A 72089-nucleotide genomic window follows, 5' to 3' on the forward strand; every position below is an offset into this window, starting at 1 on the left:
GTCTCATGGTAAAGGGGGATGCGGTTCTCATTGTGAAGCAAATCTTAGGAATTTGGGCATGCAAGAATAAAATCATAAGGACAAAGTTTCATGTCATCTGTAGGTTGTTTAATCAATTTGAAGAATTGCAATTGTATCATATTACTAGGAAACAAAATGAATATGCTGATTTACTTACACAACAAGAATTTACATGTGCTGAGAAAGAAGTGCAGATCATCATGGTGGCAGCAGCTGTCAAGCAACCAAGATACCAGGGGTTGGAGTCATTGGCTCCCATTACTGGCTACATTTTTGAGGGCGAGTTTCCACATGACTTCACAAAATCTTAGAAGAGGAGACTCATAAAGAGGGCAAGTTTCTATGTCTTCCTAGAAGGCTCCCTCTATCAAAGAGGGAAGGATCAAGTGTGCAGAAGAGTACCAACTATTGAGGAAATTCCAGCCATTCTAAAATGTTTGCATCAGAGGCAACACCATGGGAGAATGCTGTTGTTACCGCACATCATTACCGCATAAGAGGAGAGAGAGAGCTTTAAGAAAGAGAAAGATTGTATGCTCCAGCCCCGCCGGCACATTTTCCAAATTTTTTGCGAGCATTACCGCAATTATTACCGCATATATAGCCACCCATATTACCGCAATAGAAAAAGAATCCACGTGGCCCATTCCTCTCCCACTTTTCCCTTTCTATAAATCCTATTCTATTTTGTTACTTTTCAGAAATTGGTACCCCCTTTTTGCATGGAGTGTAAGAAATCCCATTCTCATTGGGATTTTTAGTACCTCTCTTCTCTTTGCTTGCCTCATCTATTGGTATGATTCTCCTACTCTACTCATTTGTACTCCATGAGATTCTATATCAGATTCCACCTCAAAATCTTATGTCAACTATGCATTCATATGGAAATGGCAAGCGAACGATGATTAAAATTGTATTGTCACCCCCTTTTTGCATGGAGTGTAAGAAATCCCATTCTCATTGGGATTTTAAGTACCTCTCTTCTCTTTGCTTGCCTCATCTATTGGTATGATTCTTCTACTCTACTCATTTGTACTCCATGAGATTCTATAAACAAAAATATTTTGTTTCCACCTCAAAATCTTATGTCAACTATGCATTCATATGGAAATGGCAAGCGAACGAGGATCAAAATTGTATTGTCTTGCGTTCATAAACAAATAGCCCTTTTGTACAGCATAAGTAGAGAACGAAGACAAAATCCAAAAGATATTTATTAATTTTCATCCTCCAAGAGATCTCTACAAGTGCTTACATCCATGTCCAACCCCATGGTAGCTAAATCAACAAATAAATCTATTGATTCATCCTCTATAGCCTCTCCTATTGAATCATCATCATCCTCTCCATCCTCGTCCTCCTCCTCACTATGGTTGGTTATTGGGAATGGTTGGTTCTCCTCGACCTCAACTGCATCATCGTCATTGGCGTCTTCTTGAGATGGTATGGTGGGATCTGCCAAAGTCTCTATGTTCGTATCTGCAAAGATAGATCTGCTCCGTGGTGTGACTGGAATAACATACCAAAGTCGTCTTCGATACATACAAGGCACATAAAACACTTGTAGGTCATAGAGCAAACAACAACATGAATGTAGTTTTATATGTATCATATAATGTTTTAGTGAGTTGCACATGGACTTTACTTGCTCACAACTACTAGGTTGCACCAAGTTGTCGGTCTTCCCGCAATGAAATTGCCCGTAGTCTACCATATAGAGCCCATTCTCATGTCTCTTAACCTCACCCGCAAACCATCGGCAGTCAAAGAGATATTTGTGAAATGTTCTGAAATCCACTTTGATTATCCTCTCTATTGTTCCACATTCCCTCACCTCTTGTGTTTTCATGTCAAAGTTGCCTATAACTCCACTATCGTGAGTGGTTCGACGCTCATCTATCTTGCGGCGGGTTCGAAAATGACGTCCTTCGGACCACATAGAGTTGAATGTGAAGGCCTGCAAAAACCAATCAAGATAGATGAGAGAGAGAGAGAGAGAGAGAGAGAGAGAGAGAGAGAGAGAGAGAGAGAGAGAGATGACACACATACACACACACACACTCGCACACACGCACACACACACACACACACACACTAAACACATTGAGTATATTATCCTTGGTAGACATCCTCGCACGTACTCCCATTATTTAGGGCTTATTTGTTCTCCTTGTGCCTTGGCCTTGGTCATGGCATTGTGTACCCACCCAACTGGAATTAGATCAGGGTATTTGGCAAGCTCTTTAGGAAAGGGAGGTGCTCGCCTACCGCCATGTGACCTCTTCCATGCTTCCCTCTCCCTTTCTCTCATTGTACGCACCTCCACATACATATCCACCGATTTGCCCATGATGGGAGCATTGAGTAGACAATGGTTGTTGACTATGGCTTGAAATTCCCTATCCAAAATCAAGAGAGAACCTTTCCCACTTGGAATGTTTGCGTGTTTTTTTGGATCCTCTTCCTCCGTCTTTAAACGAGGCAATGATGGGTCTATTGTGAAAAGATATTGAGCGACATACACAAAAGCCTCTTGTACAATCCAACCCTCTGCCATGCTTGCCTGAACACATGAAACCATTAGTGATTAAAGTAACCAATAAAAAGCATTGTGAATACAATCCAATCCTAATAAGGTTCAAGGCTTAAGATTGATGAATACCTCTGGTTGTGATCATAGCCTTACAAAGTCTTTCAAGGTCTTTAGGAACCTCTCAAGAAAGAACATCCACCTGGAGTGAACCACACCACAAATGGCTATCTCCTCAACAAGATGGAGCAATAGGTGAACTTGGCTATCAAGGATAGAACGTGGGAATGCATCCTCAACAGCACAAGTTGCTTCAATTGCTAGAAGTCGAGCTATTGGAATGGCTGAAACTTCGATTTCTTTGGAACTCACAAACCTGTAACCAAAAAACCCTTCATAATCTTCATAGTAAAGTTAGTCTTCAAGGTAAAGTTTAGGAGGGAGGATTAAATGTGCTATACCTGACAACTTCTCCCACCTTGAATATTGCAGTCTTTACCTTTGTGTCCGCGAATCCACTAATGCTAATTGGAAGCACAAACTGTTGCACAAACAAAAAGACTTATTAGTATCCAGAACCCTAAACCACATACACACACACTCACATATACACACATACACACACACACACACATTACCTGAAGAATCTTGTGTCAATCATGGGATTTGAGCCCATACAGTTGTGTGGATCCTCCTTTCTTATTTTTAGTGAAGGCACCCTTGAGCGAACGCATATAACCTGTTGGAGTACTGATGGATGCAATGACTTGTTTCATCCGCTCTTGATCCACCCTTGATAGAATCCAAGGTGCCTTTGGAAGAACCATCTTCCCCCGAGGCCCCATGCGAGGTGTGACCGAAGGAGGGAGTCTCCTTATGGCCCTAATGTCCTCTCTAGCCCCCAATGAATCTTTCTTGCATACTATGTGATCCCATATAGCTTGCCCAACATTTTTTAACACATGCATTGGATCCAATAGGTGTTGGATTTTCAATGAAGCCCAATAGGGTAGTGATAAGAAAATAGAGTACCTAGACATACCCCGAGGTGGATCATTGGGAGGAGGCAATGTGTTGTGATGCTCGTTCCAATGTCTTGCCCAATCGGCCATGGTCCAATGGAGTGGCCCCATCCCATTGCACGGTGGAGCATAAGATTGATGTGTGGGCGGCAAGAAGCGATGGTTATTGGGGTAGATCACCTTAGCAAGTAGAGCGGGTCTCTCTGTCACGAGTGAGGGTCCACAAGTTGGGCATGCCCTATGTCCAGATGTCGATAGTCCTACAAAAAAAAAAGACATAACCGCATATAAGTGACCAATGCAAAGACATTAAAGAGCGTCACAAAGTATAAGCTTACCAGAAATCTCTCCAAGCCCGGGGTAATCATGCATGGTCCACATGAGAATGCACTTGATCATTGTGCGCCGATCACGAAGTGGTCTTGATACATCAAAAACATCTATGCCGTTCCATAGCTCTTGAAGCTCTTCAATCAAAGGTGCTAAATATACATCCATGTTCTTCACCTTGTGTTTTCCTGGGACTAGAAGAAAGAGAAAAATGTTCCCCTTCTTGGTTGACTCCCATGGTGGAATGTTGTAGTTCACAACAACCACTGGCCAAGTACTCCATGAGGTAGACTGATGCCCAAATGGGTTTACCCCATCACTAGCCAGACCAAGCCTCAAATGATGAGGCTCTTCTCTAAACTCCGGCCATGTCTGCTCAATGTGTTGCCATGCCGGCGAGTCAGCCGGCACTCTCATAACCCCATTGGTGGAGCGATTTGTCATATGCCATGTAAGAAGCTCGCTTGTTCCTTTGGTGCTGAACATGTGCTTGATGCGGGGAATGAGGGGAAAATGACAAAGAACCTTGTGAGGTATTGTGGTTCCTTGCATTCCCTCTTTGTAACTTTATTCTCCACACTCGGGGCAAGCATCAAGCCCTGCATGTTCATTGCGGAATAGTACGCAATCATTGACACATACATGTATGAGATCATAGTCCATCCCAAGCCCTGTCCTCACCACCTGTCGTGCCTTCCTTCGATTTTTGGAAGATGATTGCCTTTAGGCATCATCTTGCCTAATAGCCTATGACATAATTAAAGAGCACTCGTTATTGCATATAACCACGAAAAAAACTCACAACTAACACTTATTACACTTAAACATACCTCAATAGTGCATCGACCCCTGCATTGCTCCATCCAAACATTGCTTGAATATTCAAGATCTCAAGAGACGCTCGTAATATGGAGTAGGAGCATCCCTCGTAAAGAGCGGTGTGTGCTGCCTCTAGCAATGAATCTTTGGTTTTTTGGGCGGCTTCTTCACATGCACACTCAGGCTCACACTCATTCGCCGCCTCACGTGCAAGAAGATCCTCAACCATATTGTGCAAATGATCTTCCTCCACCTCCATGTGGTGCGGGGTGGTGGGGAGATCCCCATATGTGGTGGATGTAGGATGTGCATGCGCTCGTGTGGACCCACCCACATCGGACGGCGGGTGTGACCCCCCTCCCATGACTACTTCTTGGCGCAATCTCTCTTCCATCCTCCGCCCCCGATCACACTCCAATGGGGAGTGACATCAATGGATGCCAAAACCCTCGGATCGCTAGTTTTCATTTGAGCGCGTTTTCTTGGATCGTCCTATAGTCCATAATCATCCACGTGAGCCATGCATATACGCGGAAGCCGTGCAATCGCACGCTTACATCAGTACATGGACATGGTAGTCACTCGCTCAACCATCGAGTTCGTTCCGCGCCAACCGGCGGACCCACGTCATCCCAATCGACCTGCACACATGACCACACACTAAATAAGAAAAAATTAAATAAGAAAAAGAAGAATCAAGAATGTTGGTACTGACATGACTGACACTCATTAAAGATAGAGGGGAGGTGGGTACAAGAGGTCATGCAGTCGGCGTAACCTTAATGTCTCATCAAAGATTTTCACGATAATATACACGGTAATATAGGCGCGAAAAGGCGCGGTAATGTGCGTGGTAACATTCCAAGCAAACTTTTATATAAAGGGGGCACCTGCGTGCCCCCCGAAATTGAATGCCAAAAATTCAAAAACGAGCTCCTCTTCTGCGCGGGCCTGTTTCCCTCTCCATCTCCAAGCTCTCTCTCCTTCTCCCTCTCCATCTCCAACCTCTATTACTCTCTTCATCTCCATCCCCACCATATCCAAGCGATCGAGGTCACGACTATAAGTGCTCGAACTCTCTCTCTCTCTTTCTTCTCGTTCTTCTACACACACACAAACACATACACACACACACACACATGCACACACGCACAATGCATACACATTGCACACACACACACACACACACACACACACACACACACATTGCACACAGACACACACACAATGCATACACACACATGCACACACACATTGTACACACATGCACACACACACACACACACTATTTTGTGCACAATCACACACTAATGCTTGCATTAGGGTGTGCTTGTGCATGAATTAGTGTGTAAACACACTAATGCATGCACAAGCATATCCTAATGCAAGCATTAGTGTGTGCAAGCATTATACACACACACTAATGCTTGCATTAGTGTGTGATTGTGCACAAATTAATGTGTTTTCACACACTATTTTGTGCACAATCACACACTAATGTAAGCATTAGTGTGTGCATGCATTATACACACACTAACGCTTGCATCAGTGTGTGATTGTGCACAAAATAGTGTGTTTTCACACACTTTTTTGTGCACAATCACACACTAATGCCCGCATTAGTGTGTGCATGCGTTACAAGCACACCACTAATGCTTGCATTAGTGTGTTAACACACTAATGCAAGCATTAGTGTGTGCATGCATTATACACACACACTAATGCAAGCATTAGTTAGTTTTTACACACTAATTTGTGCCCAAGAACACACTTATGCTTGCATTAGTTTGTGCAGTTTTTACACACTAGTTTGTGCCCAAGCACACACTTATGCTTACATTAGTGTTTGCATGAATTATACACACACTAATGCTTGCATTAGTGTGTGCATGCATTATACACACACGCATTAGTTAGTTTCTACACACTAGTTTGTGTCCAAGCACACACTAATGCAAGCGTTAGTGTGTGCATACCTCTCTAGCACACACTAATGCTTGCATTAGTGTGTGATTGTGCAAAAATTAGTGTGTTTTCAAACACTATTTTGTGCACAATCACACACTAATGCAAGCATTAGTGTGTGCATGCATTAGTGTGTTTCCACGCACTAATGCAAGCGTTAGTGTGTGCATACCTCTCTAGCACACACTAATGCTTGCATTAGTGTGTGCTTGTGCACTAATTAGTGTCTACACACTAATTTGTGCACAAGCACACACTATTGTGAGCATTGGTGTGTGAAAAAATTGCACACACTAATGCTTGCATTAGTGTGTGCTTGTGCACCAATTAGTGTGTGAAAACACACCAATGCATGCACACACACACTCGCATTAGTGTGTGTGTGCATGCATTGGTGTGTTTTCACACACTAATTTATGCACAAGCACACACTTATGCAAGCATTAGTGTGTGCATGCGTTAGAAGCACACACTAACGATAGCATTAGTGTGTGCTTGGGCATGAATTAGTATACCAAAACATACCTCCATGTGGGTGTGCGATGAAGTTGATTGAGACCCCAATGGTCACCGAGAAGCCCAACGGTAGATTAAGGTCCAACACACACACTAGATTAATTTCTTTGCCACATAATAACGCACACACACAATAGATTAATTAGAAGCACACACACACACACACACACACACTCTAAATGGATGCAAAAAAACTAAGCACACAAACCATTTCTTAAATAGGAGATAAAAGGAATCCTATGCAGGGAGGAATCCTATGCAATAAAGAATTTCATTTTGACTAGAATCCAATGTTAATTAGGGTCCATCTTTTTTGTGAAATTGTAGGATATTGCATCCTCTTCCACGCCCGGCTATCAATCCATAGAGGACTTTCTCACCGAGGTCCTCTCTTACGAGGACGCTTGTGATGCTTACTACTCGCAGTCTTCCTCCCACCAGTCATAATCCACCTTCAGCTTTTGATGGTTCCGAGATGCAGTACACAACCCCAACCTCGAGAGGGCATACCGTGCCCAGGCAGAATGGCTATCCTCGCAGCAGAGTCTTTGTGGGCGGTACACACCAGCACAATTGGCTGCCTATGGGCTCTCACCGCTTGCGCCACAAGGCGTCGGCACTCCGATCGTGCAGAGTGTGCCTCCCAGTGGGCCTCCCTCCACCTTACCCTCGACTTTCCCGTCACCCGCAACTCCCTCCACCTTGCATTTGTAGCGATCCACGCCCGTATCGTCGAGTTATCTGTCGCCTACACCACCCAGCGGTTCGGGCTTGGGCCAGCACTCTTCAGGTGGCCAGCGCTCTTCCTGTAGTGGTGACTCACGCTCTCGTCGAGGTACTGGCTCGTGCTGCTTTGGTGGTGCAGGGGAAAGTGCTACAGATTCACCTCCTCCTACACCCCGACCTCCTCGCTCACCCCTTGGAGCTCCACATGAGGATGAGGACCGCGATGCGCCCGCTCCGGACGCTTGTGGCTACTACTATTATATACATCGAGGGGGGGAGGTGGATCTAGGTTCCTCTTTGGGGAGGACATTTTGAGGGCACCTTCACCAGCTGATCCACTCGACATACCAAGATTGCTTTAAATCTTTCAAAGATCAGGACCCAGCTGACTTGACGTATATTCACACGACATTGCTCATGCGTGTTCCCTAATCCGAAAGTGGAAGAGTTCTCCAGGAAGTGGCTCAAGGAGTACGTCAAGAATTTCTTGAAAAATAAGAAGTCCAGTGTGCGGAGGGCGGCAAAGCGAACATTTGAATCTGAGGGTCACAACTATCGCCCTAGAAATGTTCATGACGAGGAGTGGGAGAAAGCCCAGGGAAAGCTGGAGGACGAGAGAGCGGCAGGTGCTAGGACGCACACTCGACAAGTGGAGGCGAGGGCACAACAAATGCCCACGCATTACAGCTTGGGCGGAAAAGTAGCGTGAAAAGATAAATTTGTGAGTGCGCGCATTTTCATTTGAATTGATTTAATTTGTGGTAATAAGGTTAGGTTTGTGATATTTTTTTAATTGATATATAGCAAAATAGTACTATGACCCGCCCAAGCCGAGAGATCCAGAGATACAGAGAGAGCCACTCCGAATATCAGACATGGTGCTGGCTGTATGAAAACAACAAAATCAATCGCGAAGAATTTGAAAATGCATGTCGTACACTACAGCCTGTAAGTGTGAACTTTTTTTTTTTTAATGAGTGCATGCAAAATTATGTACCATTTGTATTAATTAAAGGTTTTGTTGTTTTTTTCTTTTCCAAAGTCAAGGAGTCCCTCGAGAGGTCCCAGGATCCGAGTATTCAATCCTCCAAGTGTTTTTGGGCCCGTCGTCTTTTGGCCACAGTTGTATAGCCCCCATGTATCGCCTATTTGGGCAATTTTGTAATATCCAATATAATTAAACACTTGATTTTCGCCCAAAGTCTTCTTTTGGCCACAGTTGTATAGCCGCCATGCATCGCCTATTTGGGCAATTTTGTAATGAACAGTTTCTCCAATATAATTAAACATTTGATTTTGGTCCAAAGTTTTTGTGCAATAAAATTGTTGTTTTTTTATTTATTAAATGTATAGGGAAAAAAAGGCAAATGACCATTTGGATGGGTCCTACCAAGGACCATACAAATGGTCATCTGCTTTTCTTAAAAAATACTCGCGTGCGCGGTAACGGTTGCGGTAATTCTCACGGTAAATACCGAGGAAATAAGCGCGGAAATATATCCGGGCCTATTACCGCGTGCATTGCTGAAGGACCATTACCACAAGCATTGACTCGAGCATTACCGCTTCCGAGATTGTTTGGCTTGAACTTTTCCTTTGTTTTTGTGCGTCTATCTGAGCGGTAATGTGCTCCAAATGTCATAGTGCAAGTGGTGGTCATTTTTCCCAAGAGTTAACCATGAAGAAGATTTTTCTTGCGGGGTATGTTTGGCCAAGCCTGCATGTGGATGTCCAACATTGGTGTAAATGTTGTCACAACTCTAGTGCATGGCCCGAGGCAAATAGTGCTTGCAAATGGACCCTTTGAAAAGTGGAGCATTGATGCTATGGGTCCTGTGCCTAGAACCAAAAATGGTAAACTCTACATTATAGTGGTTGTAGATTACATGACTAGGTGGGTAGAGGCTCAAAGTGTGGCAAGGGCCCTAAATGGGAAAACAATGAGCATGTTTGTCTACACTAATATTTGTTGTAGATTTGGCACACCTTTGGAGATTTTTTTGATAATGGTCCTGGGTTTAGTAAGGGTTCACTCACGGAAGTTTGTGAAGAGTTTCACATTCTTCATCGCCATAGAACACACTACTACCCATAGTCAAATGGTTTGGTAGAGAAGGCTAATGGTGTCATTGCAAGCATCATTAAAAAGATGGTGCAAAATAAGACAAAGTTGTCGGATGACTTCTTGGATGGTGCCTTATGGGCATATTGAACCACATATAGAGAGGCCACATAGTTCACGCCATTTCAATTGGTCTATGGTCAAGAGGCCTTGCAAGCTATCGAGATCAATATTCCAACAATGTGGTTTCATGGAAAAGGGGCACAAAATGATCAAGAAACGTGGACAAATCGACTTCTTACCTTAGTCAAACTTGAGTGGAAGAGAGAAGCGGCTTATGAGTGCCTAAGTGGAAAGCTATACAAGAAAAATAAAAGCTCAACAAGAAACTGAAGAACAAAGGCATCAAGGAGGAGATCTTGTGCTAAGGTATGACAATCGACTTGATAATCATTTTGATGCCAAGTTGAAGACTAGATGACAGGGACCATACATTGTTAAAAAGGCTTTCAATTCAAGTTATTACCACCTGGTGGACTTGAATGGTAAAGAGCACTCCAAAACGGTAAATGGGTATCACTTGAAGCCCTATTTGAGTCGCCTTCTACCAAAGGATCTACCAAAGAACTGCTAAGAAGCAACTATCTCATGTAAGTTCTGTTGCATAATGCATGTGTGTAACTCAATCCAAAGTGACAAGGAGCTACATAATGAAAATCTTTTCAAGATATCAAGAATCATAGAGGACTCATAACCACTCTCTTTGGAAAAGATGTGTCATGATGTTACATGAATGTACCATCATCCTGAGGGAGGGATAATGATAGCTATTTTTTGGCTCTCCATGATTTCCATAGTGAGCTACATCACCCTATCAAAATAACTCAAACAATGTGGTTATCCTCACCCTTTCACTGTACGTAGGCGTGTGCAAGTAGGTGACTTTTTCCATATCTCCTTAAAACCCTCATCCAGCTAGTAGTTGGGCTAGTTAAACCAAAAAATAAATAGAAATAAAAATTAAAAATATATTATGGTCCATTTGTGTGTAAGTATTTCATTGTATGTAGGGCCTAAATATACGGAATTTTTATTATAATTATTATGATACTTATTTGAATATTTTTGTATAGGTGTGTGTTATATACCTAAGTATGGTATGTAAATTTATTCACCATTACCATGATATTTCTTACATTGTATTCTATAAAATCCCATTTTATGCAAGCTTCTCTTTTTTTTTTTGTGAGTCCACTCCAAGGAAAAACTTCAAAAAAATACCTTTCACCCTATCAGTCATTGCCTTTCACTAAATTCTTATTTTCTACATGTATTTTTTGTTATCCCTTGTAAATAAATATACATCAATAAAAACAAATGAGGACCCTCCTCATTTTATTCCCTATATTTTCATATATTTATTTATTTTATATACAACTAATACTATTCTAGATTCCATGAATTATTATATACTAATCTATTTTTTTCCATCATATCCATATATGTGTTTGTGAATAACGTTCTCAAACCTCTAGAAATCTATTAGGTCATTCTCTCATGCGAGGAGGGGCTCACCTTTGGGGCCTTATGCAAATTCAACAAAAGGGGGAACCACTAAAGACTTTTTTGTGAAGAAAAATAGGCATTTTGGTGGGATTTTTTAATCTATCTCCACTCCAAATTTGAAGGGGTGACTAAAAAACAAAATGTAGACCAAGAGCTGAATAATCACCTGAAACATTTTGATAATTTTTGGAGCTACCACCGGTGAGATATGATTTTTTTGTGGACCCTAGTATGCCCACTTTCTCACAAAGTAACCCAATCTTCTCTCACCTCCTTTCCTACTTCCACACACACACACACACACATTTATCTCTATTCCTCACTTAAATCTGCAACTGTCATGGTTTTCTCTCACCCTCTTCACATAGCCTCCCTTCTCACACCTGTAGCTCTCTTTTGAAGCTCTACCTACATCCACCATCTCCATATCTCTGTCTATTACTCCCATGTTACAATTTTTTATATCCTTTCAAGAATGCATAAAAATCTAGAAGCCTAACCATACTTAATCTCTGCAAAATGGGGGGTTTTTATCAACAAAACCCTCATTCTCTTTGTGTTGACTCCACTATAGCGGCGGCGTGAAAAGACGAAGAAGGAGAAAGGTGATCATTTTCGACAATCTACGCAAGGGTGAGTCCAAGATTCCTCAAGGATTCACCATCTCAAGGGTACACCCATCTCATTCACGCCTCTTTTCTCATCCTTCAATTCATTCTACCCATTTAACTATATTACTAACTTTTTTCTAGTGATTATTGACATTAACTGCTGACCCTTTCCTGTAAATCGCACCCACTCTACTCTACGTTGGAGTAGGCAACCTCACACAAAAATAACTCATGCCTCTAGAATCTTCTCTATTTCACCTCAATAATTCTCTCCTCTTGAGCCGACATCCATGTGACTCAAGAGACAAGAGAGTCCCACTCTCATAAGAACATATAAAATTTTTCATAAACATGGTTTTCTATGTAAATTTTGATGAGGAGATAATCCTAATAAGGACTCTCCTCACCTATAAATAGAGCCCTTTCTCCTTTGTAAATGGCATGATCTCTACACGGTTGCTCACTACTTTGAGCATACCATTCTCCATCTTAGCTGCAGGGAGAGAGAGTGAGCTCTCTATAAACCATTAATTGTGGTGTAAAGGGAAGCTTCTTTGAGTTAGTTGTAGCATTGCAAGGGAGTAAGTGATTCATAACTTCCAATCAAAGTTATACCTACTCTTGCACATCAATTGAATCAATAAGTTGGGTGTAACGGCGGTTCAAAACTCTCTCGAGCCTCTCCAATTCAGGCTTGGAAACCTCATCTCATTTGGTTTAAGGTGACGCATTTTCATTTTGAGATTCTTGTGTAGTATTTTCTTGTATGTGACTCAAGAGCTGTTGTGTTTGTTTGGTTGCTTGGGAAACATTATAAGAGGGTTGTATGGTGAGAGGGCTCCCATAACCCTAAGATAATGTGTACATAGTAACATCATCAAACTTAATTGTGTCTGTCGACTCTCCTCCAAGCTGTTTGTACACCCGCATCAATCATTTAAAGGAAATCTTAATTCTTGCATAAATCTCTCTCTCTCTCTCTCTCTCTCTCTCTCTCTCTCTCTCTCTCTCTCTCTCTAAGTGTTTGGTGTGTGTATTTGTAGCATTGGTATTAGTGTTAGTGTACCCTTCTTTCTCACTTGTATCGCTCAAAGATTCTCCTCTTTGACACCCTAGTTTACTCTCTAACTAGGTGGTACCCCTTCACTTGTTTTTGGCTATGGGTTTGTTGTGGTTTCTATTGTTTGTGGTTGCCGCAGCCCCAATTGAGCAGCACGAGAGCTTTGAGGGGTATTTAGATGTTTCCTCTTCTGTTGCCCACCTCAGAACACCTCAATTTATTAACATGATTACCCCTCAAGGTGAGTATCCTTGTTCTCCACGTCTTTGACAAAATGCTCTGAAATAGGGAGCTCCATCCCACCCCCCCTCCCCCCTCGCCCACTACCAAAACAAGCGAAGCCACACGATCCCATGTCGCTTCGTCTTTCTTGGCGCTCGCTGCCCTGAGATGAGCATTGACGCGCACCACTAGAAGAAGTGGGTCGATCGGGCTCGAGTGAAGCAGGAGAGGAATGGAGTGGCGTGGGACCCTGCATGCCATGGGAGTGGGACCCTACGATGGAAGGGGAGTAGGGTGGTGAGAAGGGGACATAGGCTACCGCACTCTTGAGCTCGGGTTTCTATTTTTCCAGCATCTCTTGAGTAATTCTTACCAAATTTTGATAAGCTTCAAACTTAGTTGCTTCCATATCAGGAGAAGGCTAGTTTTTCCACTTGTTTGCCATGTTTTGGCTTGCTTAAAGTCACGCTTGGTAAGCTTCTAAAGATGCATTAATTGGCTCAAAAATTTTGTCAACCAAAATTGATCCTCCCGATTTCAAGGTGGTTTCCTTGATTCCAGTTCCAGTTTCTTTCACCTTTTCCTGGAATATTTTCTTTGCTTTCTCCTCGATTTCAGCCCTTTGTTTTTGTTTTCTCATCTCATACCTTTTTCTTATGCTTCTTTTGGTCTTTTGAGAGGAAATTTTAGTATTCTCCGAATCATCAGAGGAGTTATGTTTATTTTTCTTAGCCTGGGATCTCTAGTAATTATCTTGATTGGAACAATCGGTTCACTCTCAGATGAGCTACTAGGTATCACTTGGACTACGTTCACTACTATTTTACCCTTGTTTAAAGGATTTTTTGGACAATCTTCCGGGAAGTGTCTTCCCTTTTTGCAACATTGTATGCAATAAGCTTCAACTGGCTTAAAATTTTTGTCAGGCTCTGGGCATTTGTTCTTCCAATGATCATCTGCACCACAATTATGACAGTTTCCAGTTCTTGGCTTAATCATGGGTCTTATCATAGGAGGTCTAAGACCTTGATTAGCTACATAGCACATTGGTGCAAGCTCTAGTGTAGTATAAGTCACAGGTTCTTCCATTGGTGGTGGATGTGAATTGTACTAGTCTCCTTCTACCATTACAGTAGATAGACTAGGCTCAGCATAGAGTGTAACAAGCACTAGTGCTTGTTCATGTATGACTCCCTCTGAATGCATGTACTTTTTAGGCATTATGTCCAAGATATGGAGGTTGTTGACCCAGCACGGGTTGAGGTCTTTCCATACCCACTGGTGGTATTTGAGTTGGGGCCATATTAGGTTGATATATGTACATGGATTGTCCTTGTGGCCTCATAGGTATGTTTTGAACATTCCCATCATACTCTGGTCGGTAAAAGCATTCATTGGTGTCATGGTTGGTACATTTACCCTCGATTGTACACCATTTTTGTGGCCTAATTGGTTGTACTTGTTGAGGAATACCTTGCCCTGGTCCCCTCATAGGTTCTTTTTGCATGTTATTCATCATCTCATTCATCCTTTTGACCATGTCTTCTATGGCTAGAAGCGGTGCTACAACAATCGCTCCCACTTGTGCTGGTTTGGTGGATGTTGTTTTCTTGATTTGGTTATCCTTAGGGACATCTTCTTTGTTGAAAATATCACAATTGTCCCCTAAGTCAATAGCGTCTGACACACACTCTTCTAGGGTCATATGCTTCTTGCTACATAATATAGCATGAAGTTCTTTGTTCAGCAGTCCCTCTAGAAACAATGATACTAGTCTTTCTTCTGCAGGTATCTCTAGCTCTGGGCATCTTGCAATGTATTGTTTCATTCTAGTTGCACAATCCCTAACAGACTCACCTTGTTTTTGTTTGAAGCTATAGATTTGAGCTATCGTATTGTGCTTGATCCCCGTTTTGGAACAAGCAGCTACAAACCCTTGAGCTAATGTATTCAAGTCCATGATTGACCTTGGTGGAATGTTTTGGAACCATGGTAGTGATTTTCCTTCTAATGTCATTCCAAATTTCTCAAATTGAGTATGGAACTCAAATATGAGTTCTGCTCTTAGCACTTGCTTAAAGCTTGCTAAGTGGTCATAAGGTGGTTTGATATGTCTATTTGGTTCAACTCTCAGTCTCCTAGTAGTTGGTCATGTTCCGAGTCCTTCAAACCAGTCTTTTGGAAATAGTGACTCGTGTAGGCCCCGACTGGATTTAGTGTCACCCGGTTTTCTTCAAGATGAGGTGGTTTTTGGTTTCTTAACATTACTCTCAAAAGATCTCTCGTGGAGTTCATCTCTTGGAATAGTTTTTGGCCCTTGACCCAATATCCTTTATGGAGTACTCTTGGTATTAGGTTTGTTCCACCTCCTGAGGAGTCATCATAACAAAGTTATTGCTATAACAATCCCTAAATAGATAGGTTGATGGATCTGCTAAACCCTTATCTTTGCTTTTGAAGATATAAATGATCTTCATGGGTGTTAGTTGTCTTGATTTGGCATGCGAAGTCCATAGAAAATCTTTGATGTTTCTATCCTCCCAACAATAGACTCCAATCCTAGGATTATCCGTACTAAGCCATTTCAAAGGCTTCAAATCAACTTGATTGTATCCCTCAAATTTTAAAGTCGATGGTCCTTCTTTTTTTGTCTCTGGAATTATGTTATCTACCTCTAACCCCCATTTGTCTATCACATCAGGATTTTCAACTTGTAAATACTGAGTCCCGTTTCTATCCATGTACATTTTTCCTAGTTTGTTTGCCGTGATTTTCTCTTCAAACTATATGCCATGATCATCAATGCAAATAGCATACACTTCATTAGGATCCAAGTAAACCTGAGCTCCATGGAGATTAGTATTATAAGAAGAGAGTATATGCTTATAGCGCACTGTCGTTCCGGTTTTTGAATGAGTCGAATAGGAAGACATTTTCGATGTTGATTCTGAAAAAGTGTCTGAGACTTCTTCAAAGATAGTGTCCAAGTGTTCTCCTTGATTAACACTCTCTTTGGTGGATACTCTACTAGCGGTCTCTCCAAATATGCCTTGATTTCTTAGTATACGACCATATATAAGGTTCATACACTACAAGAGTTTGTGTGCACTTGTGACGGTTTTTATACTCCCCGGCGTCGCTAAGACCGTCGCTAATAGCGTCGATAGGGGAACGTCGCTATGGGCGTCTATATAACAGTCGGATTGACTTGTTGTCAACTTCTTCCACTTGACTTGATTTCACTTCTATTAAGATTTCAATTCCTTGTCTGCAACCTGATTCATGTATCATTTTTGATAAAGTTAGCTATTCTTTCACAAAGACTGTATAATTATAGCTAACTATTGTGACCAGTTTATGTGTATCACTTCAAATCGAGTTAACTGAGTCGGCAGTTAAGACTTTTAGATTCCACTTTTGCAAAAAGCCAAAGGAGTAATATGGAACCTGGAAACTGAGTGAACATGTACTAATTTGGATCCGATTGAACCCAATTTTTCCCGATGGCCTTGTAGTACGTTGGTCTAACACTGTACAAGTTCAAAAGTCAAAAATGGTGTCTATGTGTAGCAGTAATAAATAATCATGATTATTTATTTTTCTCAAATTTTTACACTTTTTGGCTTGATTTTCCCAGTATATAACTTGTTAAGGTCTTTGGACAAGTTTCACTAAGTTTGAACAAAATTTGTTCAAGTTATCAACCTTTTCGTGTCCGTTGACTCGGTTTTCAAGAATCTGGTTTAATTCCCACTTTTGTGATCCAATTTTCACCAAAATTGATTTGTATGGTCTACTTGATAGGTCTTCTCTCTCTCTCTCTCTCTCTCTCTCTCTCTCTCTCTCTCTTTCCCCCTCTCTATTTCTCTCTATCTCTCTCTCCCTCTTTCCCTCTCTCTCTCTCTCTCTCTCTCCCTCTTTCTTTTCCCCTTCCCCTTTCTCTCTCTCCCTCTCTCTTGCTCTCTATCTCCCTCCCCCCTCTTTCTCTATTTCTCTTTCTCCCTCTTTCTCTCTCTCTCTCTCTCTCTCTCTCTCTCTATATATATATATATATCTTTTCCTCTCTTTCTTTCCCTCCCTCTTTCCCTCTCTCTCCCCCTTTCTCTTTCCCTCTATTTCCTCTCTCTCTCTCTCTCTCTCTCTCATTCTCATAATCCATTTCTCTCTATCTATCTATCTTTTTCTATATTTCTCTCATAATCCATTCCCTAACAAATCTACCACGCACATTCATTTGCAAACAAAGGTTACATACTACAACAATGTGCAAGAAGATTGTATCTATGTCACTAATATTTAGAATTGGATGATGCTTTTTGTAAGGGTCTTTTGGAAGATGGTTCATAAAAATTTTGCATACTTTATATTATGAATTTTTTTGGTCATGTAATCCATTCATCTCTCTCTCCCACCTCTTCCTCTCTCTAATTTTGTGAACATGCTCAATTATGTTAATCAAGTGATAGTGATTTGTTTAGCTTTAACGAAGTGTGATCCTAGATAGCTAACTATTGTTTCATGTTTTCATATATTTTTTAAAACAATTAAAAATTCCATATAATATTCTTTAATTTTATTGAGAGGAGGGAAACATCAAAATTTGAAGGGGGGGGGGGGGGGGGGGGGGGGGGGGGGGATGTTTAAGCCATAATTTGAAAGTTTAGGTGCTAAAACTTTCCACGGGTGTAAACGCGGTAATAGTAGCGGCAATAACTGAGGTAAATACCGTGGTGATAAACGCAAAAATATTCGTGGTAATATTTTAAATACAAACCCTCCCCCCGGTCCCCCACCCTTCTCTCCAGCTTATTTTGGACCTTCTCTCTACAAAATGCGGTAAAAGACCGATAAACAATTAGAGGTTTTCATATTGCGAGTTTATGCTTGTAGATAGCAAATTGTAGAGTTGTTTTATGCATATGTGAGCATTTGTTTTGATGCGATTAGTCATGGTTTTCATGATTGCATAGTGGTCAAGTGATCTCCCACTTTGTTCCCGTTTTGGCGTTCACTTATGGCAGCAGACATGTGTGACGTTGAGAGACATCGGTCTTGTACTTGCCGATAGTTGCATTTCTGTCATTGTGGTCACACATGACACATTAGACCCCATTGTCTCAGGCCTATAATATAGAAGCGGAGATCTATGCATGGTACGCAAGAGGTTTTGACACATGCTAAAGCAGTGGCTTCATATGCCAGTGATGGCAATGTCACATTTGCCTTTAGCGTTCCTCCTGATTACATGTCTTTGAGCAGTGACACTTCTCCACATTGGTTGCTAGATGAGGATGCAGTTTTCCATGTCACATTGCATCGTGACTAGTTTAGAACCTTCTCTAGTGGGCGTTTTGGTTGCCTATACTTGGTTGATGCTTCGGCATTTGACATAGAGGATGCACGAGATGTTTGTTTGTCATTGCCCAATGGTGCATCATACCACTATGGCATACGCGCTACATTCCTCAATTGAGACAGAGCTTGATCGTAATGAGACAGTTAGCAAACAATGGTTGTCAGATACTTCTTAGAGAGTAGTCTTTCCACATGCATTGTGGTTCATTAGTGATTGCCAAAGGAACCCGCAATTGCCTGGTATATCCTATGCATGTGTCTGAGGTTTGACACGGCGTAGTCTCAATTTTGTTGCGGACATGCTTTGGCCGAGAGATGAGACATGTCTCCTTTGTTGGTGACCTCCACCATGCTCATGAGACAGAGCATTTAGCTATGGAGGACATGCCAGTAGACTCTATAGAGATAGAGATAGAGTGACAATGCTCTAGTGAGACACAACACGTGTTGTCAGATTTTTTGTTGGTAGAGGTAGAGTAGGTCTGCTCCTTAGAGTCACAGACGAAGATGAGATACATGGAGTTCTTTGATATTCTCATGCTAGAGGCTGATGATTTGGTGCCAGGATGCATAGTTTTGCCTATGGGTGACAGTGACATTGATTTCCCAGTGTCGATGTTGACACATTCACACGCGATGGGTAATCTCGATGATGTAGTGTTTGCAGATAGCACAGGGGAGGCGAGTAGAGTGAGGTTTTTGTAAATTTTACCAGCGTTCGGGTGTCTCATGTTCAACTTGTTAGTGTCGAGGTGGCCCGATCTAGCAGCTACAATGGGAGCATTTGCAACACTGGTTGTTAGTCGTGCGATGGCTAACACTAGCATGATGCATAGTGGGGTGGCTTTTGTAGACCATACTGAGTAGGCTGCATGATTTACATACACGCTCTAGCGTGGGTATGTACACTCACCTACCATTAAAGCCAATACGATTGCGTGTTGGTCGATAGAGCGAGCCAGTGGGCATAGGTTGAGAGAGTCTCTCTCACCTAGTTTCTTGTACATACTAGTAGTTTAGCTAGTAGGTCTCACTTATTGGTGCATTGCCTTTAAGTGGAGAGTTTGTTGGGGTAAAGGGTTTGTGCCTTTGCCTGAGGCCAGAGGTCCGGTGTCGGACCGCCCGTCCATGTGCATACACTTCCTCATTGTTTGTATGCATAAGAATAAGGAGCACCTCACTCATAGTTCCAGAGGTTTCTCCACCCACACGGTCTCATGCTTATCCCCTTACGTGCACACACTGCACCACACCACGCACATGCACACTCACACTTAGTTGAGTCAAAATATTTTGCAATTGATGCAAAAAACAAAATCACAATTGATCCAATTGAACTACAAGACAATTGACTAAAGATATACAGATTCAAATATACGTCAAATGACTCAATGAGGTGAACAACCGAGAACCAAAAAGAAACATTCAATGCAAATAAAATACCCAGACAATAAGACAAAGTATGAAGTACAAAATGTAGAGGCCGGGTAAAAAGATACGCACGTTCAACAAGCGGTTGCTCGACAGGATTAGGGTCTGTCTTTAGATGCTCTCAGAAAAAGATCAAACATTTGATGTGTTTCTTCTAGCTTCCCACTCTGTCTTTAGATGCTCTCAGAAAAAGATCAAAACACTTGATGTGTTTCTTCTAGCTTCCCGCTCTGTTAACTTCATCCAACAATCCACTTTATCTGAATACCCCTCATGGCATCTTGATTGGGGTGGTAAAATACTTTTTCTTGGAGATAGACTTTCCTAGCTACACTCCAAAAGTCTATCAACTTGTCAAATAGAAAACCTAATGCATAAATGTTGCTTGCTATTGTGTATACATTTGTGCACCGTGGATATTTTTGGAGCAATCCATGGCCACTTTTCAATCTCTCCTTCCCCTTTCTCCTTTGCCTCCAAAATTGTAGAGTTTGATTGAGCGCTCGGATGCAGAAAATTATTTGATATGCGCTTGATGGCGTTTAACAAGGGATCTAGATTTCTCACCAAGCAAAGAGAAAATCAAAGACAAGTGGAAGTCTACAGGTTTCTTAGGGAAGAGTGTTAACAAATAATTAATAATTTACCAGATAGCATGGTCAAACCACATAATGCTGGAATCATGAGTTGTCTTTGGGTCAAGGAATTTTCTAGCACATTTTAAGTAGGGTTGATAGAAATTCCTGTTGATTCAGTGTAGAGCTGGGATTGCTCTTGGAAAACTCCATATTCCCTTTTGTGCAGATATAGAGGCCAACATTAGAGGCACATTGAGCTTGATCAACAAAATTGAGTTTGAAAGAAGCTTTTATAAGCTCCCCTTTGTCCAAAAGTTGGACAACCTTTAAGAATCTTGAGACGACACTCTTCAATAGTAGATGTTGACAGGTTACCTAGGTATTGTTGAGTATGGGTGCCTTTTTCTTGACCAATTTAGAAACAAGTAATGAACTTCCTAGACCTCATTCTCTCAACACCCTTCCCCCGCACATTCTAAGTGTTGGGAGGTAGGTTTTCTTTTTCTTTTTCATGACTCTATAGAGTCTACATTGCATCTTCCCTAGAGAGATTCATCTCTCTCTCTCTCTCTCTCTCTCTCTCTCTCTCTCTCTCTCTGTGTGTGTGTGTGTGTGTGTGTGTGTGTGTGTCTCTCTCTCTCTCTCACACACACACACACACGCATGCGCACATGAAAATGCAAACGTGCACACATGCACACGCACACGCAAATGCACATGCACACACACACACACACACAAACCCCTTTCGTCCATCTTGAAAAATATGGCAAGAAGAGTGCCTTAGGTAGATTGAGGGCAACAACGACACCCTAGGGGTTAGGTGGTAAATTATGATGGACAGTAACCATGGCCCTAGCAATGCAAAAATGAGAACTAAAAAAGAGAAGAGGAATCATGTCAAAGATAGTGTGGATGGTGTAGCTACTATAGCAAATGTTAAGCATGGGCCATGGGAGAACACAATTGTGGAATAGACTTGGGTTGCCATCAAGGAGTAGAACGTTGGGTAGGTCCTGGGAGGTGTGGTGCATTATCCATTCATGTTACTTGCATGCTTACAATAGTTAAGGTTCGCCACATGCCACAATGTAGATGGTGAAGTCCTAACCAAGGCTTGCGGACATCCACATTGTAGGTTAGGTTAACCATGTCAACCCAAACATTGACACAACTAAATTGGGGCTTTGTTGAATTGGTAAATGTAACCTCACCATCCTATCTTATTGCATTATTAGCGAGAACAATGATTAAATTGTCAATCCATGGGATGAAGATGACTCGACTAGTTCATGGAGGCTACAAGAGGTTGTCAATCTCTCGGAAAACAACTAACAACTTGCATCTAACTCAAGCTACACTCAAGTGACTGAAATCACCAAAAGCCAATCGCTCATCGGCAAACAAATCACATCCATTACAGCATCAAATGACATCCAAACGTAACAAAACTTCTAGGACAAGTTTATAAGACCTAAGCACACATGCTTATGGTCTCAAACCCCACTTTATGTCAAGTTCCAAAATCGTGATTATTAACAGCAGTGGATTTTTGACCTAGTCATTTTTGACCCAGAATGTATCTAAATGCTTAGCAATGATTCCCCAATACCCCGCCTATGCTTAGTTTTTTATTTGAAAGTGTAAATTCCTAGTTATGACAAAATTAGGATGCGGGTCAGCGACGACAAAAGCTACAAAATATTGTGAACTGCTTTTGTCAATGCGTAGAGCTCTTACCTATGATTGCAATGCAACAAAGCGACTGTAATGTGACAACCAGGTAGGGAGTAGGAAGTGAGAGAAGGAGAGGAGTGAGCGCCGTTAGCTCATGCTGTGTATTTCTTATCCAAAAACCTATTAAAAAATTACAAAAAATTGGCTTTTATACCTTAGCCAAGGTTTTTGGGTGGTCAAATCTGGGAAGTGACTGGCTGATATAATCTGGAAGCATGTAGCCTTGGCTCATTAATTACAAAGTTTATCCAGGAATAGGAGTTACAATATTCTCGATTTATCAAAATAATAAATGTTTTACAAAGAGAACTCCAAAAAATGGTATCCGTGTTAGCTTGCTACTAACATTCCCCCCCTCCTCGCCTATGTCATCCCTTGACATAGCTTTATGTTCTGAAATAGTCTTCGGGTTGACGGGTGGCGAGGAATTTTCTTTCTTTGTCTGACACTTGCATAAATTGCATGGTCACTCTGTTCTTCACCTCCACCGCTGAGTAGCCTACAAATCTGGATGTGAGGTTGTTGATCACTGGCACAAAGATCTTCATTTGCTAAGTGAAGAATCCAGTGTAGAAAGCTTAACGCCAACATATTATTCGATGGCAAGCACATACACCGGGCGTAGAACCCAGAGACTACTTCTTCGGAATGCTGACTGCTTAGATCATAGCATAACCCCTTATTTCCCTCAAGGGATGATATCCACGGGGTGCCTGCTTACTCTGGCTCATGAAATACTTCAATACAAGTGAGCAGCATTCCACATATTTTATATAACATGGCGCAGGAGAGATCCAGTAGACTCTTGAAGAAAGACATGGTGCCCCTTAGGGTTTTCACCATGTATGCCTCTGTTGCTTGTCCTTTCTCTGGAGCTGGCAGTCTGGGGTAGTTCACCCAGATTGGCTGCTTCTTTGTCAGTGCCTCATGCTCTTGCCATGTCCTTACTCTGTGTGACAAAATGTGGGATATCTTTGTAGGGCTGTAGGTGCTCTTGTGAACATAATCAGATATCTCATATTCTTGTTCAACCAACGCAACCTCCACTTTGGGTGGTCTTTATCTACGCCATCTTCTTGCATATCTTTGTAGAGCCTCTCCTTTACCTGTAGTAGCTCCACTTTTATGAGAGGATATGGCAGGGATTGCTGATGCCATTGCACATTGATCTAATTGGGAGTGAGTTGAGTGATGTTGACAGAGTGTAGAACTCTCAACTCCCAATCCATTGTGTCTTTCCACTGCTCCTTCACCTCTTGGGTGATCTTCTCTTTCAGTGCATCCTCCTTAGCTTTTGATAGTTGGACCGTAGGCATTGTGTCTGCATCTGTGATGTCAATCTAAAAATCCTCTTCACCACTTGGCTCTACCATGGACTGTGTCTCCAACTCAGCAAATGAGACGAAGGGTATATCTATCTGCGGCGGCTCTGAAGTGCCTGCCTCTTCCTACATATCCGGCCTTCCTTCCCTCAGGAGCTGGTTAACTCTCTTGAGCTTAGCTATGTCTTTAAGGAGATATTCTTCTCTCTGGACCCACATCAAAGCCAGGTCCCTGCACTGTGATTGCTCCAGCTTTAACTCTAACTCAAGGTTCTTGTTCTTCTTTTCTAGTGCCTTCTATAATTCATCAGTCCTCTTGATCGAGGTCACGGCTGGGTTTTCTCTGATTTTCCGTAAGAAGATTGCCTGATCATTGATTTGCTATTCAGAGTATTGTAGGGAGGCATTGGCAACATCCAATTGCACTTGAATTTTTTGAGCTGACAGGGATGTCGTAAGAAGTTCATTTGTAACTTCTATCAATTTTTCGTCTTTTGCCTTGCAAGCATCGGATAACTTGGTGAGCAGATCCCCTAACTCCTCCATTTCTTTCTATTGTCTATCTCTAGCTAACTGATGCTTTTCAGTTTCGGCTTTCATCTCTTGCACTTGCCTCTGAAGATCGGTGTTGACAGTCATCCTGTCTTCTAACTCTCCTTGGAGAGCGTCAATCACCATCTTGAGCTCTTTAGCCTTGGTACTGCGGCTAAGTGCTGTTGATTGGAGTCTTTCCATCATATCTTGCATCTGCCTTGCATATTCGTTTACTTGCAATATGATCTCATCATTTGACTGTCAATCCTCTTGTCTTTCCAGCTGAGTTGATGTGCCTGCAGCCTCATGTGTGTCTTTGTGCTCCGTCCTAGATGTTTCTCTTGTGTAGCAGTGGCCTCTTGTGTAGTGATAGTCTCTTGTTTTGGCTCTGCTTCTTTATCTTTTTCTTTCTCTTGCTAGTCCGCCTCTTGTGCGGATTCTATTTTTTTGGTGGACTCAGAATATTTGGCTTTCTCTTTCTCACGTGATGGTGGTGGGCTTGGCATAGGATGGTCCTGTTTTTCGGTAGGCGGTGAGGTGGGTTGGGGAGGCTCATAACCTTGTTCTTGTGCTTCTTCTCTAGCCGTTTCCTTGGCTTGTCTTTGTTCCTCCGCCACTTTGGCTTTTCTAGCCGCTTCTTTGGCTTCCTTCAGCTTTAGGGATTCAGCTTCTTGTTACATTTTTCCCAATGTCTCAGTGGGGTCTTCAGCCTCTTTTCTTGTGTGATGCTTCGTTCTTGGGCCTTTAAGTCCGCTCCACACCCATTTCTCTGGGTCCTTCCCTTGTGCTTGTTGAATGCCCTAGTAGGCGTGTTTTTCTCTTTTGAAGGGAGCTTGTTCCTGCGCGGGCTCTTCTTGGTGGGTGGCCATATATTTTCTCTTCATTTCTTCCCTTCTCGTTCTCCTCTCCTCATTATCAGAGCTCTCACTGCTGAGCCTTTTCGGCGAGTTGTCAGCAGCAGCTGATCCTTTATCGGATTTATAAGATCTTTTTCCTGACCTTGTAGCTCTTGCAGATGGTTGTGCTGCCAATATCCAGGTGTTTTGGTGAGGGGAAGGTGGTAGATTGTCGGCCATGCCAGTGGCATGGTATGCTATCCTTGTCAAAACTTCTGGCGCAACCAAGTAAGTGATTTTGCTTTCTTTCTTGGTGCTCTTCAAGGTGGTCAAGACATACTGGGTGTGGTCTACTGGTTGCCTGGTTAGTGATTTTAGAACTTGGGTAAATGTGGTGGCAACCGCGTGATTTGGTGTAGTGTACCTTGGTGGCCTTTTTTCCAAAAAAATGAAAGTGATGATGGTAGAATCTGGCTGGCTCTTCCACCTATTTGTGAATCAAATCTAAAAAGGTAGCCGCGGCGGTCTCTTTGGTAAAATTCCGTGCTATTTTCCTATCCCTATCTCTCATGGTCATTCCCTCTATAGGCAATCTGAGTGCCTCTGCCACTATATCTTTGGTTATGACCACCTCGACCTTGTTTCCCTGAGTGTCAGATATTTGGGCCGTTCCATCTTCTTTGATTGTGGATAAAAGCTCGTAAGCTTTCTAAAAATCCACTCCGCAAGGCTCTTGTTCATAGAAGTCTCTGAGTCCTAGCCTGCAGTTGGCTTCTTTGGCCTCTGGCTTTGCAGAAACATCATATACTTCCTTAGGTAGGAGTTGCAACTCCACCTTATGCCCATCTTCACTCTTGAATCTGCCGGTGAAGACTGTAGTGTGATGCTCTTCTAGCTATTCTTTGGAGAGGTATGCTACCTTGGATGCTTTGATTGAATCAGGGTCTAGTTGATAAGTGGGTAGTTCCTGCAACTTCTCCTTCTAGTTGAGCTTTTTCCTGGCCCTCTCTGCTGCTTGCATGGCTCCTGTTCAGTGAATAGAGTGCAAAGTTAGCAGATTTGTTGGAATTTTGTATGAAATATCCTTTAGTCTGAAATGCTGACAATTTTGGTCCAATTTGCTTCAAATCAATTTTTGAACAAGCATAGATGCATAAAAACATGCAAGGAACAAAACTGTGAAGTCAAAACAAAAGCAACCAAAGTAAATAATCGTGTTTGTTTACAACTGAGAAATTTTTTTAATTTTTTGCAAACTTGGCTTCATAGGCTTGAAGTATATACCAAATGCACGCTCTTAGTGAAATATGGGCTCATGTGGATGCGTAGGGTGAAAATGGTACCATATTTTGACTTTAGGTCTCTAAAACAGTAGATATAAAGGAATTTGATATTTTGAGATTTTGAGCTCTAAATTGGTTCAAACTTGGTTAGTGGGCTTAACACATCATGTACTTTGGATGTATGATGGCAAAATATCAAAACTTCACAATTTTGGCTAGAAGTAAATAATCACGATTATTAACTTTTCTTCCAAAATTAACATTTTTCTGTACAAACTGGTTCTAGGCATTGTATAGACCCTGTATATGAGATATAAGGTGATTTGGATCAGTAAATGTTGTCCATAACCAAGAAATTGGTTTGCAAGGACTTCTTTGCGTTTTTTGACAATTTTCCAAGTAATGGGTGGTCATTTTGGCTCATACTTAATTTTTGGCATGTAATAGGTGTGTACACATGATAGGTGAGGTGAGGTGACAATTTCCAAGCAAAAATGATGCAAAAGTAAATAATCGTGATTATTTACAACAATGACAATAATTCTTTGCAAAACTTACAACTTTTGACCTAGACATATTCTATACACCTAAAACAAGTCATAAATTGAATTTGGTCAAGTTTGGTCATGCCGGCATTACTTTGTGCTTACTCGACTTTGAAATCACCGTTTTCTGTCACTACACTCCCTGTTGGGTTGGTCGGTCAACTTCGAGGCTTGGGACTTGTCCCCAACATGGTTGTGAAGCAATTTGTCCAATTTTGGCTCATTTGGAGTCAGTTTGACCCCGTATGTTGAATTTGACGTTGTTGGGACGTCATCCTAGCATAGGGAGGACATCAACATAATGTCAATCCGAGGAGTAGGATCCGGCTAGGGAATGGAAACACACAAGTGGCTTGTGCGTGCCAATTGGAGGATTAGAAGGTGAAACCTACACACAAAGAAAGCTACGGAGCGGGTATGATGTTGCTACGAGGAGTGAGCACACTACTTACTCTACCATTCGGCCTAATCTCTCACACACAAGCTTAATCATGCACTACTCTCTAATCAATCACTAATCCAACTCTAATCAAGCACACAATGAGCATAGAATAGCATAGAATGACCACACCGAGCACCAACACTCTACACAAGCCTCCACACACTTAGTAGCATGCTTGAACAAGAGGGAAATATGAAAAAGAGAGAGATTAATCAAAAAATTAGCTACTAATCTTTGATTAATCAAGCATTGATTACACCATGAGAAAATGAGAGAGAAGGGGTTAAAGTTTAGCTATTGGCATGAGGCCGAATCGTCCATGTACGCGCGTAGAAAGCTCAAGAACTCCATAGCCATCTCCTTCTTCACAATGCTTATCTCAAGTGAGTAAGAATCCCTTTCACATTGTAAGTTTTGAGTTATATACTCACTAGGCTTTTTAGAAGTGGTCGGGCACCCAAATGGCCAAACTCACTTAATCTGCTATTTGCACTGCCTAGGATCTAAATATAGCTCAATGTTTACAACTTGGAACTCTTGATGAGCCCAAAACATAATTACAACCCACATTTGCGGTCATTTTACAGAAAATCCTAAAACTTAAGTGACCGTCAATTGTGACCGTAACTCTATAGATAGTCATCAATTCCAACTTTTCTCTGCATTTGTTGTTTGTATTTGCTTCATCTTCATCTTTACTTTGCATCTGCATCATCTGGCCTCGTTAGCATTTACTAAAAATAGTAAATAGCATCTTTGACTGGTCCGTTTGGCCATTGTTGACTTAGCCGCCAAACACTCCCCCCATCCAAATTCCGTGCATGTCCTCGTGCACTGCCTGTTTGGCTAGCACTGGAGAGATTTGAAATTGGTGGTGAATGTTGTTTTGAAGATCTGTAAGTTGTTGGGTTGACTTGTTGGTGTAATTTGAGATTAGGCATTTGGGTTCAAGTAAAAGCAATTGGCTTGAGTTATTATGGGAATAAAGCAAAATAAAAGGCTAGGTATAGTACGTTATGGTCTGGAAACCCTGGATTACCAATGTGGAAAAACCCCATGGGAAAAAGTGCCCAAAGGTATGTGATCTTATTATGGGAATATACAATTATGGGTGTTTAGGGACTGAATTGAGTGGGCTTATATAAATAACGTGAAAATGAATTGTTTAAGCCTTCTATCCCTTGAAAAGGGTCGATGATCTGCCTTGAGTCTGGAGTTACTTTGTTGCTGCATGTACCTGCAAGGTGAGTGCATGGGTGGAACAATAAAGAGTGTGTAATGCAAATGTCCAATTATGGGACATTCGATATGCTTGCACAGATTTATGCATGCGTAAGATTATGTTGTGCGAGAGAAGAGTATTGATGGGTGCTCCTCAGAGTGAATGCAAATAAAAAAGAAAATTAAATTCACTTTACTAGCTTCCACTACTCTTGAGAAGGGCGTTTGATGCAATGTTTTCCACTCTTCTAATGTGCACAAGTGCGTGTGTGTTTTGTTTTGAACACTTTGCCTCTCCACCATGATCAAAATAATAGATTGACTATGCTCACCTATCCAAAATGAGCGACTTGATATAATTACGCTCAACTCTTCCAGCTTGAGCTGTAGCCTAATTAGCTAGACTCATGGACCACAGAAAAATATTAGGACTTGAAGCTTAGGTCTAACACTTTGCTCATTTATCGGCTCAGCTGCCCGACTCTTGACTTTTTTTTTTTTTGACTTGACTACTGTCTTGAGCTCTCAACAAAGTATATATCTAGACATTTAGAGCTCAGATCCTCAAAAAGAGGGTTATGAAAGTACTATATTGGCAAGGTAGGTTTTTTCTGCCATACCTGGGTGACCTTGGTTGTCAAAATTGCTTGTTTTAACTTTTGGTCCATTATTTGAGAAAATTGGCTACTTTCATTTTGTTGGAAGTGGGAGATGATTTCAATCTTCTTCTGCTCGTTTGTCTGCTTTGGCACCCATATGTATCTGCTATTTGTTGCTGGCTTATTTTTACAGATGACATACTGACTTTTTGGACCTGTATCCTTGATTTTTCGGTGTTTGTAGCTATAATTATCTTCAAGTTGTGTAAAATTTGGTTTTGGTGCCTTGGGTAGCCAGATTTGTTTTTGTCCTTTGTAATATTCCTACGCTTGAAGTAAATTTGATGGCACAAATATTTTTGTCTATACTTTTGTATTCAATTGTATCTGTTCCGTGCCATTTTTGGGAATCATGGTTGGTAAATTCCCTTGAAGATATGTAGGCTGTTGGAACTAGGGTTGCAGAGAAACACACACAACTTGGAGAAGACGAAGGAAGCTCAAGGCACACAATAGAGAGTATGTTACTTAGTGTGAAATCGAAAGATAGATAGCCCTAGAGTGATGGGCGTATATACAATGCACGGGGGAAAAAACCTCCTAAAGAGGGAAAAAATGCCCCGGCAGTCTTAGTGTGTTCACACACATCACTACCCCATGTATATGGTAACAAATCCCCCTTGGAGTGATGCGGTGAACAAGAGCTGGCACATGAGTAAAGGGAAGTGCCATGCCTTGAGGACAGGATCAGTCCACAAAGGGGAGTAAGCCCAAAGCTTTGCGGAAAGCTTCAAGCTTCTCACGAGACAATGCCTTTGTGAAAAGATCTGCAAGGTTGTCCTGTGTTGGCACATAAGCCAAGCTGATCTCTCCTATTGAGAGCCTCTCCCTGACATAGTGGTAATGCACCTCAATGTGCTTTGTGCGAGCATGAAAAACTGGGTTCCTCGCAACTGCCAATGCGCTCTGACTGTCAGTGTAGATAGTGTTGGCAGTGTCTTGTCCAACACCCAAATCATCCATAAGGCGTCTAAGCCATACACACTCAACCGTAGCTGTGAAGACTGCCCTGTACTCAGCCTCACAACTCGAAGTGGCCACAGTACGTTTCTTCTTGCTCAACCATGATATACATGAACTGCCAAGCATGAAACAAAAACCACTTGTGGACACTCGTGTGTCAAAACAACCATCCCAATTTGAGTCCGAAAAAGCATGTAAGTCTGGCGGCAATGATCCCCCCTTGGGATAAAACAAGCCAAGATGTAAAGTGCCACTAAGGTAGCGGAAAATCCTCTTGACAGTCTGCCAATGCTTAGACCTTGGGCTATGCATAAATCTGTTGACCTGTGAGACTGCAAACTGAATATCCGGCCTCGTGTTGCATACATAAATGAGCCAGCCAACAGCAATTTGGTAAAGAGTGACATCAGCAGGATTGCCAGCATCATGTAGACTCAACTTTAAACCTGTTTCCATGGGAGTGGCAATAGGTATGCAATCCTCAAGTCCAAACTTACATAGCAATGTCTCTATGTAACTTTTCTGACACAAGGCAATGCCACCATCACACTGTTTAAACTGTATACCCAAATAATGATGCAACAGCCCCAAATCTTTCATCTTGAAAGTAGCATTCAAATCAGCCTTAAATTCAGCAATATGTCTCTCATTTGGTCCAGTGATCATCAAATCATCAACATAAAGAACCACAATGAGAAGTACATCACCCTCACGCTTTACATACAATGTGCTTTCTGTTGGACTACGAAAGCCTCGTTTAACCAAATGAGTGTCAGCTTTCTCATACCAAGCACAAGGAGATTTCTTCAACCCATACAAAGCCTTCTTACATCTGCACACTTTGTCCTCTTGTCCTTTTATGACAAAACCGCGAGGTTGCGTTACATAAACTTCCTCAAATATGTCACCATTCAAGAAAGCAGTAACAATGTCTGATTGATGTACATCCCAATCAAAATGAGCTGCCAATGCACATAGAAAACGCACAGTAGTCATACGACAAGTGGGAGCAAAAGTCTCTTATAATCTATGCCTTTTTGCTGTGCATAACCCTTTGCAACAAGTCGAGCCTTATGGCGATCGATCTCACCATCCGTCTTGCGTTTCAACTTGTAAACCCACTTCGTACCAATGGCCTTTTTGCCAGGAGGCAAATCACATAAAGTCCATGTGTCATTTTCTATAAGTGCATCATATTCTGATTGCATGGCAGCCATCCAATTTTCTAAATTTTGTGCTTCATCAAAAGACAGAGGCTCCTCAACATCATGTAAACTAGACACAACCAAAGCATAACAATCTGATGCATAAGATGCATGGCGAGAGCCTGAACGAGTACGACTAGACAAAGGTGCATCCAATTTACTGTCACGCAAAGTGTGCACCAGCCATTTTGGCATACCTCTAGCCTGCTCATTTTCAGCCCGCTCCTCATCAAGTACATCATGTACATCTACATCAGTAATAGGCTGATCTAAAACATTTTCAGAAACCCCCATAGGCTGTACATTTGCCTCATTGGAACTTACATTCGCATTTCCACCACTGAAAAGAGGCAACAAAGTGTCATAAATGTCCTATGAGCTTACATTACTGTCTCTAGTACATGGCAGCAAGGGATGAACAGAATCTTCCACAAACACTACATAGGATACAGAGAGGGGAGTCGGGGAGGCCGGTAACGGAGTCCGCGACGAGTAGCTCTGAGGTTGCAGAGAGAAAAGCTTCAGAGCCGGACTACTGGCGAGTTGGTTTGTAGGAGGAGACAAGGTGGTTTATGTAAAGAGAAAAGCAAGGCCGTCGAGTAGCAAGAGAGAGAAACATAGACTTGGAGATAGTGATGCTGAGTGATTGTCCTCGGAGAGCATAGATGTGGAGTTTGAGGGTGTTGAAGGCGAGAAAAGGAGTGCCAAAACTAGTCCACAATGTGATACCAGTTTTTGGGTGATTGATCGGAGAGTCAACAACATTAACAAGACTATTGTGGTTCTTGTGGTGAAGTTACCCAACCTAAAAGCAGGGAATAAGTGTCTCAAAAGGCAGTTTTACAACACACACTAAAGAAGGTTGAAGGTCTCGAGGACTTAGAGGACCTTGAGATCGTCAGAGATCCGGCAGAGCAATTGAGGGCAAAGTGAGTGCACATGAAGGTGGTCGGGAAGAGCAAAGGAAGGGCATTGAAGCCATACAAATTTGGCATTTGCACTTCCGCTCATAGCCTCGGCGAGTTCAAGAGCACTTGTTGCCTATTGTGACTTTTTTGTATTCAGTTTTAGTTCATTTAAGTAATTCAATTCAAGGTGTTCTTTTGTGCTATATTCTCTTGGGATGTGCATCTTTCTCTCACCGTTTCCCACAGCGAGTAGCCTAGTGCTGACCTGGCTTAACTTGTGAACAATTTATCCCCGACAGCGTGTGTGTGTATGTATATGTATGTGTGTATGAAAAACATGCGTGGGAAGGGGGGCTATATATATATATATATATATATAGTTTTTTGTTTTTTTTTCTTCTGTTGATGGCGGATGGCCTGCTTTCTACTACGCGAGGCAGAGGGGGGGCAGAATGGGGTAGGGGTAGAGAGTGTGTGTGTGTGTGTGTGTGTGTGTGTGTGTGTGTGTGTGTGTGTGTGTGTGTGTGTGTGTGTGTGTGTGTGTGTGTGTGTGTGTGTGTGTGTGTGTGTGTGTGTGTGTGTGTGTGTGTGTGTGTGTGTGTGTATGGATGGCCTGTTGCGGTGCGTGAGCGCCTGGGTGGGAGAGAGGGTGGTCTTGCGGACTGAGCGCACAACGCCGAAGGGGAGAGAAGGGAGGGGGGGGTGATTGTGTGTGTGTGTATGGTGAGAGAGAGAGAGAGAGAGAGAGAGAGAGAGAGAGAGAGAGAGAGAGAGAGAGAGAGAGAGAGAGAGGATTCCTCATGCGTGGCCTAAACGCCCGAGTGAGAGAGAGAGAGAGCAGTGTCCGCAGACTGAGCTGAGACAGAGATTGTGAGGGAGAGGGAGGTGTGATGTGTGGAGTGGGGTAGGGGAGATATGTGGGTGAGAGAGAGGGGGGGGGGGGGTTCTATTGTCTTGCATGGGAGCTTGAAGAGGGGAGGGAAACAAGTCACTGGGTGGGAGTGAGGGAATATATCAGCGGGCCAAGAGGGGGGGAATGAGGCCGAGGGAAGGGTGATGCGAGAGGGTGGGGAAGAGGGAGGAGGGGTCAAGGAGGGAATATTAGTGGGCCAAGGGGGGGGGGGGGGGGGGGGGGGGGGGGGGTAATGAGAGTGGGTGGGGGAAATGTGAGGGGGGGAATGTAAAGGGTGAGTGTAAGAATACGGAGAGCGGAGGGGGTTCTCATGCGGCTCACACCGAGGGAGCACGACAGAGGGGTCGGGGTTTTTTTTTAAAAGCTTCCACCTGGCTGGGGGGGTTTGAGAGTGGGGGTAAATTGAGAGAGAGGATATTAGGGGGGGGGGGAAGGGTATGTAGGGAAAATGAGGGAGAGAGAGAGAGAGGGGGTGTTATTTCATCCAATGCCCGTCGGCGGGGGGGGGGTACTAAGAGTGGGTGGGGGGGGGCGGGGGGGGGGAATGAGTTCTTTTTTCTTTGATTTTTGAAATTCGGCTATCATTAGCCCTCTCCCTTTGGCTAGAGGCATTCATGCTTCTAGACCTTCTTCTGCTTCTGCAGTTGTAGAGTTAGAGGGTTCTCCCTCTTCTGGAATGTCTAGCACGAATTCTGGGTCAAACCTAAGAAAATACCTTTTCAGCCTCCATCCATTGACCCTAGTCTTGTGAATTCTCCCATCTGATTCCATCAGCTTATAGCTGCCATTGTCATAGCGTTTCTTGATGATGAATGGCCCTTCCCATCTGGGTTGAAATTTCTTATCCTTCCTAGTGTCAAATCTGTTGTTGTATCGCAGTACTAACATGCCTTTTTCCAGTCCTTTTTCTTTAAGCCCTTGATTGAAAGTGAGCCAACGTCGTTCTACCTATGCTGCATAGTGATTGATTACTTCTTCCCTATCCATTTGGAGTCTCTTTAGATCCAAGATGTGGTTTTGGAGTTTACAATTGGACGATGTGTCTGGCTAGCCAAGACTCGTAAGCAGGATATTTGTACCTCAATGGGTAGAATTGCCTCCTTCCCATAAACTAGGTGGAAAGGAGTGAAACCTAGTGATGTTCGGAACGTTGTTCTATAGGCCCAAAGAGATGCCATGAGATGCTTATCCCAGTCCTATGTGTGGTTGTTCACCGATTTTGTGATAGGAAAGGATGAACAGGACAATCATGGAGCGAGCACGAAGCATGCAGCTACATGCAGGCCTACCGCTTGAGCTTTGGGCAAAAGTTGTATGTATGTCTGTGTACTTAATCAATCGGTCACCCTCAACGGCATTGGATGGGGGAGTTTCAGAAGAGGCATGGACAGGTAAACCGATGAATTATGCATTTCTCAAAGTGTTTGGGTGGGAGGCTTTCATGCACATAGATAGAAGCCTAAGATCAAAGCTAGATGCAAAGTCCAAAAAGTGTTTCTTCATTGGCTATGGAGAAGGTGACTTTGGGTCTTGCTTATGGAATCCTGAAGATGGTAAAATCTTAAGGAGTAGGGATGTAAATTTTAACGAACAAAATATGTACAAAGATTACTTGGAAAGAAAACAAACAAAAGAAACAGGTGATGAGTACATGGAGCTTGAGGACGGTGAAGACTCAAGGACTGCAAACGGTGACAATGTGCCCTTAACTATCCACAAACTCAGCGATTAAGCACTTGATTAGTGCCCAACACACTAGTGTGTGTGTGTGTGTGTGTGTAGATCCCATAAAATCACCTACACACAACCAACACAAAAATCAATGTGTAGCATCGTTTAGCATGAATGTAAACACACAATCATCATGGACATGCATCAAATAAACAATACAAATCAGCACTTTGCAAAATGCTCAAATAATTAGTGAAAATTAGTGATTAATAGGTCATTTCGGGCGCACAAATGGAGTAGGATATGAGCGTGTGGATCACATAGGCATGTTGTCCATACACCCAACTCACTTTCTACTTGTGTGTAGCACAAAAAACACTTATCAATCAACGGGAAATTAGCATCAAAGTTAGGAAAAATTAGTGAAAATTAGTGAATTTGATGGTCAAAATTAGTGATCAAAATCAAGAACTAATGATATGTGTGGGTTGTTTTGTGATTTTCTAAGCATAATCAATGCTAACCCAAGTACTAATCACACTAAAAACCACTCAATTAATCAACACACCTAATCTAAAAACTAACAAAATTAACAAAAAATTAGGGAAATTAGTGTCTCCTAATCACACCAATGGCACCTCTAGCTTAGGCTATCGATCCCCGGCAACGGCGCCAATGTTGGGATTTCATCCTAGCATAGGGAGGACATCAACATAATGTCAATCCGAGGAGTAGGATCCGGCTAGGGCATGGAAACACACAAGTGGCTTGTGCGTGTCAATTGGAGGATTAGAAGGTGAAACCTACACACAAAGAAAGCTACGGAGCGGGTATGATGTTTCTACGAGGAGTGAGCACGCTACTTACTCTACCATTCGGCCTAATCTCTCACATTGCATCCTTCTTCTTTATTCGTCGATGTCATAGTCGTTTCTCCTCCTTTGTATTTTTGGTGCGGTGCGTATATGCGTTGTCGTGACGCCCCGTGTTTATTGAGAGAAAAACACAAAAAAGAAGGTTTTTTAGGTTTTCTTACAAAAGAGTTGTCACTTTTTGCAATATGGGTGATTGCAGATAAATAATGTTTGGGATTCTTTGGGTGATATATATGTCTATTGTGATGCTTGGCAATGCTTTAACGGATATTTGTTCTCATTAGGCATTGAAAAGTTCTTTATGGATATCCCCTTCGGAATGTCATCTCTTGAAGTTCAATGATTACGGGATATGGCAACGTGATGGTGGCAAAGTTTTTTGATTGATAAGAATGTGCTTAGCATAGTGTTGGTTACAGTGTATGCCAAATATGGTGGGAAGTTCAAAGGGAAGGCCATGAGGATGTATAAACGGCCGGCATATTGCTGTTAATAAAAGAATAAAGCAATGCTATTTTAATGAGAAAAGGGAGAATAAAAGAAAGCTGACGAGCTGGAGGTGTTTTTAACATGCACCCAGACGAGAGCAAAGGAAGTCGTCCAACAGATGAGGGGGAAAGCTTTTGAGCATCAAGGGCGGAACCTGTTGAGGCAAGGCCGTGGACTAGGCTTTTGGAGGTGACAGGAGCACCGAAGGATCTATTGCCGCATGAGTTTTACTCTACTACCGCAAGAGGAGCGTCAACTGTCAACTGGTGTGAATGGCTGCTTGTAGTAAGAAGCTAATAATAAGGCATGGTTTCTTTTATTAATATCGAAGGGCTGCAGCAAATAAAAGGGGCCGCCAGAGCCATGCCGAGGGAGAAACCCGAGTTGTCAAGAGTAGAGCGAGGCCGAGATTGAGAGGTGGTTGACGAGAAGGAGCAAGCCGCCATTAGAGCGTGAAGACGAGGTTACCTTGAGAACGTGAGGAGCAAGAGATCTGCCGTGAGGCGTGGAGTAGGGGCCGTGGACTGCAAGAGCCGACGAGGCAGTGAGGGAGGGGCGCCAACTGAGGAGCGCGTGCAGGTTGAAATTAATGCTAATTTTCTGATTTTATGTGAAGGTTTGGTTCATAAACTATGTGCATTCGTAAAATGCAAAACTAGGTGCGGCTTATGCCCGTTTGCGTATAGGTGAAAGTGCCTAGTTTGGGACTGTTTTGGAGTCAAATTTGCTTATGAGAAGCATGTGATTGCTTATGGTCGTCAATGACTTATGATTATGTTTTTCTAATTCCGTTGTGACGCCGAAATGCTGCCGAAATTAAGTCAAATTTGGTTATGTATGCTTACGTGCATGATTTGATGCAAAAAAGCACAACGTCAACCAAATGAGGAGCCTCAACCTATTCCCCGAAGATCTACAAGAGCAAGTAGACCTCCAAAAAGGTTTTTTCCTTACTTCAACCATCTCTTGATCTCAGATTCTGGAGAGCCAGAATCATACGAAGAAGCTATGAAACATGAATCCAAAGAAGAATGGACAAAGAGCATGAAAGTGGAGATGGACTCACTACATCGCAACCAAACATGGGAGTTCGTTGAGTTGCCTAAAGGTAAGCGGGCACTTCAAAACAAATGGGTGTACAAGCTGAAGGAAGAAGAAGGTGGGAAGAAAAGGTACAAGTCTAGGCTTATGGTAAAAGGGTTTTCTCAAAAGAAAAGTATTGACTTCAATGAAATATTTTCTCCTGTTGTAAAAATGAACTCAATTAGGCTTGTCTTAAGCCTTGTGGTTGCTCATGATCTAAATCTCGAGCAAATGGATGTAAATACGGCATTCCCTCATGGTAACTTAGAGGAGGAAATCTACATGCTTCAACCAAAGGGGTATGAAGTAAAAGGTAAGGAGAAAATGGTTTGCAGATTAAAGAAGAGCTTGTATGGTTTAAAGCAAGTATCAAGACAATGGTACTTGAAGTTTGATCGATGGATGTTGGATCATGGATTCACAAGATGCAACTCGGATCACTGCGTCTACATGAAGAATTTGGGAGATGGGAAATTCATCATCCTAATGTTGTATGTTGATGACATGTTGATTGCAAGTGATAACATGCAGGACATCAAAGACCTAAAAGAGGAGCTGTCTAAATCTTTTTCAATGAAAGATTTAGGTGTTGCAAAGAGGATACTTGGTATGAAAATATAAAGGGACAGGACGAAGAAGACAATAAAGCTATCTCAAGAAGATTACATCAAGAAGGTACTAGAAAGGTTTGCAATGCAAAATGCAAAACCAGTTTCTACACCTTTGGCTAGACACTTTAAACTAACGAAGGATATGTGTCCAAAGACACAAGAGGAGATAGCCTATATGTCTAAAGTTCCATATGCTACAGCGGTAGGTTCTCTAATGTATGCTATGGTCTGGACAAGGCCAGACATTGCACATGCAGTGGGAGTTGTGAGTAGGTTCATGGACAACCCAGGTAAAGATCATTGGCAAGATCTGAAGTGGATACTTAGGTATCTAAAAGGGACAACAACAAATGCTTTGTATTTTGGAGGAACTGAGAAGGGTATGCTAATGCAGATATGGCAGGTGACAAAGATACTCAAAGGAGCACTACTGGCTATATCTTCACGGTTGGAGGCTCAGTAGTAAGCTGGGCTTCAAAGCTGCAGAAAGTGGTCTCACTTTCTACCACGGAAGCAGAGTATGTAGCAATGACAGAGGCAAGCAAAGAAATTCTGTGGCTTCACAGATTCTTAGAAGAGCTTGGATTCAAACAAGACAATTGTGTCTTGTACAGTGATAGCCAAAGCGCTATTCATCTTGCGAATAACTCAGCCTTTCATTCAAGGACAAAGCACATTCAAGTGAGATATCACTTCATACTACTCTTTTGGAAGAGGGACAACTAAAGCTAGGAAAGGTGCATACAAGTGAAAATCCTGCAGACATGTTTACAAAGGTGGTCAACAAGGAGAAGTTGAGCTTTTTCTCATCTTCAATCGGCATTCAAGGATAAGAAGCCAGGATGGAAAGCAGTCACAGGTTTGGTTTGGAGATCAGTCTCCAAGTGGGAGATTGTTAAGTATGGAGCCTGATTTACCCTTGTAATTTTCTGTGGTAAAAGCGCACATTTGTAAGGCCCCCATTATGAGGAGAATCCATCGTGCGTGAAGAAAAATCACTCGCCGGAAACCAAAATTTTCACGGCCAGAAATCAAGGCCAAAATTTTCACTTTTTTCCCCTCGCCGGAATATTCCTTTTCGCCGGAATATTATGGCCGGTCGGCGGCCGAAAAGTGGTCAGAAAATGACCAGTCGGTTGGCCGGTGGCCCGTGATCGGAAGTCAATGGCCGGTGGCCGGTGGCCGAATTCAAAAGTGGATTTGTCTACACAAGGGCAGCCGCACATGGGCGGATTGGAGGGTCCGATTTGGACTTATTCACACAAGGGCGGCTACACATGGCTGCCTCTCATAAGAGAGGGCAACCCTTTTGGCCTATAAAATGAGGCCATTTCTACACACATTTCATAGTGCGAAGTTGATGCAACAAGGTGGGTGTGAGGTGGTGAGAGTGAAGCAAGGTGGGAGCTCTATTAAGGGTATAATCCCTTTGTAAATTACTTCTTGTTTTGAAGTACTAAAGCCATTGAGTGGCTGCTTTTCCGTGGACATAGCCCACATTGGGTGAACCACATATATCGTGTGTACTCTCTCTCTCTCTCTCTCTCTCTCTATACTCTATAATCTCGTGTATGTAAACCTATCTCTCTCCATTAAGTAATCTACTCAATTGTCTATTTAGCTACGTCTTATTTCCTAACAGCCCCAGCTATCCTGGGTTTTGATTTCCTGGTACTTACCATTTTCATCCATTGCCTCCTCATTCTGGGTGCAAGTTGGAGTAATTGGGGCCAAGTTATCTTCGGGCCCTACATTAACACATCCTGAACTAAGTCATAGGGTTTTGCATACTCACCTAGTGAGAAGTCCACGATGTCTATCTTCTGTCGCGGTTTAGCTGCTTGCTTGCTAGACTCGGCGTTCCCTTTCATCTTCTCTTCTCTTTGAGATGCCTCCTCGTGCCTCGCACGCTTCACTCCCATAGCATCCACTTCTTCTACCTTTGCTTTTCCTTTGTGCTTCTCTCGAGCTGAGTCTTCTACCTTCGCCTTCCCTTTAGCCTCCAAGCTAATAACACTCACCGCTTGGTTCACAGCATGTGGTGGGGGTAGTGGCGGAATGAGAGATTGAGGTGGTGGTTGCTGTTGTACAGGTGGTCGAAGAATTTGGACCGGTGGGATTGGTCCTGGCTGCCTAGGTGGTGGTTATCTTGCTATCGGCGGAGAGATCTGATTTTGTCTCCCCCCTCTATTGAAATTCTGCCTCCTTGGGTGTGGGCAGTAGTAGATTCCATGGCCATCTTCCCCGCAGTTGTAACAGTGGTACTCTGGGTACTGCCTTCGTTGTCCCCTTCCTTGTTCTGGGTTTCTGCCAGATGCATGCCCTTGCTGCACCAGATGCACATATAAACTCTCTAGTTGGGTGGTGATGCGACTCAGCAGGTCTTGCTATTCTTCTGATGCCTCCTGCGGTTGGACTCTATGATTGGCTGTTGTTGCAGCCACTGGGGTTGTTCGGGCCGAGCTTGTTTCCTCTGACTCGTTTACTCTTGCTTGCATTCGCAGCTTCTTATCTTTAAGGCGGGCTACTTCGACTGCCAACTCATATGTTGCAAAAAACATTCCCTTCACCTTCTCTCCAAGCGGCGACCATAGACCAGTAATGAAACGGTCCTTCTTTAGGAAATTAGGCGCTCTTTAGCCTTCCTCCAGTGTGGCAATCCATCTCTCCCATAAGTCCACAAACTTTGACTCGTAGGTGGCATACTCGAGCAGGCCTCCCTGCTTTAATTCTGTCAGTAGCTGCCATAGCTTCTCCGAGGGTGTGCCTCCATAGGAAAGTTGTGACCACTTTCCTATCTACATAGATATTCACATGCATATGTTGCAGGAATCTGAAGGGGAATTCCGTCGGCCCATTTTCCATCATGTACAGAGGGTGGAATACTTACTTATACTCTTACCGTGCCAGTGTTGATGAGTCGGCACATCCACAAGAGGTCGTCGCCTTTCATGGGCTCCACCTTTCCTTCGTTGCTCAGCACGTACGGGGTGATGGCGATGTGTCTGACCACTCCCAACCTCTAGGCTAACAGCAATTGCAGGTAATTTCTGTAATCAGCGTGTTGCATGAATTCTACTCCATTCTGTTGCAGCTTGTCCCCAACCCACTGTGTTTCTCCGTGGTAGAGAGCTTCTTCAGGATAAGTTGTATAGGGAGAGGAGGAAGGTCCTCCACTCGCTTCCCAAAACAGCGAGAGCAGTAACCGAACCACTCTTCTCTAGGACATGGGAATCTTCTTACCACTTCTTCTTCTGGATTGTAGAAGTGGATTGGTAGCACTCGCATGCGTCGTGCAAATCAGTAGGCGACCTTCCGTTGCTTAGCTTTGGATGACTTCTTCTTTGACAAAGTGGGTACAACCCGGCTTTCTGAGCTTAAAGCACTTGCTTGGCCAGATGCTTCTCCCTTCGGGGTCATGTGTTTCTAGACTGGCTTATCTTCTCCTTGCCTTTGGCTCGCGTAGCCCCTTTAGGCCACTTTGGAGTTATATCTTTGACTGCAGCTTCTTTAGGGAAAAGAGGTCTCACCGTTTGCTTCCCTTCCTTGACGTGAATTATTTCTTTGCGATGAATGTCGATGTAGATGACTTCTGCCCTTTCGCTGCCTTCGTTGTTGGCACTCATTGACAGTGTGCCTTGGTTGACAACAGTGATGACTTCCGCCCTTTCGCTGCCTTCGTTGTTGGCACTCATTGATAGTGTACCTTGGTTGACAACAGTGATGGCATTTCACCAATCTCCCACCTGATGCTTCCAATTTATAGTTAGAACGAGCATTTACCTCTTGAATGCTGATGACACTACAGCTTGGCAGTAGCACCTCAATGAAGGTGGCTAGTGCCTCCTTCGTCTCCTCTTCTTCCGTCCTCCAGCTAGAAAATTCCTTCAGCCACTCGTCCATGATCGATAGTGGGCGTCACTTTCAGCATTGTAAACTGAAGGGTCTTAGAAAAGCCCTCCTCCGTGGGGGCACCAAATGAAGGACGCAAAGCGGACCCCGAACCCGGATGACCTCTAAAACTCCGGGGACCGAATGGCGCGCCTTGAGCCTGCCATGGTAAAGTGAACAGGGGGCACCACCTAGCTTTGAGCGGCTAGGACGCAAAACCACGATGATATGAACACCGCAAACCTACACACACACACACACACACACACACACACACACACACACACACACACACACACACAGAGAGAGAGAGAGAGATAGAGAGAGAGAGATTTGCAAATGATAAAAACCCTCGAGGGTGTGAAGGTGAATTATTTCTGCAATATTTACAAAGTGGCATGCCGTGGTGGTAGAGAGGTAGGGAGAGGAGGTGGTGCAACCTACTTGGTGCGTTCTCTAAGACGACTCAATGATTGTGAATACTTACTACCAAGAGCGTGCATACGTGTGTGCATCGACCATTGGAGTCGAGAGATGTATGTGGTTCCCTTGGCATGGTGCAATTCCAAAGGCAAACCCAACATACAAGCCCCCTCCTAGTGATGGTGATAGTTTCAATCCTTCCCACTACACTCTACCAAATGCTTGGCTCCTCATGAATTGCCCCCCCCCCCGATAGTGACCTCTCAGTGCCAATTTATAGGTGTTGGCTGCTTGGATTATGGTTATCCCAGTGTGGTTAGGGTAAGCTTAATTGGGGAGACAAAGCAATTGGTGGGCCCGGTGTGGTTGACCCTTGCTTTGTTTTGGGAGGTTATTAAAAGATGGGAATCTCTAGGTGGGCCTTTGTGCCCATCACCTAGAGAGAGGATATTTACAAAAAAATGGAATTTACAATGGCTCGGGTGAAAACTGAAGATAATGATGAAAATAACCTATACATTACTGGGATGGCTTCGTGGTTGCGTTTTGCTGGCGAATGATGTGCTGCTGGTGTGTCGGTGTCGAGAGTACTTCTTTTCGGAGTTGGCCGGGACATGCCTTCCGCGCATTTTCTCTTTTTGTTGTTGGCGGCGCGTGCTTTGGATCCTTCTTCTTTATTCGTTGATGTCGTAGCCGTTTCTCCTCCTTTGTATTTTTGGTGCGGTGCGTATATGCGTGTGTGTGTGTGTGTGTGTGTGTGTATGTATTCGTGCATGAGGGCGGGTGTGTGTGTATGTATATGTATGTGTGTACGAAAAACGTGCGTGGGAAGGGGAGCTTTATATATATATAATATATATATAGTTTTTTGTTTTGTTTTTTTGTTGATGGCGAATGGCGGATGGCCTGCTTTCTACTGCGCGAGGCGGAGGGGGGGGGGATGGGGTAGGGGTAGAGAGAGAGAGTGTGTGTGGTGTGTGTGTGTGTGTGTATGGATGTTGTGTGTATGTATATGGATGGCCTGCTGCGGTGCGTGAGCGCTCGGGTGGGAGAGAGGGTGGTCCTCGGATTGAGCTCATAGCGCCGAAGGAGAGAGAGGGGAGGGGGGTGATTGTGTGTGTGTGTGTGTGTGTGTGTATGGTGAGAGAGTGAGAGAGAGAGTGGTCCTATTGCTGCTGTCCGTGAGAAGGAGAGAGAGAGAGAGGATTCCTCATGCGTGGCCTAAACGCCCGAGAGAGAGAGAGAGAGAGAGAGAGAGAGAGAGAGAGAGAGAGAGAGAGAGAGAGAGAGAGAGAGAGAGAGTGGTGTCCGCGGACTGAGCTGAGAGAGAGATTGTGAGGGAGAGGGAGGGTGACATGTGGAGTGGGGTAGGGGAGATGTGTGCGTGAGAGAGAGGGGGGGGGGGGGGGGGTTCTACTGTCTTGCATGGGAGCCTGAGGACGAGGGGTTGGAAACAAGTCAATGGGTGGGAGTGAGGGAATATATCAGCGGGCCAAGAGGGGGGGGGGGAATGAGGCTGAGGGGAGGGTGATGAGAGTGGGTGGGGAAGAGGGAGGAGGGGTTGGGGAGGGAATATTAGCGGGCCAAGGGGGGGGGGGGGAGGGGGGGTTCTCATGCAGCTCACACCGAGGGAGCACGAGAGAGGGGTCGGGGGGTTTTTTTTAAAGCTTCCGCCTGGCCGGGGGGGTTTGAGAGTGAGGGTAAATTGGGAGAGAGGATATTAGGTGGGGGGGGGGGGGGGGGGGGGGTATGTAGGGAAAATGAGGGAGAGAGAGAGAGGGGGTGTTATTTCATCCAATGGCCGTTGGCGGGGGGGGGGGGGATAGGCTACGGGGGGGTACTGAGAGTGTCGGAGGGGGGGGGGGGAATGAGTTTTTTTTTCTTTGATTTTCAAAAGTCGGCTATCAGAAACTTGACAGGAACCGGTGCTATCTTGACTCTGTTGAACCCCCTCTTCTATTCCTTGAAATTAATAGTATTCGAGCCACGGGTATAGATGCTTGAGTGCTTATCTTTGAAGTTAAAGAGGAGTAGCAACTAGGGCTTGGAGTGCCAAAGTACAAGTAAAAATTTACACCTAAAATTTGCTAGTATGGATGACAAGGGAAAAGAGATTGGAAATGAATGTTGATAGCTTTGATTTTTCTAATGAAAGAGCAACTAATGATGCCCCTATGCTTGTAAATTATCTTGTTTCTAGGTTTCAACAAGCCCTAGGCAATCCATCCCTAAAGGTGAAGTGCTACAACAATGGCACACCCATGGTATTCTCCAAAATTCCCACCAAGAAGAGAGAGTACCTAGGAATCCTCCTTGTGAGACTTCCAAAAGAGGACTCTCTTCGATAAAGGAAGAAGAGGAGGATCCGTTGTCGGGGGATATGTGTTCGCTACGTGAGCCGGGCAGGCACCGCGCCTCTGGCTGTGGGAGGTGTGAAAGAGAGAGAACAAGAGACACTGATGCAACTGACTCTCGCAATCACCGTAATCATCAATTAATTGATTAATGCTCTAAGTACAACTTAATCTTTATCCAAGGCGGGCTGTTAACAGCACCGTCACTTGGATCATCTACTAACTAGTAGTTTAAGCTCCCGCTTTATAGAATTAACCGGGCCGTTAACGACACCGGGGCTTAACAATTATTTAATCAATCTCTAGTCGATGACGGTGATGGTAATTATCTCTTGTCGCTTCATCTGCTTTGAGTTCCATTAGATTCTACAAGCTTCAAGTCAGTTCACTGCCTCAATCATCAAGGCTCAATTATTATCGATTATCCTGCAACTTCCTGCTCTTTATGCTCTGCACTTTAAATTCCTCCCGCTCTTCAATTGCTATCCTAAGCTTTAACACTTGATTGACCAATACATTTGCATAGCCTGCCTTGTGATTTCCTCTTTCGAGCTCATTCAACAGTTCTGAGGTCTCTCCTTCTCAAACACTTTACACCCCTCTTCTCTATTTTATGGCCGAGAACAAGAGAGAGAGTCTCCCTTGCTTGCTCTACTAGCCGTGGACAAGAGAGAGAGAAGGAGTGCTTTATGCTTCCTTCTTCTCTCCTTCAAGCTCCCGGATCCCCTTCTGTTCTTTCTCACCTTATCTTACCGAGCTCCTCGCCAAGCCTTGCTCCTCCTTAATGCTTCATGCCCTTGCTTCCTTTTTGTCGCCATGGCCGATAGAGTGAGTGGCTTTGAACCTTGTGTCGGAGGACGAGAAAGAGCACGGGAGAGAGCCCTCAACTCCCCTTCTTCGTGCCCTTCTCCTTGCTATGCTGGAGTTCTCCCTTCCTTCTCCTCCTCGCCTTCTTCGAGCTTGGCTTGCCGAGGATGAGAGTGAGAGAGATCGAGCTTGCTTGCTCCGAGCTACCTCTTCCCCTCTTAATGGTTCTCTCCTGCCTTGCTTCGTTTTCTTCTCCTTGCCCTCGTTCAACTCTCCCACCTTCTTCTCTTCATTATCCTTCTCGTACCTATTTCCCCGCATGCAATGGAATCTCCTTTTTAATTAATAGCCCTCACTTCCCCCTGAGCAACGATGGCGTCTTCGTTGCTAGGTGGGAAGTCACTCAATGACGTGGCAGCCCGACCATTGCTTCGATGCGAAATCCGCCCAAGACGGTCCCAAAACGGTGCGCCATGGCCCCCTCAGGATTTTGCGTCTCTGCAACGAGCTCGTTTGAGTGCTTCCCCGCTCTGCCCGTCTCTTTCTTTCCTTCCACGCTACCTGCTCGTCGCCTACTGCTGCCCGCTTTTCTTTCTTTTCTCCTTTCACACTCAATAAAACCCTCTAATTGGGTGGGACTTGCTTTAAGTGGGCGGACTTAGCTTAAGAGGGTGGCCTTGCCTTAAGTGGGCGGCCTTGCCTTTAGGTTATGGGCTTTGGGCACCACACTTCGCATGCACTTGTCAAACAAAGCACCTTGCCAAGCACGACAAATTCCTTGAGTAGTCCCGTAGTCAATGCATTCACCAAGAGATCACATTCCGAACACGAAGCTCTTCAAGCACTTTTTGTGCCTTCGTAACGACACCATATTGGGCATGCACGCCAGCCATCCTCGTCAATGCTCTTATTAGCCCTAAAGTGACAATAACATCGTGAATTTTACTGCCCATATCAACATCCCAAATAATGTCAAAATTACCCAGCTAGCAATGCCGACAATTGTCATCGGCCTCAAGCCTTATTATCTAATCAAGCGGAACTCTATCTGACGAGCCGTAAATCCCTGTAGGCCTCTCAAGATGCATAAAATGCATACAAACCTTGCTGACGCTATAAAAATCCCAGATGGAACTCCGATCGAGCGGACCGAACTGGTACAGAGCCGGCCCCCGGTGAATCTTTAACGGCTAATATCTTGGCGACCGGGACTCCGATCACTGATTTGAAAAGACCGACGTGTTCCACAAAGTGAGCACTTCAGGCCCATGCATTCATTTCATTTTTGTCACCTCAGCTGCAGTTGCCCAATCCGGTACGGATCTGCAATCGACTTGAACTTTAAACTGCCATAACTTCTTCACCGTAGCTCCTATCGACAAGCCGTAAAGATAGGACGGTAGAGCACTTTAAGCAATGTAGTTTTAGATCATAATATTCCATTTTTGCTTCAAGCATAATCATTTTTGGCATCATTAAGGCATCCGTTGGCCCGTTTAAGCCGCATCTGGCATACATTAATCATTAAACTTGGCATGTTATCAAGCCTTGATCACTGCTCAGTAAATGTGTAGGCTTCAAAGAAGCTTAGCTTGCATTTCTCTGCTCTTTTTCTCATCATGGCAGCGGAGCTGCACGACACCGTATAAAGGGCTCAAAAATTTACTACTTGATGACACATCTCCCTCTCAAAGGAGAACCCAAGTTTCGATGGTAGAGTCTCCACCGAAAAAACGATAAATAAATGAGTCTCCAACACCCCCTAAACGGAGAAGACCACTGCATACTTCTCTACACCATAATTAAAAGAGGGAAGAGAGAAAACAAGAGAAGAAAAAGGAGAGAAAGAGACCACCCTCTTCTCCATCTTCCTCATCCTCTTCCTCTTCTGAAGAAAGTGATGGTGCAGACAAGGAGGAACAAGGGAAGAAAAAGGTGAAAAAGAGGTCACCCTCTTCTCCATCCTCCTCATACTCTTCCTCTTCTAAAGAAAGTGATGGTGCAACTGCTAAACCACCTAAAAGAAGAGGCCATAGGAAATCCTATGCCACTTGGAAGAGGTCGTCCAAGCTCAAAAGTTCAAAGAGGGAGGAAAGAACATCTCTTTCATTACCTACAATGGTACTTTTGGTGCTACGGACAAAGTCTTGGCCTTTATCCAACAATTCAATGCGGGGTTTGCAGATGAGGGCTTCACGAAGTCCTCTAAGCTACATCATGTAGCCATGCATTTTCAAAAATCTTTGAAGCAATGGTAGTCTAGCCTACGAGAAAATGGTGAAGCTCCACAAACATGGAAAGATTTAAAAGCCTCCATCATGAAGCAGTTTTTGGCTACTGATGCCAAAGACAAAATACTCACCGAATGGTGAAGCTTGAAGATCTCTCCCTACGAATCTATTCACAAATATGTAGACAAGTTTTGGGATGTACACCTCAAAGTAAATGTCTTCAAAACGATGGATTTTGGAGAGCAAAAACAACAATTTTGTGTGGGTTTATTAACCGAGGATCTGGCGGAGTATGCTAACTCCCAAAGGCCACACACCATATATGTGGTCATACACCGTACCATGGTGGCTTCAAGAATCAATTTCCAACAAGGGGCTAAGAGAAATCTTAAGCCCACGGAAAACAAGAAGATAATTGTTGTTTCAAGTGCGGGGAGCAAGGACATGCCTATCGTGCTTGTCCCCACAAGAATACACGTTGGAAAGGGGGAAATGGGAAAACCACCAGCACACTAACTGAATGCCTCTCTATAGCCGAGTGATCTCATAGCACCCCTATCCCCTAGAAAACACACACCTCGATACCCAATCTGCAATAGACTATTGACCAAGCTCAGACTCGAACACACCCAACTATATACACTAACACACCAAGCATATTAGCGAGGTTCTTGCCTATAACCCTTTTTAGCACCTTCACATCAACAATAGCATTTCAAAATCAACTAACATTCACACAATATTGCAGAATCTCTAACATCCATCTCCGTCTAAGCTTGCACCCAATTTATGCATCTAACACCAGTAACACTTCGATATCAATGGCCTACAATGCATTCACATAGAAGGCACCAACACAAAAAACCATCCGAGTCCATGAGATCACCATAAGCATGAGAGTGCGGTAGGAGATTGACACAATTTGCAGAGAAACATAGGCAATTATCACTACTAAATCCTTTTAAAAATTATCCTTTTAAGGATGCTAGATGGATGCAAGGCATCTATACTATATATTAAGGAGACTGATTTTCCAGTGACACGTGTCGCAATTTCCTTTATTCAGCTACAGTGAGGACAATGCACACGCAGGGGGGGAGAGAGAAAGAGAGAGAGGCGGCCGAAGGCCGCCGGCCACACTAGTACGGTTAAAGGATAACTCAAACCTTGTCAATGCTTAGAATGACTCCCTAGAGTAAGAAAATGTAAATATGTTTCAATGAACAAAGTTTTTGTCTTATAAGACTCTCTTTTTATTTATTGTGCACAAATGTCAATGAGTATGCATGCTTAGGATCATGTTTATGGAGACGGCGTCTCCCAAACACCAAGTAGAGCTTGACACTCTACTATGGAAGATTGATAGTGTGCAGACATTCTTGCGGTAGCTAACACTCTCAAGAACCAAATGGACTGGTCATCCATTGTGGAGCGGTGTTGAAGGGTAAAATAGGGATCCTCTAGCCGCTAGCAAACAGACTAATGACTAGGCTTTATCTTCTCTACCTCATAGTCGAGGACATCTATGATTTCAAGAGAGAGGGAATGTCATAAAAACTAATATCTAATACTCGCAAATTATTTTCTCATGTTAAAACTGATCATTTAATATGAGGAAGTACGAGGGGAGTAAAAGTTACAGTATTGGTAAGGCTGCCAAATCGGTCTCTGTCAAGGATCCAAAGGAGGAAAAATAGGGATCTAAAGGGAGACAATCTGTAAAAGATCAATGTGATTCAATGGGGCTTAAAATACCTAACATTCAACCCCGTCAAGACTTCCATAGGCTAAAGTTCCTAATTTTGATTGTATTGACCAAAGGCCAAAGCAGGGGAAATATTGGATGGTCATGGGAAGACTAAAAAGTATTCCAAAATCCCTAACAAGGAGGGGGTGAGCCCTTATTGTAGGGGATAAGAAAGAAACACAGACACACACACACACACTCTCTCCAAAGCTCCCCCTTTACACAAAGGGAATACTAGACACATGTTAGGCTCGTAGCCCAGTTGCTCCCAATCTCCCCTCAAATCCTATTGGATGGCCACAGAGGTGGACCAATGAGAATTAGGCTAGAGTAAATTTAGTCTAATCAAGTAAAAAATGATTGATAAAAGAACCAATAGAAACCAAGCTCCCTAGAATACTATTGGACAGTCCACCAAGGGGTCCATGAGCATCCATCAGCCCAATGTCTTGCTGATTCCTATTGGCGAGAAGACTAAGAGTTCGAATGAGAGTTTAATTGAAATATTTGATTACCTAAAGCTCTCACAAAAGGGGAAAGGGGGACACTTGTCAAAATGCTATCAATTATTCTTCTAATTTGTGATTGGCTAAGCTTTACAGGAGCTAGTGGGAGACCTGCATGAGCAAATAGCAAGAGGGGTCGACCAAGATGACAGAGAGGGTTGCATTTTACTCTAACACAATGCTACACACACACACACACAACTCATGTGTGCAAGAAGAACTCCATCTCCTTCTCTAAGCATAGAGAAGTAGAGGCCTACACCAATAACTCTTGGCTATGGAATGCAAATCCAACCAAGAGCCAAGATTCAATGGCATGCTCATCTCCTCTACCATGCTAATTACTAAGCTAAGCAATGCTATAAGAGTGATTATGTGAGGATAATACTTCTTTCTCGTAAGATACATATTATTCCTCTTCATTTTTCCTCATTCCCTGCTAGCTCTCACCATTTTTGAAGGTGTGTGAGGTCTTGGAATTGAGGCTAGGGACTAGGTGTGTTTTTCAAGCATAATTTGGTGCATGAAGCTTCCATCTTCATTGTACCAACTAGTTTTGTCAAGGAACACAAAGATTGTATTGTACAAAAGCCTCCTTTGATGGGAGAATCTATAATACAAAGCCTTTATGGAGGGGGGGGGGGGGCTCCATGTAAATCCGGTCCTCAATTGTTGTCAATTGTTCTATTTCTTTCTTTTTCAAGTATTTTTAATGCCAAATTAGCTAGGTGTAAATTGCTACGTTGCTTTCTCAAATTAAGTACTCTCTCTATGCTCATTAGGAACTTGTTCTTAATGAAATGATCACTATGTTATCAATTTCTGCTACACACAAGTTACTAATGAGCTAACCCTTTCAAGTTTTAAACTAGCACTTGGACACCCCTCAAGCTATTGTTCAACATGTAAGGGGTGGGTCGTGACTTGCAAGTGTTGTTGGCAACCCTTTCTTTCATAAACTTTGAAACTTGTTGTGGCCGGTAGTTTGGGAGGTCCTATGCCACCAAGCGATGGAGAGGAAGGAAAAGGGCGAGCAAGCACCCGGATGAGGTTACCGGATGTGGAATATAGTGTGAGCAGTTGGACCAAAGGTTTAGAACAATCAATAGAAGAAGTAGCATATGCAAACATTTTGAAAATAATTGGAGACCTTCCCATACACTCATTCTAGGAGATAAATAAGATGGCAAACAATAGCGTTGTTGCTACCTCAATACCAAGGAGGCACCCCTTTATCTCTCTCCTCCCTCCCCCTATACCTTCTCACCGCCGTGCTTCCTACTTATTGCCAACCCATGCTTTCCACGTAGACATCACCTTTTACATTTCTTCCTGGCCTTTGATATCATGGTATTGCAATCCCTTCTCCTTCTCTAGCCGAGTATTGCATCTCGTAGTACCACATCTTGTCCTCCTATGTCGTGAAATGATGCCACAATCTGTAGCTTCTACTGGCTAAGATATTTGCTTAAGCTCTATCAACGTGCGTGCGTGCACACACACACACACACATGGGTGATGATGTAAACTAGCTCCAGATACGTAGAAGGTGGGGGATGGTGTAGAGTAGGAGTCATCATTTGCAAAGCTGAATCTGGACCTCAAAACCCTCGTCAAGTCAACGAGTCATATGTGCACACCTGTAAATTTGTGGCTATCTGCAAATATTGGTACTCTACCATTGCCTCTCATGCCTTCGCATCCAAGATCTCCTTTTGCAAGCAAAGTAAGATTCCCTTCTCCTTTTAAGCGTACACCCCTCCTCTTCCAAGGGAGCTTATCTTGCGTTCATCTCCTTACTCTACAATGAAGTCCCTTGATACTATATTGGATTAGCATTATCACCTCCTTGGCGGATGCATGTGCATGCACATCACTCCGATTTTGTACTCTTATGAAAAATGGCCACCCAAACCCAACCCTACATGCTCAGAACGGCTCATCACTCTCATTGCCTTTTGCTTCTTCATTTGGTCTATCTAGCAACCGATCTATGAAACTCAATCAGGCCATGCAGCTAGTGATTTTTGCATCCATGTGATTTCATCATCTGGTCGTAGTGCTCCACGTGCTCACATTTCCTCACCCATCACACCTGCAAGAGAGAGAGAGATATAGAGAGGCCCTACAAATTCATCTCACGGTCCTTTCCTTTAGTGATTTGGAGACTCTGTGCCAAGTTCAGCTCCAAAGTCAAGCTCCTGCATGGTGCTGCTAGTGGCGTGCCCCTACAATGTCCGAGTTGCTTGCTATTGCTGGTCTACACTTCTGCAATTGGGTTGCTGCTGTGTAGTACTGCAACCCTTGCTCTTCAATTTCTACAATGCCAACATGCAGCACGCTTGCGCACTTGTTGGAGTAGTGCTTGTCACCATCGTGCAGGGTAAATGTCTTGATGCTAGAGAGAGAGAGAGAGAGAGAGAGAGAGAGAGAGAGAGAGAGAGAGAGAGAGAGAGAGAGAGAGAGAGAGAGAGAGAGAGAGAGAGAGCAGTAAGGATCCATTCCACAATCTTGATGTATGTCAGTAGGCACAATAAAAATTCCGTTGAGAAAAAGAGAAGACGCCTCTGAGAAAATAGAGGAAGCAGTCTGTACCTCATCTCCTATGCGTTTATAATGGGAGCCAGAATGCTAAATGTAGTGATTAAGACACAGGCTTCCATTCATGGTGGAGATGATGCTAGCAATGTGGAGAAGCCGTCTTAAACGGAACACATTCTATTTGTTGAAGGCAACACCTTGTCACTCTTTCTCTTCTTGAAAGATCGACAACGATTAGATCTTATAGTGGTGCCTCATGATTAGTGTTGTTAGCAGCAAGCTAACCCGGATACCATTTTCTGGAGCTTTCATTGTAAAAACATTTATTATTTTGATGAATCGGGAATATCGTAACTCCTACTTTTTGGATAAACTTTGTAATTGATGAGCCGGGGCTACAAGCTTCCAGATTGTATCAACCTGTAGAGCTGCCAGATTATTAGTTTTGATCACCAAAAACCTTGGCTAAGGTATAAAAGCCAATTTTTGTAAGTTTTCAAATGTTTTCGAATAATAGAAACACAGCGTGAGCTAACGGCTCTCACTTCTCTCTTTCTCGCGCTTCCTACTCCCTTCCCGATTGTCACATTGCACTGCAGTTTGTTGCATTGCAACCGCAGGTAAGATCTCTATGCATTACGTAAGCATTTCACGGTATTTCGCAGCTTTTGGCATCACCGACCCGTAGGCTAATTTCATCATAAGTAGTAATTTAAGCTTTAAAATCAAAAACTAAGTATAGGCGGGGTATTGGGGTATCATTGCTAAGCATTTAGATGCATTCTGGGTCGAAAACGACTAAGTCAAAAACTCACTACTGTTGATAATTATAATTTTTGCACTTGACCTAAAGTGAGATTTGGGACCATAAGCATGTGTGCTTAGGTCTCATAAACATGTCCTAGAAGTTTCGTAACGTTTAGATGTCGTTTGATGCTGTAACGGATGTGATTTGTTTGTCGATGAGCGATTAGCTTTTGGTGATTTCTGTCATTTGAGTGTAGCTTGAGTTATATGTGAGTTGTTTGTTGTTTTTCAAGAGATTTACAACCTCTTGTAGCCTCTATGCACTAATCGGGTCACCTTTATCCCATGGATTGACAATTATATTCGTGGTTCTCGCTATGTCTGCAAGATAGGAGTGAGGTTAGACATTCGTCCCACATTTGGCACCACTGCCGGGGATCAAAGAGACCTAAACTAGGGAAAAACACGAGTTTCTTGTGAAGTTATTCTTTAACTTCCTCTAGGATCTCCTAGAGTAAAAACTTCCTTTTTAAAACCACATAGCTTAAGATTGTCGTCTTTTGCTATGTAGAGGTAGCTTGGAAGTAAGTTGTACTTGCTAAGTATCTTTAGGATTGTAGGATTGTAGAATTAGATTAGTATTTTGAGAATGATTGATGGACAAAACAAGTCTTAAGATCAAGGCTCAAAAAACAATAAAAAACAAGAAAACGAGTGTTTGTGGGGACACTTTCCACAACCCCATTGTGGTAGAACCTAGGAGTAGGGTAAGTAGAATCCAAGGTGGATTTCAGAACATTTCTCTTTCCAAAAGAATCAATTGTGAGTTGTTATGTGAAGTTGTAAAATTTTAGGTCTACGACTAGAAATAACACGAAAAGACTGTCAACCACTCAATTCGACTAGAGAGTATGCTTTAAAAGTTGTATGAACCAGTGGGTAAGCTCATGGATGCATTGAGGTAAAAATTTCAAGAGTTTGCAAAAACTCAAATTATTTACTTTTTCTTGACATTTTAGGCCAAATTAAGTTTTGACATGACTCAAAGTCTTAAAATAGCTCATGAAAAGACTGTCCAGTGAAAAAGTTCAAAAAAGTGTTCATTTTCGGCTTAAAGTAAATAATCGTGATTATTTACTTTTAGCTCAAAATTGACCAAGGTTGGCACCAGAGACTCTATGCATGTGTACAAACAACTTTTGTAAAAGCCCATAGAATTTGAATCACCAAGTTAACCAAAACTGGGAAAAAAGTAAATTCTATACTGACTTTCGGGAACTTGAGTGTAAATTGGGAAAATTTTGTTCAAACTTAATGAAACTTGATTCATAGGCTTATATTGATGTGATAAACAAGTGTACATGCTCAGTTGACCGAAAAGATGCAAAACTTTGCCAGAAGTAGATAATCGCGATTATTTACTTTTGTCCCATTTTCACTTTTTTTACCAAACCAACATACCACTGCTTTTAGCATGTTATATTAAGCCCACAAATCAAATTTGGTAATATTTGGATCATTAGATTGAAAATTGTGGCCAAATTTTCAAAGTCAGTTGTCAGACACAAAACTGTTGACCATTTGAACAAAAATTATCCAAACTTGATGAAACTTGTTTAGGGACCTCAAGTGAAGCTACTTAACAGATATATGTCAAGATTGAGACAAAAAATTGCCAAAAAATAGCTGGAGTAAACGCGATTATTTACATCTGGTACAAAAATTGATATTCTTGCATATTTGAGTATAACACAATGGTGCCATTGCACTCAATGGGATGGGCTCAAGCAGGGATTTAATATGTACGTAATTACGTCAAATTTTGTGTGATCACAAGGACTTATTGACGCATTTACATGATCACAATAAACATGATCACACAGAATCCGGTTAATGGCGACCTGCAAACCCACAAAATTCTCGCCGGGCTTTTCAGTATCCCCGGCGGGCCCGTCGGGGTTTATTATTTTCCCTGCAGACCCATCAAGGATACTGAAAATCCCGGCAGGCTGTCAATGTTATATATATGCGGGCCCGATCGGGCCCGCTGGTTGTATTATCGTCTTGCTTTCATCTTCACACACACACACACACACACACACACACACACACACACACACAGAGAGAGAGAGAGAGAGAGAGAGAGAGAGAGAGAGAGAGAGAGAGAGAGAGAGAGAGAGAGAGAGAGAGAGAGAGAGAGAGAGAGAGAGAGAGCTCTTGTGACCACCTTTGCAGGTACGTCGAGAGGAGCTCTTATGACCACCTTTGCAGGTACGTCGAGAGGAGAGAGGGGGTCGTGTGGGAGCGTGCTCTGCATCGTAGTGCACGGCAGCAGTAGAGTACCTGACCACACGATTCGGGTATGTGTTGTGTGTGCGTATGCGTTGTGTGGTAGCGTACCTTTTGTCCTAGTGCACGGAACTAATAAGGTACCTTACCATACAATGGGAGTGTGTGTGTAAGCTATGTTCTACAGAACAATGCTTATCACGGGGGCATCACCTCGGTGACACGGGGAAGATGGTGTCCTTGTGGTAAGTATTGGCTTACTGTCTGGGTACTACGTCGGTAACGCGGTGAATCTAGTATTATTATGGTAAGTCAACTTCCCTTCCCCTTTCCCAAAAAACATATGGGCATCGGTCGGTAACGCGGCTATATGATGTTCGTATGTAGGCCATTGTTTTTCCTTAGATTCAGGCGGCACTCGGTCAGTAACGTGGCTAATAGAGTGTCGTTTGTTAGAAGCATATGTTTTTGCATAAATGTGGCGTTCAGGTCGTTAACCCGGCCGTACGAATGTCATATAATCTGTATGTGCATGTGCTTGGTCGGTAACGTGGCTGTGAAGAGTATTTCATATACAAAATGTATGAATTGTTTGATTTTGTTGTTTTTAACTATCCATTTGAAATTATGTACTAGCTAATTATATTCAAAAGAATACTTCATTCATCAATCATCGCTATTTTAAATGTTCCATTTATATAAATTACATGTAAAAAAGTATTTGCACACAAATTGCATGTTTAATATTCTTTTTTAATCTTTTTAAAGGACTCTCAAGCATTATCGCTATTTTTAATGCTTCATTTACATAAATTCTCTATAAAAAATCTAAATTCACACAATTTGCACGTTAAATATTCTTTTGTATCTTTTTAAATAGCATCAATTATCATCGCTTTTTGATTGCTAAATTTACATAAATTCTATGTAAAAAAGAGTGTGAACACAATTTGCTAGTCTAATTTGTATACTTCCAATGTTTTAAATTTTTTTGAAGTTTTTAAGTCGGTGTGTGCTTTGTTTGAATTAGTATGTGCGCATAGAGAAAAATATGAGTTAAAAATTAAATATATGTTGAAATGTGCCACACCGTTAACATGTATTGTTTGAGCTGAATTAAGTTCTTATAAACCACTTGTTTGAACTGCTTTTTACACGTGTAACAGATTGCAATTTTAAGTGAACATTATATTCAATTTTTATCAATATTTCCTTGCACATTGGTTAAAGTCTTCAAGTGGTGGTTAAGAGTTTACCTGAGATAGTGTGAGAGTGTTAATGTCATTTGCAACCATGAATTTGTATTTGATATGTTGTTTTTGTATTGTCCAGTGAAAATATGACGCCAGATCAAAAGAAATGTATTATGCGTGCCATTCGTGAAGAATGTATTTTGGCAATCTCATCATGCGCAGCTGATTGTATACAGCAGATTAGTAAAAGGGATGTCTACATCAAAGAAATCACTAGAGCTATATGGGAGAACACAGACCGCAGGTTGCGACTTGAAGGCCAATACGAGTTGTTGCGTCCAGCTAGGATACGAGAATTGACCCCCACCACAAGGTCAGGACAGTGTTGGGCAATATGAAAGTATGTTGCAGAGACTTAAAGGAAAATATCCCACCTTCTTACGACATGTCAAAATTAGAGCTCTGGGATAAATTGTGGAGGAACAAAAGGTAAAGGTGAAGCGTGTGAAAGCACAGGACCAAGCAGCCTTACCTAAGAGATTGAAGATGGCCCAAGATGCACAAGCAGCTTTGGAAGGTCGATCTAATGCCATCGGCACCGACACAATCATGCACACTACTTTGAATGCAAAGTGTGCTCATCTTGTCGACGTCCCTCACGAAGCCTTGGTAGAAGGTATGAGGATTGGAGCAAGCTCCGTCAATGTCTGCACATTGTACACCATCAAAGGCATTCATTTTTTCCAGACCACATTACATATGTGGAAAAATGTTACAAGGAAGGGAGTGAGGCAAAATTTGACAGCTTTCAGACAGAGCAAGGAATGCAAACGCTTCACGCGTCCATTGTAAGGTGCATTGGGTTTACTACAGACGCTCCTTGGATCACGATATTCCCATACTACAATGGGGATACCGTGGGCAGCATGACGTGTCGCTTATCGTTCGCTCACAGATTGTTCAGATGACACATGCACAGGCTACAACACAGCTGGAGGTCATTGCCTGTAGCAAACAACCTTGTAAGCGAGATAGACACGGTGCAGATCAAAGCAGTGATTGAGCAGATGCCAGCAATTTGTCATGCCTTAATCGACGACGTTGTGGCTGCCCACTCGGCCGGTATAGTGCACACATTAGGAAAAATTTGAACTCTACATGGGCCTCTTTGCTTAAGGGGTGATTAAAAACTGGCCACTGAGGAGAGAGCTGGGATATCCCCTAGTGCTTAGAGAAATGTAGGTGTGTCATGACTTGTCCCCTCCCTGTAGTGGTTTCCCTCAAGTCAAACCCACCACATAGCATGTTTTTATTTGTGCCCAGCCTGGTTTTGGTTGTCAAAAGTAAAGCCACTTGGGCTCGAAAAGGAAGAACGTTCAATTTTACTCGATAGGAAGGTGGGGGAGCCACATGACCTTTAATGCTATTCAAACAAAAAGGCTCAAAACCATATAAAATTGAAATTCAAATTTGGATGTCCAATTTTAAGGCAGAATGTGGATACGTGTTGTCGGTCAATTGGAGGAAACCATGAACTTGTACGCTGCACTCACTATACACACATAGTGGCCTGCTCGACATTCAACCTGCGCCAGACGTGTGTGGGCAGGCAGGTCTTCAAGGCGCCGCCTACTTGCTAAGGGTCTCCAGTGAATGGATGCCACGTTGCATGGCTGGCCCGCTTTGATAGCGATAATCTTGAAATGGCCAACCGTAAAGCACGTGCCCTCGCCCCTCGGTCCTGGGTCCTGAAGCATGCTAGGCGCAGAAGTAGGCGGGCCTTTATGAGCCTGCATGGATGAGATTTAAAGGCGTACGTGTAATGACTGCACAACACACCCGATTGAAATTTTGGAGTATTTTAAAAGAAATTTTTCAAATACAACCCATTAGAAAATCCCTTCGCACGTCTATGAAGAACAAATTTAAGGCTTTTATGGTCAATCTTTATTTTGGATTCACCTATTTTCCTCTCTCTCTCTCTCTCTCTCTCTCTCTCTCTCTCTCTCTCGTGTGCACTGTTTATTGTAAAGGCATTTAAGAAGTCCACATCTGGTAGTGGTTTCAAGATCACCTAGTCTCCTCCTAGAGTGGTTTTCAAGGACCCACAAAAAATTAGGCTTTGTCTCCTTTAATCCAGACATGCTCCCTTGAAATTAGGGATTTTTACAAGGCCCATGGAGAGCTCAAATTTTTCCTAATGAGTGACCTGCACGTGTTCAACGTAATGTTGGACTTTACTCGCACCAATAAACCCCGCGTCGGCATCATTGATTGGGGTATGATGCTGAGAACACCAGCTAAGCGCGTAGCAAATAGTTATCTGTCTCTAAGCACATAGTCGGATGAAGCAGTTTTGAATGCACAGAGAGGAGGGAATTCCAAGATGGCTAAGTGACCGTGGATTTCTCCCAAACTATACGATCTAGGGTGCACAGATGCATACACAAAAGCGAGCGACATTTATGCATTGGGCTACCTATTCGACATACTGACAGATTTTTGGAGTGCAGTCAGAAAATTTTATTTTCCAGAAGAAGTTTTTCACCACCCGGACGAAGTTGTTATGAGGGCTATTCGAATTAAAGTAGATTGTTGGATGAAGTTAAAAGAGCGGGACCAAAGAAGGAATGCTTCTGACGTGTTGATATTTTTCAAAGAACATTCAAAGACAAACCCTAACCCTGTCCAACGTCCACTTGTTGAACTTGCACCATCATTTTATTCAATTTAAACATTTCTATGATATACATATGTCTTGTCCAGTGTATTCTTTTTTTAATTGAAGTGTATTATCTGGTTTGAAGTGGTTCACCTAATTGAGTCAATTATCTTTAGTCATTTCAAATTTGTCATTTAACTGTCAGTATTTCAAATTTGCCTTGTTGTTCAATTAGTCGCATTTGTTGTGGTTTGATTTAGTGGATTCCGTGCAGTGTCCCAATGCGTGAGAATATATATTTGCCAATGATATTGAATATTTGTCTATCTGTTGACTACAAATCTAAGAGAAAATGGCCGATCAACAAGATATTGGCACCCAATCACTGCCTGATGATCAACAACAAGTAGCTGTTAATGCATTTCAGTGCATGAAGTCTCTGGCACACGGCATGTCGGCACAATAAGCGACACATATTGATCGCCGATTCTCAAAGTGGGGAAATCCAAACCATATGCAATGGAAAGAGATCAATAAAGAAGTGACAAAGGACGTGATCAAGAAAATATGGACATGTGAGGACGCAAAGATCAAGAAAGGAAGGTGGAAGGTTTTGAAGTGCAACCATGATGGTATCAAAGATAAAGTTGAGAGGATTTATTTGGAGGTTTATGGCCATCCCCTGCACAATGCAGATTGTGCACTATTTTTGGCAAAAATGTTATAAGTTCACTTTTTGCAACAGCGAACAGTAGACTTCTTGTCAAAGGAGACAACTGTTGCCACTCATGATTTAAGGGAGAGTTGTGTCACTTTCACCCAAGATGAGCTGGCATTGATAGTGGAAGGCTCCGACCTACAGTTAAAGAGAGAGAAGGATATTTACATGACACAGTTGGTAGAGAAAGATGCAGAAATAACATGTCTTTCTATAGCCACCCAGACACTGCAACCCTCACAAGTCAGGATGGAGAAAAGCATTCACTGCTTAAGTCAAGACGTTCAAAACCTGACACGGCGAGTGAATCCAACACCTTTACAAGGGACACACATCAGCCACCTTGTCTTGCATCCGGAGTTGGCTCCCTTGTCTACTTTAGATGCATCCTCATCTTCACATATCCACTTTGCTACAAGAATTTTGATGGATGGAGTGGGTACTATACATTGACATGTGGTCATTATTATCATTTAGTTTGTCTTATTCGTTTGATGCAAAACAGTAGTCGATGTGCAATATGTTCACAAGATATTCCACAAGGAATATATATTATGTTTGGCATGGTAAATGAATATAAATTCAAACAAGCACGCCCAGATACCCCTAGCACAATTAGAAATCTGTTTGATGAGCAAGATGCTGCTTCAGGGCAACACAATTGAGATCGACAAACTATGTAATATCGCAACAAACTATGTACTATCGCGAATATGAAGCATTGTAATTACTCAAAACACATTTGAATACAAGGTCTTTTACAATGGTTTTTGACATTTACTCATTCTACTCTCAAGCTATATTGAATCAGTTGAGTTTTTATCTGGTTCAAGTCTGAGTGTTGTGGTTCTCCTTGTAATTCAACCTCCACATCTATTATCAAATTCATTTCTAATACGTGGTGCACCACATGATTTTGTTGCGTGACAAAATTTACATTGCCACTCCATATATCGGCCGTATATGTTATGAGCATAATCCCACTCTTTGCTAGGAGCTTTTTTATTCTTTGGCTTCTTCGTACCACTTGTGCCCACATTTTGCTCCATTGCTTTTAAATTAAAACTTAAGAGAAAAGAACAAGATGTTCAATTTTTGAAACATTTTAATTATTTTCAATATATATTATAATTTAATAACCATTCAATATGAAAGTAACCATGATATACAATATGAGATTTTCAATGCACGCTAGTCAATCCACATATCGATCACCTATATTGTGAGCAACCATACACATTGCAATGTAGTCTATGCATGGCATAATAACTATAACAATGCTATGAATCTCTCTATGCAATTATTATTATAATGACTATTTGTATGTCCACTTTGATTTGCAAACAATAAGACACATCTAATTTCATTTGCTACAAAAAAACAAACAAAAGCAATAAAATATATGATTGGTCATTTCATGCACTAATAATCTATCGTAATACATAATGCACTCTCTGTATAAACCAATGCATGAACTAACGAAAATAAATCTTCAATATACTCACTCAATTAGGGACTACTTGTACCTAGTGAAGGTTTGTAGCCCACCCATGCAACCAATTCAATATATAAAGGCAATTTTAACCCAATCAAAGATTATAGCTCTTATATTGTAAATCAACTCAAATGCAAGACTTCAAGGATCTTTATATGCCCGGTACACTAGTAGAGGACATCCGACCCTTGACTATCGACTTGTCATTTACATATGCTCATCTTCTAAAACCAATTACAGTCCTCATTTGGATCAATGGCTTCTTTGCAATGAGCATGATTCTCCAAGTTTTCAGTTGTTTTGGTTTCATACCTTTATGTCGGTAACCGAATTAAATTTTTTTAGAAGTGGTTACCGAATTAAGAATCGCGTTCGGCCCAAAAAAAGGACATGTGACTCTGTAACCTTAGGTCAATTCACAAGGAGATGACAATACTTGGCACTCTGATACACTCCCCAAGGATTTGCCTAGCTAAAAGACCGGGGTTACCACACTATTTACTATATATAATTACTCCCGCCAAGATTTTTCATTTTTCCGGTGGGCCCACCGGGCTACTGCATATACTCGGCGGGCCCGCCGAGAAAATGAAAAAGCACTGCGGGCCCTGCAGGGAAAATGAAAAAGCCCGAAGGGCTAACCGGCTCTGTAGGTTTTTGCAGGTCAAAATCAAAGTCACGTTAACGTGATCACGTGTTTTTTTTGTGTAAATACTAGATTTATTTACGTAATCACCTGATCGTGATTACGTTAATGAAATCCCTCGGCTCAAGGATGTAAGGATGGGATCGGTTACCTCGTTTAGAGAAGAAGAGAGATGTGTAGTTTTGGGCAACGTGTGTGGTGTAATGGATGAAGCGAGAACCTCCGGATTTCTCCCAAGGCGTGATACATTGGCATTGTGAGAGAGAGAGAGAGAGAGAGAGAGAGAGAGAGAGAGAGAGAAAGAGGGAGACAGATAGAGAGAAGTAGAGAGGGATTGATAGTGGGAAAGAGAGAGAGATAGAGATAGATAGAGAGAGGAAAAGAGAGAGATAGAGGGAGAGAGAGAAAAAGAGAGAGAGAGAGAGAGAGAGAGAGAGAGAGAGAGAGAGAGAGAGAAAGGGAGAGAGAGAGAGAGAGAAATAGAGAGAGAGAGAGAGAGAGAGAGAGAGAGAGAGAGAGGAAGAGAAAGGAAAATGGGAAGAGAAAAAGAGAGAGAAAGAGGGAGAGGGAGAGAGAGAAAGAGAGGGGGGAGAGAGAGAGAGAGGAAGATAAAAAAAACAGGGAGATAAAGAGCAATGGTTGTAGGCGAAGCAACCATTTTGTGGTATGTGCGGGTATTCTTTTTCTTCCGTAGAGTTCTTTCAACGGTATTGTATGTCATAAAAACTAATATCTAATTCTCCCAAATGATTTTCTCATGTTAAACTGATCATTTAATATGCGGAGGTACCAGGGGAGTAAAAGCTAGAATATTGGTAAGGCTGCCAGACCAGTCTCAGCAGCGATCCAAAGGAGGGAAAATACGGATCCAAAGGGGGACAGTCTACAGAAGAGTAATGTGCATCAATGGAGCTTAAAGGACCTAAGGTTCAGTTCCATCAAGACTTCCATAGGCTAAGGTTCCAAAATTTAATTAAAAAGTCCAATGGCCAAAAGTGGTGAAAATTGGATGGTTATGGGAAGACTAAAAAGTGTTCCCACATCCCTAGGAAGGAGGGGGCGAGCCCTAAAGGTAGGGGAAGAGAGAGAAACACACACACACACACGTACACACTCCCAAGCTCTCCCTTTACACAAAGGGAATAATGGACACATGGCGGGCTCCTAGACCAGATGCCCCAAATCTCCCCTTAAATCCTATTGGATGACCATAGAGGTGGACGAATGAGAATTAGGCTAGATTAAAATTATTCTAATCAATTTAAAAAAGCTTGATAAAAGAACCAATAGAAATTAAGCTCCTTAGAAGACTATTGGACAGTCTACCAAGAGGTCCAATGAGCATCAAGCATCCCAATGGCTTGCTTGATTCCTATTGGCCAGAAGACTAAGAGGTCCAATGAGAGTTTAAATAAATTATTTTAATTATTAAAGCTCTCACAAAAGGGAAAAGGGGTACACTTGTCACAAGACCATCAACTATGCTTCTTAATTGCTAATGGCTAAGCTCTACAAGAGCCAATGGGAAGCTAGCAAGAGCAAATGGGAAGAGGGGTCGACCAAGGAGAGAGAGAGTTGGCAATTTTTTAGTCTAACTCATTTTCTACACACACACACACAACTCATGTGTTGAGCAAGAACTCCATCTCCTTCTCCAAGCGTTGAGAAGTAGGGGCCTATGTGGGACGGGTGTCTAACCTCACTCCTATCTTATTGCAGACATAGCGAGAACCATGAATATAATTGTCAATCCATGGGACGAAGCTGACTCCACTAGTGCATAGAGGCTACAAGAGGTTGTCAATCTCTTGGAAAACAACAAACAATTTGTATCTAACTCAGGCTACACTCAAATGACTGAAATCACCAAAAGCTAATCGTTCATCGGCAAACAAATCACATCCGTTACAGCATCAAATGACATCAAAACGTTATGAAACTTCTAAGGCATGTTTGTAAGACCCAAGCACATGCTTATGGTCTCAAATCTCACTTTAGGTCAAGTGCAAAAATCATGATTATTAACAGCAGCGAGTTTTTGACCTAGTCGTTTTCGACTCAGAATGCATCTAAATGCTTAGCAATGATGTCCCAATACCTCGCCTATACTTAGTTTTTGATTTTAAATCTCAAATTCCTAATTATTAATAAGAATAGGTCACGGGTTGGTGACACAAAAAGCTACAAAATACCGTGAAATGCTTACGTCAATGCGTAGAGCTCTTACCTCCGGTTGCAACGCAACAGACGCAACTGCAATGTGACGGGGAGGGAGTAGGAAGCTCGCAAAGGAGACAAGTGAGTGCCGTTAGCTCACGCTGTGTTTCTATTATCCCAAACTTATGAAAAACTTACAAAAATTGGCTTTTATACTTTAGCCAAGATTTTTGGTGGTCAAAACTAATAATTTGGGAGCTCTAACTAAAGATAGGTAGATATAATCTAGAATCTTGTAGCCCCGGCTCATCAATTACAAAGTTTATCTGGAAAATAGGAGTTATAATATTCCTAATTCATCAAAATAATAAATGTTTTTACAATCAAAGCTCCCAAAAATGGTATCCGAGTTAGCTTGCTTCTAACATTCCCCCCCTCCTTGCCTGTTTCGTCCCTTGACACACCTTTATGGGCTGAAGTAATCTTTGGGTTGATTGCTTGCAAGGTGGTCTTTAAGTGCATGGAGTGCCTTCTCATATGTGAGTCTTCTTTCTTTATCCCTGCAAGAATTGAATGGTGACCTTGTTTTTGAGCTCAATGACTGAGTAGCCAACAAAACTGGAGGTTAGGTTGATGATCACTAGCCTAAAAATCTTCGTTCTCCAAGTGAAGAACCCTGTGTAAAATGCTTCCTCAAACGCCAACATATTTCTAGATGGCAAAAATATGCATTGGGCATAGAAGCCGTAAAGAAATTCTTTGGAAGGCTGGCCACTCAGGTCGTAGCAGAGACCCTTATTACCCTCGAGGAATGACATCCATGGTGCTCCTGCTTGCTTTGCTCATGAAAGGCTTCAATGCATGTGAGTAGCATTCGGTAAATCTTGTAGAGCATGGCACATGAGAGATCAGGGAGACTTTTGAAGAATGTCATGGCGCCAGTTAGGGTTTTCACCTTGTATTCCTCTATAGGTGTTTCCTGCTATGGAGCTGGAAATCTTGGATAGTTGAGCCCTGTAGGCCGCTTCTTAGTCAGTGCTTCATGTGCTTGCCATGTCCTTACCCGTGGTATAGGACAAAAGGTCAGGTCTTTCTGAAGGGCTGCAGATGCTCTTGTGACAGAATCAAATATCTGGGATTCGTGTTCGGCCAGCTCTTTCTCCATTTGGGGTGAACTTTCTCTGTGCCTTCTTCCTGCATATCTTTGTATAATACTTCTTTGACTTGTAAAATCTCTACCTTGATCAAGGGATATGGCAATGATTGTTGATGCCATTGTGCATTGATTTGGTTGGGAGTGAGTTGAGTAACATTGACTGAATGGAGAACCCTCAACTCCCAATCCATCGCTGCTTTCCATTGTTCATATGTCTCCTGAGAAACCTGCTCCTTGAGTGCATCTTCTTCAGCTTTAGACAGCTAGACCATTGGCACTTGCTCAACATCTATTAGTGGTACCTAGAAATCTTCCTCTCCTCCTAGCCCTTTTGTCGGCTATGTTTCCATCTCAACAAAAGAGACTGAGCGAATTTCAACGCTTGGTTGCTCTAAGGTACCAGATTCTTCTTGCATCCGTGGTTGTCCCTCTTGCAGGAGCTAATTGACTCGCTTCAGCTCTGCAATCTCCTTGAGCAGTTGTTATTCTTGTTGTACCCACATCAATGCAAGGTCTCTTCGTTGTGATTGCTCTAGCTTTAGCTTGAGTTCAAGATATTTATTCTTTTTTTCAAAGCCTTGTATACTTCATCGATACCTTTGATTGAGGCAACTACGGGAGTTTCCCTTATCTGTCTCAAGAAATTTGTCTGACCATTGATCCTTTGCTCTGAATATTGCAGTGAAGCATTTGCTACATTGAGCTGCACTTGGATATTTTATACTGATAGACTTGTGGTTAAGAGTTCATTTGTTACCTGTGTCAGCTATTGGTCTTTGATCTTGCAGGCATCTATTAACTTATTGAGAAGTTCACCCAGCTCCTCCATTTTCTTTTGTTGCTTCTCTTTGGCTAGCTGTTGTTGTTCAGCTTCAGCTCTCATATCTTGGATTTGCCTCTACAAATTTGAGATGACATTCATTCTGTCATCTAATTCTCCTTGGAGAGCATCGATCACTATCTCCAGTTATCTTGGATTTGCCTCTACAAATTTGAGATGACATTCATTCTGTCATCTAATTCTCCTTGGAGAGCATCGATCACTATCTCCAGTTATCTAGTCTTAGCACTGTGGCTAAGTGCTGTTGTTTGCAATTTTGCAGTCATTTCCTGCATCTGCTTGGCATATTCATTAACTTGTAGGATGACTTTGTCAATTGTCTGCCAATATTCATGCTCTGTAGGCTATTTAGATATTTTAGAAGCCTTTGTGTGTGGCTCTTGGCTGTGGTTGCTTGTGGTTGCATTGTGGTTTTTACTGCTCCTTGAGGCTGTGCGGTTGCCTCGGCTGATTCGATCGCTTGAGGCCTTGTGGTTGCCTCTATGGTTTCTTGAGGGCGAGCAAGCCAAAAAGAAGGAGCCTGAACCACAGGAGGCAGCAAGTTTTGAGCAACCCAAGGCAACAGAGGCCTCTACCTTTGTTGCCTTGGGTTGCTCAAAACTTGCTGCCTCCTGTGGTTCAGGCTCCTTCTCTTTGGCTTGCTCACCCTCAGTGGGTCTAATTGTTGGTGAAGGGGGAGGGCTTGACATCGGATGGTCTATTTATTCCGTAGAGGATGAGGTAGGCTTTGGAGACATTTTCTCCTGATGGTGCTTTACCTCGCTCTGTGTAGTAGCCTCTACCTGTCTTTGATGTTCTACTGCATCTTCTCTTGCTTTTGTCTCAGCTTCTTGAGCTTCTTTCAACTTGAGTGCTTCTACCTCTGCATACATTCTTTCAAGAGAATCTGTGTGGTCCTCTGCTTCTTTCCTTGTAGGGTTCTGTTAGAAGCTGGACACACCCCACGACATCTAACTACTCGGAGGACTAATTTTTTTGTAATTATTCATTCATTGAGGAAAACCTGATTTTTCACCTTGTAATTATTGGGACTTACAGAAGTTTCCATATTGTATCCCAGTTTTGATAGTTAGATTGAGTAAATGGTTGATTTTGGAACTTTAGGGTTTGAGGAATTGTAAGGTATATATACCACTTTTTGACCTTAATGGAAAACCTTTTGTCATTTTAAACAAGTTTAAAGTTTGTGAGTGAGCGTACTGTGTACGAGAGAGAGAGAGAGAGTGTGTGAGCTTCATCTTGATGCTACATGTGCTCTGGAGGTCGAAATCGAGTGCGGATAAGTGCATCGTGTTGCCCCCGACTAGAGCTACGCGCCGATACCAACATTGCGTGCGTACGGTCCGGCTTTGTGACCTCCTTCTACGAGCTTCATCGATTGTTTGGGTGAGCATACATTGTCCGATTTTGCATTGCAGCATATCCACGCGTTCACATTGAGTAGGACTACACATTAGGCACTTTAGATTTTGGAAACGAAGACCAACAGATTTCGGCCAAACATCCTATGTGTTTCTGCACTAGGTGTTTTGGGTCGGGATTTTGGTTCATAGACCTTAGGGAGAGCGACCTATTGGTATTAGTAGGGTCTACTTCAAGTTCTATGGTGTTTCGAGATTGTTTGATGGGTGTTCGGCTCTATGAAGCGTTGTAGGAACTTTCCTCTTTTGCACTCTTGAAGGCTGTGACTTAGACAATTGGCAGAGACCTATGTAGGAATTAGTTAGGAGTCGGCCGAGTGTAGGTTGACACCTTATGCTTGCTTCCATGAACCTGTGGGTCGAGCTTCGTCCTTAGCTGACATTACATGTTAGGTGAGTTCTCGCTGTGCTGACGTCCGTCGCGGCATATCCGTCCAACATTGGCGCCGCTGCCGGGGACAAAAACCTTAGGTAGGTGACCGAGACTAATCCTTGAGGATTGGGATTTTTGGCTTCCAAGAGTCTCGCTTTACATTTAGATAGGATCAGAGGGTGGAGGACTCTCTAGGTCTTAGAGGGAGTCTAGGAAGCGTGTGTCTGGCTTAGATCCTTCGACTTAGGTAGATGAGGTTGACTTAGGTAGTTTTAAGTAGTAGTCGAGTTCTAGAGTAGGAGTTGGAGTGGTAGAAGCGGTGAGAGGAGAGCTTGAGAGTCCGGAGAGGCCAAAAAGCAACCAAAAACACCATTATCACCATTTCACATGATAGGTAGGAGTAGAGTAAGTAGGACATCACGATTCAGGATCTAGAGCATTTCATGCATGTACACTTGCTTGGTAGAATCATTACAAGTTTGTAAAAGAAGCAAAAAGATGCAAAAGACACAAACGTGTGTTTGAAAGCCTAATTGAAGTCCAAAAGTTATTGTGAGTGTTTCTGATAGACCTACAGAGCATCAGGAGCATTCATGTCAGAAAAAACTTTAATTTTAAGCCAGGAGACATCCTACGCGTAGGATGTCTACAAGCCAATCTGGGAGGAATTTTGGGATTTTGAGTTGACCAGTGTGTTCAGGAGGTAGGGTTTACCCTAATTTCAACTGGAAAGTGGAAATTTGGCCATATCTTGACAGGATAAGGCCAGATAGACTGAAATTGCCAGACATCCTACCCAAATAGTGCCAAAACATTATTTTGAGACCAAAACCATAAGATGGCTGCATGAGCATGTCTTGCATGATATAGTGAGTGACTGAAAGGGGTTTCACCTCATTTGGGTAAGAAAATTGGGTTCAAAGCGGACTTTAACACTTTTGACTAAAAAGTCAAAAACAGCTGAAATTTGGGACTTTTGACATCCAAAACAAAATCTAAGCATACCACTAGGTTAATGACATCAAAGGGAAGCTGTGGGACAAATCTGGGATCAAACAGGCCAAAAAGACATCTTACGCGTAGGATGTCTTCTAAGTGATTTTGGACTCCAAACTCAATTCTGAGTATACCAAAGTGATCAGCAACTCAAGGGGAGCTTGGGTTTTGAGTTTGAAGCCATTCTGATGAAAAAGACATCCTACACGTAGGATGTCTAATGCAAGAAATTGAAGCTAGACTTTGACTTTGAGCATAGTAAGGTGTTATATAGCCTAAGGCAAGCCTCCTAGTTAATTTTGGTCCAAGTTAGAGTTGATTAAACTGATCACTACCATCAACAGGCCGTCGGAATAGATTTTTGACTCTTTGACCAGCTAATAGGTGTCCAAATCAAAAAGTAAAAGCAGCTGTAAGCTCAGCACAACAAGAGGAAACAAGAGTGCAAAAATCCAGGCAAAACATAGCAGGAGACATCCTACACGTAGGATGTCTATTGGGACATACTGCAAAGAAAATTTGACTTGGCATAGACAGTGAGGTTCCATTTGGCTTAAGGGTTCAAGAACTTCTTTCAAAAGTGAATTTGGACCTTGTTTACCCATTTGACGAAGCAAAGACTGAATTCAGACTTTTTCGCGTAAATTGACCAACATTTGAGGGAAGTACTGTTTCAGATCAGGAAGATACATTGTTAGAGATCAGAAGGTGGCAGGTGACCAAGGTAGCTTAGTGTCCACCAAAGAGAGTATAACTCAGGCAAGGCTAGACCCGCTAGCACCGATTATTGAGGAAGGTAGTGATACTGACACTTTGTCAGACAAATCTTTCTTCATGATGGGTAGTCAAGAGCCAGGAGGTTTCACCTATGATGGACCTATGCGAGGAGGAAGCACCTCCCAAAATCCTTTGAATGATTCCAGGCTCACGGTGATCTTCTCAGAGGGAACAAACTCGAGAGGAGCCCTAGTCTATTCTGACTATCAAGGCCGCAAGTGCATTTGTATCGAAGAGAGGCCAGCTCAAAGATTGGAGATAATCCGAGTGTATGATGATGGAGATAGATTCCGAGACGAAAAGGGGAACCACTATTTAGTAGTTAGTAAACCTGAAGATTACAACAGATATGGAGATAACGTGGCTAAAGGGAAAATGGTTTAAGAAACTCAAGAACTGCCACCAAACATTGATCGACCCGGAGCTATTTTTATGTATGATAAGAAAACAACGAGGGTTCCAACTTATAACGAGAATGTGGGAATCTACAAAGATGAGAGCGAGGGTATAGTCTCTTACTTTTGCAGCAAAGAACCATACGTAAACGAATTAAGCAATGACAAGGTTCTTTACTTATTCTCTTATGAAACTGCTACAGGGAAGGGCATATTTTTGTTGATCGATACGGTCGAGAATACCAACGTATTCTCCCAGAGGAAGTAGAGAGAGAAACAAGTCCAAGAGCATTAGCATATGCCCCTGAGGAAGTGCCAAGAGCCGCCCACACCCCAAGCAAGTCAACGAATCCTTTTTCAAATGAGTATGACACTACCTCACATTCCACCCGACCACAAGCATTCAACAACCAAGACCAACGAGAAAACCAGCCATCATTGTAGGCATGGCTTCGACAGAGTGCAACAATGGAACCAGACTGAAACCGAGATGGTTATCAAGCCGCACGAGGGCTCAGGGATTTGCAAGAACCACCACTCTATTCAAGGTATCAAGCAAAGAGTAAGCCAAAGACACAAGGGTCGATAGAGCTTGGAGGACCACCCATAGAACGAGTTCGCAGAGAAGAACCACCTCCAGCGAGAACCGTTAGAAATTATGGCTTAGGAGCACCGTTGGGAGAGGAACCAGCCTATTACAGAAGGCCTGAGGAGGTGTGTCGACTGGGACGGGGTGATCCAATGATGAGGTTTGTAGACCATCGCAGAATTAGACCTTCTCAAGTGCAAAAATGGGTAAACAAGAAATACACAGGAGGCAGAGACCCAAGATATCATCTAGCATCCTTTGTGCATGTAATTAGAGCCGAAGAGGTGTTAGATTTTCCCACCCAATTTGCAGGGTTTGGACTAACCCTAGAGGATGATGCTGTCACTTGGTTTGACTGTGTAGAGCGTAGAGACTTTGAGTCGATGGAGGAAGTGTTTGACGAGTTTATTGAGGAATTCTCTCAAAGGGGAATAGCTCATAATACCGTCTCACAAATCCATAAATTCAAACAGAAAGATGGAGAATCTGTACGAAAGGTAGTCCTAAGACTAAAAAGATATGTTAAGTTCTGTCCTGTTGAAGAACTGCCAACTCAGTCCAGACTTATGCTGATATTCATCTAAGGACTAAGGAATCCAGATCTCCAGAAAGACTTACATATGAAAAGGAGCACGACGTTGAATGAGTTGACCAAGGAGGCTCTGTACCTTGTGGACAGTTGTGCGGTCTACAAAGAAGGGGAGTTCAAGGACCTTGATGACGATTCGTCTTCACAGCAAAGTGGAAGCAAGTCTTCTAAGACAGCACCGAAAGGAGAAGTAGCGGTAAACCAGGAGCAGCTTGTAGATGAAGTGCTAAAAAAGATCAACTTGTACACCAAACCCCAGGCTAAACAGCCCAAGTGGTGTTCTATTGAACAAAAATGGACAAACCATGGGACCGAGGAATGTTATTATAACAAGGGATATGTGAGAGAGAGACCTTACGCTCCCCAAGATCCATTAGCTTCCCCTCAAGTTCCACCGATGCCTAGATATCAAGCAGGCAACTTACCAGGACCTG

This window comes from Adiantum capillus-veneris, chromosome 27, assembly GCF_014529385.1.
Source record: "Adiantum capillus-veneris isolate H3 chromosome 27, ASM1452938v2, whole genome shotgun sequence".
Taxonomy (NCBI): Eukaryota; Viridiplantae; Streptophyta; class Polypodiopsida; order Polypodiales; family Pteridaceae; genus Adiantum; species Adiantum capillus-veneris.